General features: G+C 45.6%; 1 protein-coding gene across 2 annotated transcripts; it reads left to right on the top strand.

Moving 5' to 3' along the window:
* Positions 1-9,411: 9,411 nt before the first annotated feature.
* CD164L2 (CD164 molecule like 2) lies at positions 9,412-57,155 on the top strand. 2 transcript variants are annotated; one of them, XM_034413598.3, is made up of 6 exons: positions 9,412-9,688; positions 25,034-25,141; positions 31,498-31,575; positions 34,373-34,462; positions 43,913-44,075; positions 55,583-57,155. In XM_034413598.3, the coding sequence occupies exons 1-6, from the start codon at positions 9,463-9,465 to the stop codon at positions 55,587-55,589; spliced, it is 672 nt and encodes a 223-aa protein (XP_034269489.1). In that variant the 5' UTR covers positions 9,412-9,462; the 3' UTR covers positions 55,590-57,155. The 2 variants fall into 2 exon arrangements, with proteins under 2 accessions (XP_034269489.1, XP_060547462.1); XM_060691479.2 differs by lacking the exon at positions 55,583-57,155 and adding an exon at positions 55,440-55,560 and having other exon boundaries at positions 9,433-9,688.
* Positions 57,156-71,701: the final 14,546 nt, after the last annotated feature.

A 71,701-nucleotide genomic window follows, 5' to 3' on the forward strand; every position in this document is an offset into this window, starting at 1 on the left:
GATGCTTGGGATTGAACCCATGACCTGTGTGCAGTGCAGGTGCTCAGCTGCTGAGCCTTGTCTTCCTTCACTGCTTACCTAATAAGATCTTCTTCTCTAATAGCATCCTTTGAGGGATAAAGGGGAAGGAATAAGGACTTTGTCCATTCTGGATAAGCACGCTGTAAGTTAACAAAAAAAAAAATGCTTCTATTTCTCCGAGAATGGAGGAGAAAACTATCTGGAGGAAACTCCATCTCTTTACCCAAAGAGGGGAGGGTTGGGTTCTCTTGAGCATCCAATTCAGGCTGGGTTTTTCGAAAGTGTTCTTTCTCCATTCAGAAGTCTGGTTGCTATGGTAACAGTCTCTGAGTAATGGATTGCTCTCGAGTGGAGAGTTTGGGCAATGGCTGGGCAGCTCAAGGCAGGAGGAGCCGATCCAATAGGCTGCAGCTGCTCCATCTGTTCCAGCCCCGTTGTTAGAACTACATTTTTTGCTTAGGAAACCCATGCGATGCGAAACAGCAAATGTCTCGGTTTCTATGGCATTGTCCTGAGATTGGCTGTGAAATCCTGCCGGTTTAATTCTTTTGAGCAGTAGCAAAATCTCATTTCTGGCTCCCAGCTGGCAAACTTCATTTGAATGGGAGAAGCATCACCCAAAGGGAATATACACCTTGATCAGACTATCCCCTGCTCTTACCACAGAACCCAGTCTGGTCAGTTTCACAATGCCTCCCTGCTTATTTATTCATTAGATTTTTATCCCGCTTTTATTACTTTTTAAGTAACTCAAGATGGCAAACATACATAATCCTCCCGCCTCCTTCTATTTTCCCCATAACCACAACCCTGTGAGGTGGGTTGGGCTGAGAGAGAGGGACTGGCCCCCAAGTCACTCAGCCAGCTGTCATGCCTAAAGTGGAACTAGAACTCACAGTCTCCAGCCCAAAGTCACCAAGCTGCCTTTCTTGCCTAAGGTGGGAGTAGAACCCGCAGTCTCCTAGTGATTGGCCCAAAGTCACTCAGGTGCCTTTTACGTGTAAGGCTGGACTAGAACTCAAGTCTCCTGCTGATTGGCCCAAAGTTACCCAACTAGCTTTCATGGCTAAAGTGTTCTGACCTAGGCTTCCTCAGAAAGTAAACAGCACAAGCTTAGTCCCGGCAAACCTCTTTAATTCAAATGGCTGTGAATTATAGTCATTCCCAGTCTGAAAGGCTTCTCAAACAGTCTATCAGGGGAGTGTTTACAAACACCCACCTTATCTCCCTTGGAATGCTGCCAGGGAACTAACTGCCACATGCAGGGCAAGGCCAAACTTAGCACAGAGTCAAATAGAGCTTTTCCAGATCTTTTACCAACCAGATGAACTAATTGCTTCCTGCAAAAGCTCACGTCCTGTTCGCTTCTCTTTTATGTCTTATGGGAGGGGCCAATCATCTCCAAGCCTTACTCCCAAGTCGACCCTGTTTTCTTAATTGTTCCTGTCTTCTGGCAGCTCTGCCCATGCGCACATTGGGAACAGGCCTCGCTGATGTCAGACTCTGAAGAGTCCAGAGGCAGCAAAAAACTACCAGATGGCCTTGACACCCTCTCTGCCTCTGACTCAGAGCCCTCATCCGAGCCTTCCCCAGACTCCAGGACAGGCCCACGTTCTTCCCCAACCTCCTCACTGTCCGACTCTGCTGTCAGCTCTGCTGGCCGCTGGCGGGCCACAACATAAGGTGGGACTGGAACTCAGTCTCCTAGTGATTGACCCAAAGTCCCCCAGGTATCTTTTATGCCTAAGCCTGGACTAGTACTAGCTCTTATACATACCTGGCCTACACTTTTCTCCAGCAATATCCTATAAGAGAAACAGATGTCACAGCTTTGAAACACACTGTATTTTATAGTGCAAACAATCCACACTCTAACTGTCTGAAGCCCTGTAAAATGCGTAAGAGTAAAAATGTGTAAGGGGCAGGCGGAAGAGGGAAAATGAAACAGGAGGGTAGGTTAGCACGTGTATTGTGTCTTTTTCCTTGAGGGACACAATCATCATCCTGATGGAAAATAACTCCCAAGCATAGTCACACCTCCTCCTCCTGTATCATCTTTCCGAGCAGCTGATCAATGAAACGTATAACCTGGCATTTCTCAGTCTTGATATCAAGAGCCCACAGCAGGTGGCAGCACCAACCAACTTTGCCTGATGTGTTGAAAAGAAGGATGAATCTAACTCATAGAAGCGATATAAAGAACACCCACTGCAGGAACAAGACAATTGTGGAATGTGGCACTGGATTGTTGCCTGAAGTCCTACATTGATGGTACCATTGCTCTCCCTATTTATTGGTCCATATATCTGGAGGTTCTGAATTTGGAGAAGACAGCTCCTTCTGCAAGCTGCAATTAGTTGAATCAGAAACATACATAGGTGTTATTTAGCTCATAACACGCACAATGGAATGAACATCAGCAATTCTGACTCTGGTGAAAGTTAATTCAGCAGATGACACAACAGTGATTGGTCTCATTCGAGACAACGATGAATCCACATACAGGCGGGAGGTTGAACAACTAGCCTTGTGGTGCGACCGGAACAATCTGGATCTGAACACACTCAAAATCGTAGAAATGGTGGTAGACTTTAGGAGAAACCCTTCCATACTTCCACCTCTCACAATACTAGACAACACAGTCTCAACAGTAGAGACCTTCAAATTTCTAGGTTCTACCATATCTCATGACCTAAAATGGACACCCAACATCAAAAACGTCATCAAAAAAGCACAACAAAGAATGTTCTTTCTGCACCAAATCAGAAAGCTCAAACTGCCCAAGGAACTGCTGATCCAGTTCTACAGAGGAATGATTGAGTCTGTCATCTGCACCTCCATAACTGTCTGGTTTGGTTCTGCAACCCAGCAAGACAGACACAGACTTCAGAGGATAATTAGAACTGCAGAAAAAACAATTGCTATCAATCTGCCTTCCATTGAGGACCTGTATACTGCACAAGTCAAAAAGAGGGCTGTGAAAATATTTACAGACCCCTCACATCCTGGACATAAGTTGTTTCAACCCCTACCCTCAAAACAACGCTATAGAGCACTGCACACCAGAACAACTAGACACAAGAACAGTTTTTCCCCGAACGCCATCACTCTGCTAAACAAATAATTCCCTCCACACTATCAAACTATTCACTAAGGCTGCATTACTATTACTATTAGTCTTCTCATCATTCCTATCACCCATCTCCTCCCACTTATGACTGTATGACTTTAACTTTGTTGCTTGGATCCTTACGATTTATATTGATATTGTTTCCTGATTGCTCTATGTACCCTATGACTATCATTAAGTGTTGTACCTTATGATTCTTGATGAACATATCTTTTCTTTTATGTACTCAGAGAGCGTATGCACCAAGACAAATTCCTTGTGTGTCCAATCACACTTGGCCAATAAAAAATTCTATTCTATTCTATTCTATTCTATTCTATTCTATTCTATTCTATTCTACTCTACTCTACTCTACCCTACTCACTCTACTCTACTCTACTCTACTCTACTCTACCCTACTCACTCTACTCTACTCTACTTTACTCTTTTCATTCCCACTTGGTTCCTTTGTTCAAGCTTATATATAACTGATACTATCCAAAATTGTTCTCCTGTAAATTTTATACACCTTTCTATATCTGCACCTGTATCTGTACCTATACCTCATCTTACAACCACAATTACAACTCAGAAGACTTGCAAATGGAAGATTTTTACCTAGATCCCTCCCTTGTCTGAGCCAGTGCAATAGCGACTGGATGGAGCTGAGCATTTACTGGCCAGATGCCCTTCCTGATGCCACACGGAGTTCACAGCAGATATTTTTTTCTTTGCATTTTAGGAGAGAAATATCTGCTGCTACTTAGGATTGAACTCTCAACCTTCCGAGTGGGAGGCGAACGTCTTCCCACTAGGCTACCACACCGCTCATCTGAGCCACTCCAATAAAAGCATTCTAACTTTACTTCACAGTTCTGTCCGACGAAGAAGTCTACGTGCAGCCCAGCAGCCCCATTGCTGATTTTGTTGAGAATATGCCAAAACGGCTGTTGTCAGGTTGCCCTTTCAAAACGCTTCGGAATCAATTAATTCTCGTGCTAATTAACCAGCTACTGCAAAAGCTGCCAAGTGTAGGATTCCTTGCTCCCCTCCCTAAATGGAACCGAACTCTGCGCACTCTCTTAATTTAGATTATTCTTTAAGTATGCCAGATTGAAATGTTGCCTTTACCTCCAGGGAGTTGGCAGAGAATGTATGGGGGCAAAGGAATCTAATCCAAAAATGTGAAGATAACATTTTGAGGCTGACTGAGACGATGCTGCTGGAAAAGGGTTTGTGTGTGTGTGTGTGTGTTTTGGTGTGTGTGTGTACGCATGTGTGCTGCAGGCGGTGGAGGCTCGGTTATGTAACCGAGGCTGCTATAATTTCATCTTGCCTGCCCTCATTTGTTACCTTCCCCGAGGGGATGCCCTGCATACACATAACCAAGTATGGAAAGAAGTTATCTGAGAACTGAAACTTCTACACATCTAGAGTTTGATAACCTTTGCTATCTATTGGTAAGATTGCTGCAAATGAACCAAAATAGGTCTCTTTCTTTAAAAGAAAAATCCCTTCCCATCCCTATGGGTAGTACAGGTACTCCTCGACTTACGACTACAACGGAGCCCAGAATTTAGGTTTGCTCAGTGAGAAATGTGTTAAGTGAGTTTTGCCCCGTGTTGCAACTTTTCTTGCCACGTTTGTTAAGTGAATCGCCACAACTGTTAAATTAGTCACATGGTTGTTAAGTGGATCCGGCTTCCCAGTAGTGGGATTCAGTCAGTTCTATCCGGTTCAGGCGAATTAGTAGCGGCGGCTGCGGGAGGCTCTGCCGACCCGCCCGGATGTCATCACGTCCCATTTATCCACGTTTTTGATGCTTTGCGCATACGCGGAAGGGCCTGTGCATGCACGGAGGTGGCGTGCGCGAGCAAACTGTGTGCGCGCACCAGGGGTGGGTTCTAAAATTTTTTACTACTGATTCTGTGGGCGTGGCTTATTTTGTGGGTGTGGCTTGTGGGGGGGGTAATGTGACTGGGTGGGCGTGGCCAACTTTTTTTTTTACTTTTAAAAGTATTTTTTTCTACAACCTTAAAAGGTTGTAGAAAAAATGCTTTTAAAAGCCTCTGACGATCCCAGCTGAGCCGCGTGATCATCAGAGGCTTTTTTTTTTTACTTTTAAAAGCATTTTTTCGGCTGAAGAGGTTGTAGAAAAAATGCTTTTAAAAGTTAAAAAAAAAAAGTCTCTGATGAGGTGGGCGGGGTAAGCGAGTGCCGACTGGACCGGGGACCGGTTTGGGGACGTGGCCAGCCAATGTTATTACTGGTTCTCTGAACTACTACAAAGTTTTACTACCGGTTCTTTTGAACCGGTGCGAACCGGGAGCAACCCACCACTGGCGTGCACGTGCGCTCACATTTGCAAACTTGTAGCGAAGGTAACTGAATACCACCCCTACGGCTTCCTCATTGACTTTGCTTGTCAGAAGGTCACAAAAGGGGATCATGTGAGAGCCCCCCCCCGCCCTGGGCACTGCAACCGTCATAAATAGGAACCAGTTGCCAAGCATCTGAATGTCAATCACATGACCATGATGGGGATGCAACAGTTGTAAGTGTGAAAAAAGCGGTCATAAGTCACTTTTTTCTCTGCCGTTGTAACTCCGAATGGCCACTGAATGAGCTGTTGTAAATCGAGGACTACCTGTATGTGACTTCCTCAATCTCGGGTGCTCTACCAGAGGCCTGGGAGTTTGAGGGTTCTGTGCAGGATCTCAGCTCTTCCTATCACTGCACTCTTCTGGACAGACAGCTCTTATATAACATGATAACAGTAACAGAGTTGGAAGGGACCTTGGAGGTCATCTAGTCCAACCCCCTGCCCACGCAAGAGACCTGTACTAGGGATTCAAACCGCCAAACTGCCGACCTTTCTGATCGACAAGCTCAGTGTCTTAGCCACTGAGCCACCTAGTCAGGTTATGTTGTTGTTCCTGGGATCTGTTGGAGCCATTTTCCCCAGTTTAGGAGTCACAGGAGTGTTGCTATTACCCCTGGGTCCCCTTTGGCCTTTCCTTTCCACATCTTCTCTAGTTCCTCCTTCAGGCCCTGGTAGCTTCTCCAGCTTCTCAGATTCCTTCCTCCTGATGTTGCTGTCACTTGGCATCTCTATATTTATCACCATTGCTGTCTTTTAGTCAAGGAGAGATTCAACCTGGAAATAAGGAGGAATTTTCTGACAGTGAGAGAACAATCAACCCATGGAACAGAAGTTGCCTTCGGAAATTGTGGGAGCTTCATCACTGGAGGCTTTCAAGAAGAGATTGGACTGCTATTTGTCAGAAATGGTGAAGGGCCGTGATGGTGAACCTATGGCACGCGTGCCACAGGTGGCACACGGAACCATGTTGCCTGGCACGCCGGCTCAGCTCTCAGCCTCTCTAGGAGACTCTGGAGGCTGGGGACAGCAAAAAAGTCACTTCCTGTCTAACCGAAAGTTGGAAAACGGGCCCTTTTGGGCCTCCGGAGGACCTCCGAGGGGGTGGGGAAGGCTGTTTTTGCCCTCCCCAGATGCATAGAGAGGATCTGGAGCCAGGTGAGAAAGAAAAACAGGCCTACTGGGCCATCGCGTGTCAGAAGCGGGGGTGGGGTGGGGCACATAGAATTATGGGTGTGGGCACACACACACATGAACTTTCCCCGCCCCCCCTTCCTGGCACGCGATGGCAAAAAGGTTAGCCATCACTGGTGTAAGGTCTCCTGGTGTAGGGGCCATCTGTCAGAAATGGTGTAGGGAGGTTGGACTAGATGACCTACAACTGTGATGGTGAACACATGGCACACATGCCAGAGGTGGCACACAGAGCCCTCTCTGTGGGCACGCGAGCTGTCACCCCAGATCAGCTCCACCACACATTCATGCCGTCTTCGGGTCTCTGCCATGCATGCAGGGAGAGCATGCGGGGGGATGCACACATGCAGGGGGGTGGGGCACATGTGGGGAGAGTGCATGCAGGGGGGAGCGCTTTGGGCACTCAGTCCAGAAAAGGTTAGCCATCACTGATCTACAAACTCTGTTAATCTGTTATTCTGTTCTGGTCCTTGTCAACTACCACAATGTCTGGTTGATTGGCTGGTACCTAGTTATCTGTCTGGAACTGGCCTGACTCTGTAGTTTCTTCCCCAAACCCCAAAAACTTTAACCTTAAACTGTCTACTGTTGACCTCACCCCATTCCTAAGAGGTCTGTAAGGGGCGTGCATAAGTGCACCAGCATGCCTACCGTCCCTGTCCTAATATTCCTTTTTACTTACTCTTTTCATGTATTCAAATTATGTTTATACTTTTACCTGGTATCTTATATATGCTTGACAAATAAACTTTGCGGGAGATCCCACAACCTTCTGTGGGATCTCCCATCTGGACATGGGATCTTCTAAACCAATGTTTCCCAACCTGGGCAACTTTAAGATGTGTGCGGACTTCAACTCCCAGAATTCCCCAGCCAACAGGCTATAACTACAAATCCCAGTGTCATGCTAGATCTCAGGGCTTTCTTCAGACTGTATATTCTCAAGGGAAGATCAAAGGCGAGTCTGAAAGGGATCTATCTCATTGCCCTTCCTTGTCACAGACCATAAAAATGGACTGGAAGCAGTGGTAGAGCTGTCAGAGCCAAACTTGGCTGGCAAAAATCTAAGATCGCTACTCTGGCTGATTCTCTTTGGCAGTCTAAATCAGGGGTCCCCAACCCCTGGTCCGTGGACCAGCACCAGGCCACTGCATGCTAGAAACTGGACCACACAAGGAAGCGAAGTCCCATCTGCAGGATGCAGGCAGCAATAGCGAAACCATGATCCCACCAGTCCATGCCAAAGCGGTTCTCCACGGAACTGGTCCCTGGTGCCCCAAAGGTTGGGAACCGCTGGTCTAAATCCCAAAGGTGCTTTTTTCAAGAGGCAACTGGACTTTCTGGTTTTTCTTTGAAGATGTTTCGCTTCTCATCCAAGAAGCTTCTTCAGCTCTAGGACAACCATGACCTGGATGACTGAGAATCTCCATAGACATTTAGTGAATGCACTTTGAGAGCAGAGGTGGGTTTCAGCAGGTTCTGACCAGTTCTGGAGAACCGGTAGTGGAAATTCTGAGTAGTTCGGAGAATAGGTAGTAAAAATTCTGACTGGCCCCGCCCCCATCTATTCTCTGCCTCCCGAGTCCCAGCTGATCGGGAGGAAATGGGGATTTTGCAGTAACCTTCCCCTGGAGTGGGGAGGGAATGGAGATTTTACAGTTTCCTTCCCCTGGATTGGAGAGGAAATGGGGATTTTACAGTATCCTTCCCCTGCCACGCCCCACCAAGCCACACCCACAGAACCGGTAATAAAAAATGTTGAAATCCACCACTATTTCAGAGATGAAAGAAGCTTGTAAAGGAAATGCATATTTAATTATACATGTATTAACTGCAGCTAGAATTGTATTTGCACAAAATTGAAAAAGTGACAAAATCCCTATGGATGAGAAAGTGATTAGGAAAATATTAGACTATGCAGAAATGAACAGATTAACACTTGCTATAAAGAAGAAAGAACAAACCGAATATATGGGAGCTATTTTATGGATGGTTGGAGAATGAGAATGAAAACAGAAGTGAGAAATAAATGGAAATCAGTGAAATATACAACATATGTTAAGAGAGATGTAAACAATATGATGATTAATATGATTTAAGATTATTATACCTAATATATTTTCAGTAGAAGATACGTTAAGAGGGAGAAATGAATAGTTATAATGCTGATTATTATTATTGTAAAATGAGAGAATTATTATCAATGTAACGAATACTGTAAATTTTTAATTGTTATTGCACAGAGATATTTATACCCGGAGGACACTCTGTTTAATGGAGGATGATATGTTCAAGTAAAAAAAAATTATTATAAAAAAAAAGATCTGAAAGAAGCTTCTTGGATGAGAAACATCTTCAAAGAAAAACCAGAAAATCCAGTTGCCTCTTGAAAAAAGTAAAAAAAAGCACCCTTGGGACAACCATGATCTGGATGACTGAGAATCTCCAATCCACTGGTCTCAATGATCTCCTCCCCACCCCGATCCTCCAGCTATTTGTGGATTATGGGAGTTGTAACCCAACAGGTTAAACTCCGAACCGGGCATCCCAGCCCAATTCCTCTGCGCTGAGCGCCACCCAAACGGCCCAAGAGAAACCCAGCAACCGGCTTCGCCTTTCTCTGAGGTGTGTGTGTGTGTGTATGTGGGTGGGTGGAGGAGGCAGGAACCAGAGGAGGAGGAGCCCCCTGCCCCGCCCAGCCGACTCACCTGCCCGCCCCACCCCCAGCTCTTCTTTTCCTTTTTTCCGCCCTGCGCGCATGTGCTTGCTCGCCACCGGCGCTTCCCCCTTTGCCGCGAGCGCTTTCCAGGCGAGCCTCGTTTCCAAAGTGACTGGAAAAAGCACCGCTCGAGTCGCTGCCGCTTTGGCTTGGCCCGCCGGAGGAGTCCCAGCCATGCCCGCTCCGCCGGCCCGCTTCTGGGAGCTCCGGGCGGCGCTGCTCTGCGCCCTACTGTGCGCGCCAGCCTTACTCCCCAGCCAGGCAGGTGGGTGAGATCGCGGGAGTCTCTTTCTCTCTCTCTCTCTCTTTACTTCTCTCTCTCTCTCCTTCTCTCTCTTTCTCTCCCTCTCTCTCTTTCCTTCTCTCTCTCTCTTTTCTTCTCTCTCTCTCTCTTTTCTTCTCTCTCTCTCTTTCCTTCTCTCTCCTTCTCTCTCTCTCTCTTTCCTTCTCTCTCTCTCTTTCCTTCTCTCTCTTTCTCTCCCTCTCTCCTTCTCTCTCTCTCTCTTTCCTTCTCTCTCCTTCTCTCTCTCTCTTACCTTCTCTCTCTTTCTCTCCCTCTCTCTTTCCTTCTCTCTCTCTCTCTCTCTCTCTCTTTCCTTCTCTCTCTCTCTCTTTCCTTCTCTCTCTCTGTTTCTCTCTGTCTCTCTCCCCCTCCCACCCTCCCCTCTCCCTCTCTTGATTCCCCAGCCAGGGGAATTCTGGGAGTTGAAGTCTGCCAGGCTTAAAAATGGAGGCTTTCAAGAAGAGATTGGGCTGCCATCTGTCAGAAATGGGATAGGGTCTCCATCTTGGGCAGGAGGTTGGACTAGATGACCTACAAGGTCCCGTCCAACTCTGTTAATTTATTAATTTATTAAATTGCAAAGGTTGGAGACCCTCGTTTTAGAGCAAAGCTGGCTGGGGAATTCTGGGAGTTGAAGTCTGCCAAGCTTAAAGTTGCCAAGGTTGGAGACCCCTGATCTAAGAGAGAGGTTAGACTACAGCTGCCATCATCCCTGCCACCGGTTGGGAAAAGTTGTTGAAGGCTTCAGCAGAGCATGCTGTAAAAATAGGTCAACTCCCTTCTGAGAGCATCAAGTTCCATTTAGTCACACTCCCTACTCCAGAGAGGAAATGGCTTCCTTGTGGTGGGTCCTAATCGTTAACCTTCATGTTTATTATGTGCCTTTCCTCCAGGATTTCCTCCCTCCCTCCCTTTTTATTTTTCACAAAAATCCAGTGGTGGGGTGAGAATAAGTTTAAAAGTGGTTGATTTGAAATCTCAAATAGCTGAATCCATACGACTCGATCTATTAAACACCCAGTGCTTGTAGTTGCACCACATCCTGAACTTGGTTACCGTAAGTTAAACTTTTTTCCTGACTTGGTAGATGGTGAGAAGAGAGCTGATTTGCTCAAATCCAGGTAATAATTTTGTACTTAGGTGTCCAAAATTACTCTCCTGAATTAATACCTGTACTCCACGTATTAATTCAGGATAGCACTTGTACTATCACTAAATTGTGATATGGGAACCCAGCCAATAGGCTTTATTGGTGTCCCTGGCTTCGAACCCAGATCTTCTTGCTCAAAATCTGATGGTCATTCTCCCAAGTCACCCATTCCTCTGATTCACACATATATGTTGAATTCTTAATTGTCTTGATAATTCAGCTGTGCACCTGGCAATATAATGCAAGACTGTAGGGGAAGTTAAGCCTTGAAAGTAACAATTTGCAACTAGTTGTGAAGCTGAAAGCTTCCACATTTTGGGGGGAGGAAAGGGCTTGGCTCCATGGACTAGGATTCCTTTTTAGTTTACTTTTGTCCTTTGGTCAAGATAGCTGTAATCCGAATAGAATAAGAATAGAATAGAATAGAATAGAATAGAATAGAATAGAATAAGAATAGAATAGAATAGAATAGAATAGAATAGAATAGAATAGAATAGAATAGAATAGAATAGAATAGAATAGTTGGAAGGGACCTTGGAGGTCTTCTAGTCCAACCCCCTGCTCAGGCAGGAAACCCTACACCACTTCAGACAAATGGTTATCCAACATCTTCTTAAAAACTTCCAGTGTTGGAGCATCCACAACTTCTGGAGGCAAGTTGTTCCACTGATTAATTGTTCTAACTGTCAGGAAATTTCTCCTTAGTTCTAAGTTGCTTCTCTCCTTGATTAGTTTCCACCTGTTGCTTCTTGTCCTGCCCTCAGGTGCTTTGGAGAACAGCTTGATTCCCTCTTCTTTGTGGCAGCCCCTGAGATATTGGAAGACTGCTATCATGTCTCCCTTAGTCCTTCTTTTCATAGAGTTCTGATTAATTAGAGAAAAAGTAATAAGTATGGTGAATCTCTTCTGTAGAAGAGAAGGCCTGTCATGAGTTCATTTCTGCAAGCTATGTATCTTGCACTTTTCCAGCCTACTGATCTGAAAGTCTAAATCCACCCCAAATTTTCAGTATGGGCACCTGATATGCAACCGAAGAGGTCTAATAGAATTAGTATACAGGTAGCCCTCGAGTTACAAGCGCAATGAAGTCCAAAATTTATATTGTTAAGTGAAACATTTGTTAAGTGAGTTTTGTCCCATTTTACGACTTTCCTCGCCACTGTTAAGTGAATCATTGCATTTGTTAAGTTAGTAATATGGTGGGTAAGTGAATCTGGATTTCCCATGACTTTGCTGGTCAGAAGGTCGCAAAAGCAGATCACATGACCACAGGACACGGTAACCGTCCTAAATATGAGTCCGTTGCCAAGCGTCTGAATTTTGATCATGTGACTGGGAGGATGCGGTGATGGTCATAAGTGTCAAAAACGATCATAAGTCACTTTTTTCAGTGCTGTTGTAACTTTGAATGGTCACTAAATGAACTGTTGTAAGTTGAGGACTGCCTGTATGTTTAGGGTTTGTTCCAGATTTATTCCAAATACTACTGGTTCTATGGGCGTAACTTGTGGGGGGGTAATGTGACTGGGTGGGCATGGCCAACTTTTTTTTTTTAACTTTTCAAAGCATTTTTCCTAATGCTTTGAAAAGCCTCCCCCATCAGGCAACTCAGCTGGGATCATCAGAGAGCCTTTTTAAAAAATACCTCTCTGCCGATTAGGCAACTCAGCTGGGATCATCAGAGACTTTTCAAAGCATTTTTTTTACCACCTCTTTGGCCAAGAGGTTGCAGAAAAAAATGCTTTGAAAAGCCTCTGATGATCCCAGCTGAGCTGCGCCATCATCAGAGGCTTTTTTTTTTTTACTTTTAAAAACATTTTTTCGTCGGAAGAGGTTGTAGAAAAAATGTTTTTAAAAGTAAAAAAAAAGCCTCTGATGATTGTGTGGCTTAGCTGGGCATGGGGGGGGGTGACACAGGGATTTTTACTACCAGTTCTCTGAACCACCCGCCGCCATCGCTAGCGGATCAGGTGATCCGGTCCGAACCGGGAGCATTTCACCCCTGGTTTGTACCACAAAAACACCCATGCGGTCCACCAATGTATTCCCTGCCAGTGATTCCTGTAACAGGGCCTGCTGAAGGAACACATATTCATATTCACTCTTTTTCTCCTTCACTTGGTAGCATGCTTAATGCCAATCTGTCTTGGTGTTGGATCTGGAGTATTTTAGGAAAGTGGTTTAGTAATGCAGATGGAGTCATATTTCTGTTTTTCGCCTACTCTGGTTTTTTTCCCCCCCCCCCTCTCTCTCTCTTTCAAAACTATCAGCCCATTCATTAGAACAGTCTGATAGATGCTGGTGCATCCCTGTTGTACCAACCTGTTGTTGAGCAGGCTTTTGTGTGTGTGTGTTCTACGGCTGGATGTTGTGTCGTTGTACACTTTGTATGATTTTTGCCTTAATGGGTTGGGTGAGCTCAAATAAACTGGGCTTTATGCAATGAACAAGTCAGCAACTCAGGGCTGTGTAACATTTTCATAGCCGTCAGCAGGGGTGAAATGCTCCCGGATCGGACCGGATCGCCCGATCCGGTAGCGATTTTTCCCTGTGGTTCAGCGATCCGGTAGCGATTTTTCCCTGTGGTTCAGCGATCCGGTAGTGATTGTCATCCGGATGTCATTACTTCCTGGTTTTAACCAGGAAGTAATGTTTTTTTTACCTTCTGCGCATGTGCGAATGTTTTTTTTTTTACCTTCTGCGCATCTTCCGAACCAGTAAGAAAGGTAAGTAGATTTCACCCCTGGCCGGCGGGCACATTTTACATTTTGGGGAATGGCTCATGAGACCTTGCAAATAAGGCAGCAGTGAAGAATGTGTCACGCAGCTAGCTGGATTCACAGACCGTGATGAACTGGGGTAGTGAATTAACCCCTTTTGGGGAGTTGGACAATACACTGATCTATCTTCTATGGAGGTTCTCCGTCATCCAGGTCATGGTTGTCCCAAAGGTGCTTTTTCAAGAGGCAACTGGACTTTCTCGTTTTTCTTTGAAGATGTTTCGCTTCTCATCCAAGAAGCTGAAGAAGCTTCTTGGATGGGAAGCGAAACGTCTTCAAGGAAAATCCAGACCTATTAACTAATTAAATGGGCTGTGTTCCCAAAACATGGGACATATAAACAAAAAATGAGGTTAACACCAACCAAGCTGAGGGTAGGGTAGGGTAGGGTAGGGTAGGGTAGGGTAGCGTAGGGTAGAGTAGAGTAGAGTAGAGTAGAGTAGAATAGAATAGAATAGAATAGAATAGAATAGAATAGAATAGAATAGAATAGAATAGAAGCCGGAAGGGAGCTTGGAGGTCTTCTAGTCCAGCCCCCTGCTCAAGAACCTATGTCCTATATGGACCTATACCATTTCAGACAAGTGAATGTCCAGTTTCTTCTTAAAATCTCCAGTGATGGAGTGCCCACAATTTCTGGAGGCAAGCTGTTCCACTGGTTAATTCTCCTCACTATTAGGAAGTTTCTCCTTAATTCCAGGTTGCTTTTCTCTTTGATTAGTTTCCAACCATTATTTCTTGCCCTGCCCTCTGGTGCTTTGGAGAATAATTTGACCCCTTCTTCTTTGTGGCAGCCCCTCAAATACTGGAATACTACGATCATGTCACCCCTAATTCTTCTCTTCCTTAGACTAGCCAGCAGGGTGGATTTGATTTAAATCGAGTTGATTTAAATCACAATTTAAATCATGATTTAAATCACTAGTAAAAAGGCTTGATTTAAATCAACTCGATTTAAATCATAATTTTTAAAGAGCAACTGTCATCTCTGCTACTCCTTTGACCCACTGTTGACTCACCGATAGTCCCAGTGTTGTAAAATATACAGCCTCATGCTACATATCTAAGCTCCATTTCATGCTGAATAAATTAAATTATTTATGTATCTTAAATAGAAAACTATCTTGTGATAGATTTTTACCCCAAAAGTTTTTTATTAAAATAAATTCAATAAAAATCAAAAAAATCCGATTTAAATAAAAAAAATCCGATTTAAATTTTAAAAAGTTTGATTTTTTTGATTTTTTTAAAAAAATCATTGATTTTTATCCACCCTGCTAGCCAGACCCCCAAATCTGAAGCCGTTCTTCATATGGTTTAGTCTTCTTTGATCATCTTAGTTGCTCTTCTCTGAACTTTTTCCAAAGTCTCAACATCTGTTTTTGTACTATGGTGACCAAAATTGGTATCGGTATAAACTTAGCATACCGGGAAGTCATTAGGTCACATTGAAAACAACGTAGCAAGCCAGATGTTGGAGGCATCTGTGCGAACCTCGGTCTTTGCAAGCCTGGATATTTTCACTCAGTATTGCTAAATCTCTATGCCACCTATCTCGCTGCCCAAAGTGACTCTCCCATAACAGGCTAAATAGAAACAAACAAACAAACAAAAACAAGGTTAACACCAACCAAGCTTAGCGTGCTGGGAGGTCACTAGATCACATTGAAAACAATATAGTAAGCCAGATGTTGGAGGCATCTGTGCCAATCTGGGTCTTTGCAAGCCTAGATCTTTTCAACACACTATTGTCCGGGTATTAATTCAGGGCAATTGTTATCCGAGGAAGCAAATTAAGTGATGCACGTAGTGTAATCTGAATCCATGGAAATAGGAGCCGAAAGCAAGGATGATTTCCTCCTGAAGCTTTATAGCTCAAGCGCTTGGTAGGCAAGAATGGAAAGTGTTGTGCAGGTTCTTTGAAACACCTGCTCTCTTGTGATTGGCTCTCCCCTGGGCCAGCAGCGGGTGGATTTCACGCTGGTGTGACCTGTTTTGTTCCCTCTTTTCATGAGAGTCCTGAAGTCTACCAATCAGCGTCCATCGCAAAATGAAGCCTTGAGGGCAGAGTCAAATGTCACCTATTGTTTTATCAATTATAAAACACCCTCTGGGGAATACATGCATAAGTGCATGATGTGGGTGACCTGGAGATCGGGGATACCAGCAACTGTTTTGCAATGCAAAGCTCGGGACCTCGGCAGGCTGTTTTGGAAAGGAGGCGGTGCTTGCTGGACCGCACGGCAAGATCTGGGGTGCTCAAATATCAAAGAAGGCCGAGCTTCTACTCCAGTTATCTGCGAAGTCATAAGGAGACTGGATCGTATTTTCCTTACAGCAGGGTTTGTAACAGTAAGAGAATTGGAAGGGGCCTTGGAGGTCATCTAGTCCAACCCCCTTTACTAGGGATTCGAACCGCCGAACTGCCGACCTTTCTGATCGACAAGCTTAGTGTCTTAGCCACTGACCCATATGCCTTCCCAACCCTGGCAACTTTAAGATTGGGACATGTCTGGCTGAGGAATTCTGGGAGTTGAAGTCCACCCATCTTAAAGTTGGCTATATATATATATATATATAGTATGTATATATGTATGTATGTATGTATGTATGTATGTATGTATGTATGTATATAAATATAAAGGCGAAAGGGATGCAGTATGCTCCCTCCCACATACTGGGATAGACCAGGTCTCTCGATAGAAAAACACTTAATCTCTCCCCTGGCTCAAGCTGATTAAGGGAGGAGAACTTGTGGCTCAGAGGTTAATACAACTGTCTAACATGCAGACAGCCCAAGTTCGAATCCAAGTAAGGGTATGGCTAGCTGATGAGAGCTAAATAGTTTGAAATAATTCTATACTAGTCTTCCTTTATTTCTTTATCAGTGAAATATAAATTTGATACACATACACACATACATTCTCTCTCTCTCTCTCTCTCTCTTTCTCTTTGTATATATATATATATATTATGTGTATATTATGGACTGGACTGGGTTTCTTTGCAACTCAGGGAGGTACCCTGTAATAAGATGGACCTGCACATTGATGGTAGCTATTCTGCAGGATTTCAAGTCAAATTATTTCTTAGCTGAAGCTAGAAAAATGTACCATAGATGCTCTCTCACTGAGCTGCAGTTTTCCCTTTATACTATGGCAGGGGTGTCAAGCTTGATTTCATTGCGAGCCGCATCAGGGTTTTGTTTGACCCCGGGGGGGGGTGTGGCATGGTAGGCATGGCCTGTTTGACATCACTCATGTCAGGGGGGGGACTTGTGATGGCCAAGTGCTAAGGCAGGACTTCCTTCAGACCCTCCCTCACATTATAATCCCTCCCTCCCTCCCTTCTTTCACACTCTCCCTCCCTCCCTCTTCATCCTCCTTTCTTCTTCCTTCCCCTCTTTCCTTCTTTTTCCTTTCTTGCTCTCTTCCCATCTTCCCTTCTTTTTCTTTGTCTTTCCTCTTTCCCTTTCTCCTTTCCTGTCCCTTCTTGCATGCTCAAATGCAAAAGAGGAAACATTTCTCCTTTTGTTTTGCTTTTAGTTTGTTTTGCTAGCCCTCCGCCAGCGAAAACGGAGCTCCGGCCCTCCCAAGCTGTTTTTGCTGGCAGCAAAAACAGAGTGGGCTGGTCCCTTTGCTGTTTCCAGGGTGGCCCCATGGGCAGGCCAGATCTGGCCCGTGGGCCTTGAGTTTGACACCTCTGCGCTATGGTCTTCCTCTGGGACCAGAGTTGTTGGAAGTCAGGTGGCATAGGCATTTGACAATAATAATGGAGGCATTCACAAAATTGGGGGCATTGACAGCTTCATCACCAGTCAATTGCAAAAGGCAGCTGTACTCAGAACAACCCGAGACAATACCTTTAACATCATTAAACATCCACATGGCTCTGCCTTTCCCAGATTCTTGGGAAGGACTCGATAGATGGATAAAAATGCCAAATCGAGTCTGAACATCTAACTGGCTTACTGTGCAACGAACCATAATAATGGCAGCTCCTAGGACTGCACGTCATGTACCGTATGTCTATTTGGAGCTGTGCTTGCAGATCACACTTGCAAGCGCACTTACACAGGAGTAAGCTTTATTTTTGGGAAATTAATGACACTCCTGTGTATTAGGATGCTAATTTTGGAGGTCAACGGCTTTTCCAGATGCTGAGAAAGACTCCGTAGCGCAGCAGATGGGAAAGTGGGCAGCTTTGCTTCATGTCCCCTTCCCCGAGAGTTGCTGATGGCAGGGACAAGGGCTATTGTTAAATGTGTGAACAGGCCTCAGTTTGTGGGTTGGTTGGAACAGATGGGAGGAGATCTTGAAGCAGGCAGTGTTTTTCCCCTCGCCCCCCTGTCCGATGGAGCAGCATGCCAAGATTTGAAACCATCGGGCAAAGCATCCGATTTGTCTGTGCTTGTGTGTGGTGACAAAAATAGCTGGGCTCTTTTAACAACATGCAGGCGCGCACAGAAACAAACAAACACACACTAACCTGCTAAGAATTTGGGGAACCTGCTTTCTTACTGGCTCTTGTTAAGTCACTCACTGCTAGTTAAAGTGCTATAACCAGAGCACTGTATCCATGGCAATAGAGCCCATCAACCTTCCACTCTACAAAGATAATTGGTTAACTAAAGAAAGGGAGGGTGGGAGGGAGAAAGAGAAAGTAAGAGAGAACATGTGTGTTTGTCTCAGTAAACAGAAAAGACTCCCAGCCTAAGTTGGACACTTTCTCCTTATTGGCGAGTTGGTTGCAAGGGGTTGGATGTTACTACTGATGGTTGCCTCCCACTCTCGGCTTGGTTCCCGAGTTGCATTCCAAGCTGGCCTCCTTTTGGGGTTAAGTAAACCTACATGGGACGCAATGGTTCAGTGGCTAAGACGCTGAGCTTGTCGATCGAAAGGTCGGATGTTCAGCGGTTCGAATCCCTAGTGCCGCGTAATGGGATGAGCTCTTGTTACTTGTCCCAGCTTCTGCCAACCTAGCAGTTCGAAAGCACATAAAAAATGCAAGTAGAAAAATAGGGACCACCTTTGGTGAGAAGGTAACAGCGTTCCGTGTGCCTTTGGCGTTGAGTCATGCTGGCCACATGACCATGAAGACGTCTTTGGAGAGCGCTGGCTCTTCGGCTTTGAAACGGAGATGAGCACCGCCCCCTAGAGTCAGGAACGACTAGCACATATGTGCGAGGGGAACCTTTACCGTTAGCTTTACCTTTAAACCTATATGGGATTAGAGTTGCATGGCAGATATGAAATCTTTCTGCCCTGTGCAGAGTAGAAAGATCTCCAGTGAACTATCCCAATCACTTAAAAAGAGCTATACAGGTATGTCACTCGATTTACAACAGTTCATTTAGTGACCGTTCAAAGTTACAATGAAAACTTGAAAAAAAGGATGCTTTTCACAAGACCTTTGCAGCCCCCTGGTGGTGGTCACGTGATCAAAATTGAGATGCTTGGCAACTGACTCACATTTATGACGGTCGCAGTGTCCCGAGGTTATGTGATCCCCTTTTGCGACCTTCTCACAAGCAAAGTCAATGGGGAAGCCAGATTCACTTAACAACCGTGTTACTAACTTACCGAATGCAACCATGCACTTAACAACTCTGGCAAGAAAAGTCGTAAAATGGGGCAAAACTCACTTAACAAATTAGCGATACAAATGTTGGGCTCTATTGTGCTGCAATTCAAGGCCTACCTGTACAGGTAATCCTTGATTTACGACCACCATTGGGATGAGAATTTCCATTGCTAAGCAAGACAGTTGTTACAACCTTTTTAAGCAGTTCACTGCACTTTGTGATAGTGTATGGTTTATGATTAAGATACTGAAGTTAACAATAGATGAGTATTATGAGGAGGTGGGAGGGATTGCTTCATTTGAACCTCCATTTTAAAGCTTTACTACTTTTTATATGTACAGTAGTGGCCAAAATTGTGGAAACCTTTTGGGAAAAGTGTATTTTCTAAAACTAGCTAATAACACCACTTTCTTTTGGAGTAGTACCATAAAATTATATATCAATGGAAAGAGAATTTAATCAAGAATGTAATGCGATAACTTTTATGAAGGATTTGCTATTAGAACAGCAGTTACAGCATAAAGAAGAAAAGTGAAACAGGTAGAAAAAACGAGATATACAAAAATTATCACCATGTCAGTTAATATTTAGTTGGGTAACCTTTAGCATGAATTACGGCCTTACAACATCTTCCCGTGGAGTGAACCAAGTCTTTTAGTCCTGCAGCTGTTATAATGTGAAACCAAGATTGAATGATTGCTTCTATTAACTGGGTTTTATTGCTGGGTCGCTTCTGATTAACAAGTTTCTTTAGTCAGCTCCATAGATTTTCAATGGGGTTAAGGTCTGGGTTATTCCCAGGCCATTCCCGCAGTGGAATAGGATTATCTTGAAACTCCAAAAAAAAAAGTGTTATTAGCCATCAAACCTCAAAAATACACTTCCCCCAAAAGGTTTCCACAATTTTGGCCACTACAGTATGTGAAATCATAGCATGCTAGAATAGTTAGGGATTAGGTACAAAAATCTTGAATTTGCCTTGCTTTGTCAGATCCCAGGTTGAATATTATCCCAGTTCCGGGCACCATAATTAAAGAAGGAAGCAGAGAATTAACTATAGCATTTGGCTGAATGTTAGGCATAAACGTCTTAGAAGTTAGAGTTGCTCAATCAATTACTCCAAGGGAGGATGGGTTCCCTTTTCTCGGGAAGGGTGTCCTCATTGTTTTTGCCTGTTGGCTGAGGAGTATGGAAGTTTGAAATGCAACCCATCTGGGTTCAAGAGACAAGGCAGCAGTGGAAAGTTGTTCTCATGGCAGATAGTTACTAGCTTTGGGCTCAAAACCAGCTGTCCTCTTGAGCAGGGGTCTCCAACCTTGGCAACTTTAAGCCTGGAGGACTTCAACTCCCAGAATTCCCCAGCCAGAGTTGAAGTCCTCCAGGCTTAAAGTTGCCAAGGTTGGAGACCCCTGCTCTTACAACACAATACAATACAATTCTTTATTGGCCAAGTGTGATTCAACACACAAGGAATTTGTCTTTGGTGCATATGCTCTCAGTGTACATAAAAAGAAAAGATACATTCGTCAAGAATCCTAAGGTACAACACTTAATGCTAGTCATAGGGTACCAATAAGCAATCAAATCATACCAGGAAACAATCAATATAAATTGTAAGGATACAGCAACAAGTTACAATCATACAGTCATAAGTGGGAGGAGATGGGTGATAGGAACGATGAGAAGATTAATAGTAATAGTAATGCAGACTTAGTGAATAGTTTGACAGTGTTGGGGGAATTATTTGTTTAGCAGAGTGTTGGTGTCTGGGAAAAAACTGTCCTTGTGTCTAGTTGTTCTGGTGTGCAGAGCTCTATAGTGTCGTTTTGAGGAGTTGAAACAGTTTATGTCCAGGATGCGAGGGCTCTGTAAATATTTTCTCAGCCCTCTTTTTGAGTCGTGCAGTATACAGGTCCTCAATGAGGGCAGGTTGGTAGCAATTGTTTTTTCTGCAGTTCTAATTATCCTCTGAAGTCTGTGTCTGTTTTGTTGGGTTGCAGAACCAAACCAGACAGTTATGGAGGTGCAGATGACAGACTCAATAATTCCTCTGTAGAAGGCTCCTCTTGAGCCTGAAGTCCTGAACAGGCACCGTTTGTAGGTTTATTTAATCTTCAATGAATTTCCAACTGCTATTGCCTTATTGTTGTCCCAGAAAAAAATGGAGGTTTTTGACAGTGTTGTCATAAGCAGGCCAGCATTATGCACCAACCGGCAAGGTTAACACAATACCACATGCATAAGTGATACAGGATGCCCTTCTTATGGAGATACAACATTCGGTATAGTATCATCAAGCTGGCTCTTTTCCAGCAAAATGATGCTATCGACAAGCTCAATTCCCAGTTACTTTCAATGTACTTGCCTTGGCAACAGTGTTTATTAATGGATCATTAGATTTATGTTCTGCCTTTATGCACACACATGTACACACATACACACACACTGCTCCTGCCTTCTATTTTCCCTGCAACGGTTACTCTGTGAAATGGGTTAGGTTGGAGGAGAGGAACTGGCCCCAGGTCACCCAGTAGCTTTCATGTCTAAGGGAAGACCAGAACTCCTGCCTCCTGGTGTCTAGGCCAGTACTGTCACCACTACACCAAACTGACTTTGAATATATAAGTCAGTGATGGCTAACCTTTTTGCCGTCGCGTGCCAAAAGCGGGGGGAGTGCGAGAGGTGTGCGCATGCATGCCCACAGCCATAATTCAATGCCTCCCCATGTCGCACCCCTGCCTTGCGTGCACGGCCCTCCCCACATCCATCCGTCACCGCTACCGGCTCGGGAGAACCGGGCCAAACCGGGAGGAATCCGCCACTGGTCTTACTCCATCCAGTGCATCGACTGTAGTCAGAGAAAAATATTATTTTCTACATGATACACAGAAACTAATGGCAACTGCCTGCAGGCTAACAAGCTAGTAGATCCAAAGAAGCCCAAGGATATAATACTGAAAGAGTAGAAAAATAAGAAGAAGATCAAAATATCTCTTCCTAAAAGTGACAGAAATGCAGTTTTGGCTTACGGCTTATACGTCAGGCTAATTGTTTTGTTCATTAGGGTTTTTTTCCCTATTAGAAATCATCATTGGCCAGATTCGCACGATATGTAGCACGGTTTTCAAAAGAAAGGAAGCAGAAGTTGGATTCTTGCATTAAAAATAACAAAAATAAACAAAAGCAAACAAAACGAGACAGGTTTGGGCTTAACTCGGTGTGTGCACCCAACCGTAATCATTCTCACAATGTTTAGAATAGTTGCTGCGTGGGTTTCCTTGGTCTGATCGGTTAAATTCTCTAAAGTTTAACTGATAGTGTCACGGTTTCTTCGCAGCAAACACAAAATGCGTTTGGTGCTCCCAGTCCCTTTTCCGGTGGTGATGGAGTCCAGGATGATCTCAGTACCTTGGCAGCGTACAACCCTGCATTAAGTTGATCAGAGTTCATGTTGAGCCTTTAATCATCTTCATTTAATGACCCCATATTCCCTTGCGAGGTGGAGTCTGGGCAACTGAATGGAGTTAACAGAGTGTTTTACATGGGGCTACCCTTGAAAAGTGTTCAGAGACTACAGTTGGTCCAGAATGCAGCCGCGCGAGCTGTTGTGGGTGCACCTAGGTACACCCACATTACACCAATTCTCCACGAGCTGCACTGGCTCCCTATTGGTTTCCAGTCACAATTCAAGGTGTTGGTTATTACCTTTAAAGCCGTACATGGCTCAGGGCCAGGTTATCTTCGAGACCGCCTCCTACCGCATAGCTCCCAGCGATCGGTAAGATCCCACAGAATTGATCTCCTCCAGGTCCCGTCAGCTAAACAATGTCAGCTGGCGGGCCCACGGGGGAGGCCCTTCTCTGTGGCTGCCCCAGCTCTCTGGAACCAGTTACCTCCTGAGGTCCGGACCATCCCCACCCTATTGGCCTTCCGAAAAGCGGTGAAGACCTGGCTTTTCCGGCAGGCCTGGGGTCGTTGATCTCGCTCTTGCGATCTGGCGAGATCCGGCCATGAATGGTATGAATGAGTTTTAATGTTTTTAATGTTTTTAATTTTTAAATATTTTTTATTAGGATTTTAAATGTATTGTGAGCCGCTCTGAGTCTTCGGAGAGGGGCGGCATACAAATTGAATTAAATTGAAAAAATTGAAATTGTTTTAATGGCCGAATGCCCTTCCTGTTGCCAATGCAGAGTTTTGTTCAGCAGATATATTCTCAGTGTGCCCAGAGAAAGAAATATCTGCCTCTACCTAGGATTGAACTCACAGCCCCCTGATTGTGAGGTGAAAGCTCCGCCTCTAGGCCACTGCACCACTCCATGTTGAGCCTCTAATGTTAGGGATAAATTAAAAGACAGTTCTGAAAGTAGCATGGCAACTCCCTGTCAAGGACAGGGAGTCCTTGACTTATGACCTCAGTTGGGTTCAGAATTTCCATCGCTAAGCAAGGTGATTGTTAAATGAGTTGCAGAGTTGCACTTGATTTTATGACTTTTTGCCACAGTTCTTAAGCAAATCACAGTAGTCATTAAGAGAATCATGTGGTCATTAAGCTTCCCCCATTATTTTTAAATCCAGCTTCTCCCATTATTTTGCTTCTTGGAAGCTGGCTGGGAAGGTCACACTGTTCTGACTTAGGCTCCCTTAAAAAGCAGGAAGCAGAGTCTTGGTCCCGGCAAAACCTCTTTTATTTACACGACTGTGAATTCCTTTCATTCACAGTCAGCAAGGCCTATCCAAACAGTTTTTCAAAGGAATATTTATCAACACAGACCTTATCATGCTTGGAAAGCTGCCAGGTAACCAGTTTCCAAATGCTGTACAAGGCAAAACTTGGCACAGAGTCTCTTAGAGTCACAGAATGAATGGTTTCCTGCAAAAGCCCACTCCCCATTTGCTCCTCTTTTGTTTCCTATGGGAGGGGCCAATCACCTCTAAGGTGTGGCTTTACTCCCAAGTCGACCCTGCTTTCTGAGTTGTTCTTGTTTTCTGGCAGCTCTGCACATGCGCACACTGGGAACAGGCTCCAGCTGTTCCTCTGCCGCACTGCTGTCTAGCTCCCTCTCTGCCTTCAACGCAGAGTCCTCTTCTGAGCTTTCCCCAGCCCCCAGGACTGGCCCATATTCCTCCCCAACCTCCTCACTGTCTGACTCTGCTGCCAGCTCCCCTGGCCGCAGGCAGGTCACAACATACATATGATGCTCCCATGACCCTTGGATGCTGCAATCATCATAAATGCATGCCAGTTGCCAAGCGCTCAAATGTTGTTCATGTAATTGTGGGGATGCTATGATAGTCCCCAAGTACAAGGACTGGTAATAAATAGCTTTTTTTCACAGCTGTTGTGCCTTCAAACAGTTGCTAATGAATAGTTGTAAATTGAGGATTACCTGTCAAATCCAAATTAAATATCTGAAAATTTGGGGGCGGGAGGCAAAAGGCAAAAAGGGCAATTTTTTGACAGTTCCTGGTCATTGAATAACTCTATTTTTAAAAATTTTTTATTGAAAATTATTAAAAATTGCAGAAAAAAAATATAGCAATATGGATAGAATTGCAGAGAGTGATATAATACATATAGAGTTTTAAAGCATCAATTTTAGCCTAGAAATAGTACAAACCTCCATTTAACCAAATCATCAAAAAAAGAAAAGATTATCCAGAAGAAAGAATAATTGAATAATTGAATGTCATTGAATAACTCTAGAACTTAACAATTTTCTGTCACTTCAACCAACCCTTTAGGATCCACATCTATAGACCGGAAGGAAAACAACCTTTTTATGCCTTTTTATTTTTTATTTTTTAAACAGGGGACTGTAAAGATCTGGAGTCATGTAAACAATGCACTGAAGGTTCTCCTTCCCAGAATATTACAAACTGCATTTGGAAACACTGTCAGGAGCCTCATGAGAAGCCAGGTAAGTCAATGAAAAAAAATAATATGCTGGCCCAATATTTGCATTGCATACTTCACTTTACCATTATTACCACTTTATCGTTATTGCATAAATACTCAGGATGCAATTTTATACTTCCCTGCTGCTCTTGGATACCAACCCTGTGACAACATACATACTGTATAACGTTGCTAGGTTTGTGCAGCAGCACCCAAAAAATACGTCAGAAGATGACCAGTGCCATAAATTAGTTTTAATGACTGTTTAGACCATTATTATAGAGTGCAATTTTCTCTGTCTTACCAGCACAGGCTTGAATTTTTGGTCAGAGTTTACTGGCATCTTATATAAATTGAAATGCTGCTCAGAATGGTCAGGGTTCAAGTCACCAATGTCTAGAATTGATGGATGCTGTCAGGATAGGATAGGATAGGATAGGATAGGATAGGATAGGATAGGATAGGATAGGATAGGATAGGATAGGATAGGATAGGATAGGATAGAATTGTAGAGTAGGAAGGGACCTTGGAGGTCTTCTAGTCCAACCCCCTGCTTAGGCAGGAAACCCTATACCATTTCAGACAAATGGTTATCCAATCTCTTCTTTAAAAACTTCCAGTGTTGGAGCATTCACAACTTCTGGAGGCAAGTTGTTCCACTGGTTAATTGTTCTCACTGTCAGGAAATTTCCCCTTAGTTCTAGGTTGCTTCTCTCCTTGATTAGTTTCCACCCATTGCTGCTTGTCCTACCCTGAGGGTAGGAGAATAGCTTGACTCCCTCTTCTTTGTGGCAGCCCCTGAGATATTGGAAGACTGCTATCATGTCTCCCCTAGTCTTTCTCTTCATTAAACTAGACATACCCAGTTCCTGCAACTGTTCCTCATATGTTTTAGCTTCCGGTCCCCTAATCATCTTTGTTGCTCTTCTCTGCACTCTTTCTAGAGTCTCAACATCTTTTTTACATCATGGCGTCCAAAACTGGATGCAGGATTCTAAATGTGGCCTCATCAAGGCATTATAAAGCAATATTAACTCTTCATGTGATCTTGATTCTATCCCTCTGTTTATGCAGCCTAGAACTGTGTTGGCTTTTTTGGCAGCTGCAGCACACGGCTGGCTCAGATTTAAGTGATTGTCCACTACAATTCCAAGATCCCTCTCACAGTTACTACTATCTCCTTGTGAGGAGCTCATATTTTTTTTTGCAAGGATGAGCTATCAACTGGCAGATTGCAACTTCTAGCAGATTAGCCTTCATGGCCAATGGTGACAGATGCTAAAAGTTGTAATGGTCCACAAGAGCCACGTTAAGGCCAGCACTCTGAAAATCCTTCTATTTTATGGGAACATCTAAGCCATCTCAAGATCTGAATGTCTTTTGGTTTGCACCTGACTTGTTGCCCTGGCTACAGTTCCAGGAAGGGAGGGATAGCCCGGAGCTGTAAAAGAACAGCCTTTGCTGTCTGTTGATTTTTGAGATCTGGTGCTTGTTGCTAGTGAGAATTGCTGGTCCAGTATGGATTAGAAACTGAGAGTTTGAGTTCAAGAAGCAGGGAGAGTTACGTTAGCTCATAGAACACAATATTTGTAGCTCAAGGTTGAACAGTGGATCCTTGTTGCTCTTTGAGCATGGTTGTTTTCTTGCAGACATTTCCTTACCAAACTAGGTAACATCATCAGTGCTGTGATAATGTTACCTACACAGGTGGTATTCAGCCGGCTCAGACCAGTTCTGGCAAACTGGTAGCGGAAATTTTGAGTAGTTCGGAGAACTGGCAAATGCCACCTCTGGATGGCCACGCACGCACGCCCTTTCCATGAGTCCCCACAGATCCCAGGGGGCTGCAGGGAGGCCTAGCCCAATCGATTTATTCGCTGCCTCCCAGCTGATCGGCTGGGTCTTCTTTTGTTGCCCTGCAGAGGAGAACGGAGCTGGAAAGCAGGTTAGTGGGGTGGGGAGGGAATGGGGATATTGCAGTAGCCTTCCCTTGAAGTGGGAAGGAATGGGGATTTTGCAGTAGCCTTCCCCTGGAATGGGGAGGGAATGGGGATTTTGCAGTAGCCTTCCCCGGAATGGGGAGGGAATGGGGATTTTGCAGTATCCTTCCCCTGGAGTGGGAAGGAATGGGGATTTTGCAGTAGCTTTCCCCTGGAGTGGGAAGGAATGGGGATTTTGCAGTAGCCTTCTCCTGGAGTGGGGAGGGAATGGGGATTTTGCAGTAGCCTTCTCCCAGGAGTGGGGAGGGAATGGGGATTTTGCAGTAGCCTTCCTCCAGGCGTAGGAAGGAATGGAGATTTTGCAGTATCCTTCTCCTGCCACACCCACCAAGCCACACCCACCAAGCCACGCCCACAGAAACGGTAGTAAAAAAAAATTGAATCCCACAACTGGTTACCTAGTTTGGTAATGAACTGTTTGCAAGAAAACAACCAAGAGAGTAACAAGGACCCCATAGATTATCTTATTTTCTTATCCAGCTTCAGGATAAGAACTCCCCCTTCTTCTAACAGACTCCAGACTTCTTCTAACACTCAGCAAGCCAAGCAAAAGACAGTCATCTTCCTAGACCTAAAGTATTTGAAACCATTCTTTAAAATTGCCTAAAAGAAACAACAGTAGGAGTTTAGCTATTGGGAATAGGTAAGCTCCTGCTGTTGTTTCTTTTAGGCAATTTTTAAGAATGGTTTCAAATGCTTTGTGGATGAAAACGAGGTTGTGTTCATATTGGGTGCTTAGAAAACTGCAAGGATAAATCAATGAAGTTGCAGGGAGCACAAAGGTGAGATTTACTGTTCTGTCCTAAATTGAGCCTGAGAGTTTTACTTTTTTTTAAGTTGATTTGTAAAGGTAAAGATTCCCCTTGCACATATGTGCTAGTCGTTCCCGGCTCTAGGGGGCGGTGCTCATCTCCCTTTCAAAGCCGAAGAGCCAGCGCTGTCCGAAGATGTCTCCGTGGTCATGTGGCCGGCAGGACTAAACCCAAAGGCGCACGGAACGCTGTTACCTTCCCACCAAAGGTGGTCCCTATTTTTCTATTTGCATTTTTTACGTGCTTTCGAACTGCTAGGTTGGCAGAAGCTGGGACAAGAGCTCACCCTGTTATGTGGCACTAGGGATTTGAACCGCTGAACTGCTGGCCTTTCGATCGACAAACTCAGCGTCTTAGCCATTGAGCCACCGCGTTCCTTATAGTAGTTCCTTATAGTAGTTCTATGTAGTAGTTCCTAGATTATCCCTGTCAGTGTTTCCATCTTCCTGTGGCCTGAGTCTGAATGGTTTGTGATAGTGATGAGCTTTTAAACTTGGAAGGAGAAGAAGCATTTCACATCACTCCCAAAATGGCTGGTCTCTTAAGTCACAACAAATAAAAATGACAGCCACAAGTTCCAGACTTTGGATTTCCACGGATTCAGAGCAGAAGGCCCTTTAGTGCTTCTGCGTTTTGTGGGAACAAACCTAATTAGAGAAAATCTCTCTCTATTTGTGAAAAAGGGACAGCATCCCAACAGCAGGAGTTACTTCTTCACTCTTCTGGCGACAACGGCTTCAGCTGCCATTTTGAGGACAGAAGTAGCTGATAGAATTGCTTTCGCTTCTATCAGGTTCGCCTGATTCGCCAGTTGCAGCCCTTTCTGGATCGTGACGCCTTGCGCATGGTCACTCACGCCCTTGTCACCTCCCGACTGGACTACTGTAATGCTCTCTACATGGGGCTCCTGTTGAAAAGCACCCGGAGGCTCCAACTGGTCCAGAATGCGGCCGCGCGGGTGGTTATGGGCGCAACTCGTTGTGCCCATGTGACACCCCTCCTGCGCGAGCTGCACTGGCTCCCAGTGGTCTTCCAGGTGCGATTCAAGGTGTTGGTTACCACCTTTAAAGCGCTCCACGGCATTGGACCTGGATACCTTCGAGACCGTCTTCTGCCACCAGTAGCCTCCCACCGGCCAGTTCGCTTCCACAGAGAGGGTCTCTTCAGGGTGCCATCAGCCAAATTATGTCGGCTGGTGACACCCAGGGGGAGGGCCTTCTCTGTGGGAGCCCCTGCCCTTTGGAATGAACTGCCCCCAGAAATGCATAAGATCTCCGACCTCCGTATATTTCGCTGTGCCCTCAAAACCTTGTTGTTCCGCCAGGCCGGGCTATCAATGTAAAGATTTTAATTGGTTTTAAATGTGGGATTTTAAATTTGGGGGTTTTATAATTGAGCCAATTATTTAATAATTTTAATAATTTTTAAATTTTGTTTGTCTTTGTGCTTTTAATTAGGCTGTACACCGCCCTGAGTCCTTCGGGAGAAGGGCGGTATAGAAATAAAATTATTATTATTATTATTATTATTATTATTATTATTATTATTATTATTATTATTATTATTATTATTAAGACAAAGCTCACTTTAAGTCAAGACTGAGGTAGCAACCACATCTTTCGTGCGCGAGGAACGTCTATTGGTCTTTCCCCAACTCCTGTGATTGTCGCTCACCAGAAGGAATGGGACAACTCATTGCAGCCAACTCAACGGCCATCTCGTCATGGCAAACCAACTGCAGCCATTATGCCTGGCCCAGGCCAACCTGGTGCAGCCATCTTGCCACAGCCAACTTGCCTTGGGACAATTCCACACGGGATAACTCAACATGATAAATGTTATCCACCACTGCTTCTTTGACATTATTTCCATTGACAAAAACGGAAGTAATGTAGCAATAGCACTTAGACTCTAATTATGCATTTGTCTAATTAGATTAGATCGTCTAATTAGATTAACTAGATATTTACTAGGCTTTATAACTCTTTACAATTTTGATAAAACAGACCAATGGTTTTGTAGTTAGTAAAAAGAACCTGATTGCATTGGAATGTTTGGCTAGGATGATATTAGTTAATATCGATTGGAGAGTGAGCTTAACTCTCGGTTAGTCTTGTTTGTTGTTTGGTTTTAGTCCTGTGTTTAGGTGTTTCTGTGTTTTGCTTCCTATATTGCTTTTCAACCATTATTGTGTGTTAATTTTATTGTAAATATTTAATAAAGCCTATTTAAAAAAAAATAGCACTTAGACTGATATACCGCTTCATACCACTGCTTTTACAGCTCTCTCTAGACTCTCTAGACCAGTTTTTCTCAACCTTGGAAGCTTGAAGATGGGTAGACTTCAACTCCCAGAATCCCCCAGCCAGCACTGCTGGCTGGGGGATTCTGGGAGTTGAAGTCCACCCATCTTCAAGCTACCAAGTTTGAGAAACACTGCTGTAGACTCTCTAGAGTCAGCCTATTGCCCCCCAACAATCTGGGTCTTCATTTTTCCCACCTTGGAAGGATGGAAGGCTGAGTCAACCTTGAGCCACTGAGATTTGAACTCCAGCTAGCAGTCAGCTGAAGTAGCCTGCAGTGCTGCACTCTAACCACTGCGCCACCTCGGCTACTCTTGACAGTAGTGTTGAAAAATGTAGAAGAAAGCATGGCAGATAACATTTATTGCATTGAATTATCCCATGTGGATTGTCCTGCAGCGAGTTGGCCATGGCAATTTATCCTTGGTGAGTTGACAGTAGGAAGTTGTCCTAGACCCCTCACCAGGTGCTCCCAAGCGAAAGATGGAGACTTCATCCCTTCCCACCACCGTTCCTTTGCAACTGGTATCTGGAGGCATTCTGTGGATGAGGGGTGATGGCAGTGGTAAAATCTGAACCGGTTTACTACCAGTTTGCTGGCCACGCATGCGTGCTATGCACCAAATGCGTGTTGCGCACACATGTGCACAGTGTGCACCAAACACAAGCTGCACACACACAGTGTGTGCCAAAAGGAGGCTTGGGAAGGTTAAGTAGAACAGCGCGCTGGGGGGTGATCAGCTGTGGTGCGCGATCGTGGGAACCTTTTAAAAAACTTTTTAAAAGCATTTTTTACTACCAGTTCGGGCAAATAGGTAGTAAAAAATGCTTTAAAAAAAAAAGGCTCCAACGATCGTGGGGCACAGCTGTGATCGTCGGAGCCTTTTAAAAACTTTTTAAAAGCATTTTTTACTACCTATTTGCCCAAACCGGTAGTAAAAAGAAGCTTAAAAAGTAAAAAAAAAAAGTTCCGACGATTGCACATCGCTCAGCTGATCGTCGGAACTTTTTTTTTTTTTTTTACATTTTTTACTACTGGTTCGTCAAACCAGTAGCATTTTTTACTACCGGTTCGGGCAAACCGGCCCGAACCGTTAGCATTTCACCCTGGATGATGGTCTTGCAAACCACATGCCATAGCTTATTGTTATGAGCGAACCCAGCCAGCCTGCTTCTGGATTGCCATATATGGAAGAAGAAGAAGAAGAAGTAAAAGCTGTGGCTTGTTATTGTGCTCTGTTTCAACACTTCCTTCATTTGTAGGTACGGGGAGCTGCGTGAAGAATGGAGAAGCGTTGAAGGAGAAATGTTCATTTTTCAACACCACTGTCAGCTGTGAAGGTAATCCTTGGGTGAGGATTTGTTAGAAGGCCTTGCAAAACCTACTGTCTGTATTATAAGTTTACTGATTTGTGGAGACCAGACAACAAGCAATATCCAGAATATAAATCCATGAAAGTAAAGGCTATGGATTGGATAGTTCTTTGTCCATGTTGGTTGTATGTTCCAGTGGTGGGTTGCCCCCGGTTCGGACTTGATATCATCATCAGCGATCTGCGTATGCGCAGAAGCTTCTGCACATATGCAGAAGCAAGGCGCGTGTGCGAGAGAAGCGAGCGAGCGCGCATGATCCCGTTGCGAACCGGTGGTAAAGGTAAGCAGAACCCCACCCCTGGTGTGTTCCTTCCCGAATCAGAATGCTTTGTCACTTGTCATGGACAGCAACAACCAGACCAAGATATTGGATATTAGGCCTGTGCTCAGCTCAGCTCTGATATGATTAATTTCAGGTTCACCGTATAATAAACCAAATGCACATAGAAAGTCTGGACCTATAATCCTTTTTTCTACTGCAGGGGTGCCCAACTCGATTTCATTGCAGGCCTCATCAGGTTATGTTTGACCTCCAGGGGCTCAGGTGGGCATGGCCAGGGTGGGTGTGGCCAGCTCGACGTCTCTCGTGTCGGGGGTACCTGTGGTGGTCTGAGTGCTCTGCCAGCGAAAACGGGTTCCCAAGCTCCGTTTTCGGCTGCCACGGCCTCCTGCAACCCTCTGCCATGGAAAACGGAGCTCGGGAGGGCCGCTTGGAAGCTCCGTTTTCACTGGCAGAAGCACTGCGGGTCTGTCCTTCTCTTTTCTACAGCAGCCCCATGGGCCAGATCTAAGTACCCCATGGGCCGGATCCGGCCCTGGGCCTTGAGTTTGACACCCCGGCTCTACTGCAACCTTCGCCATCACGGTCTTATGGGAAAGAATTTCACAAGGTAGGTTTGCTCCATGAAGAAGAGTTTTCTTCTTTGCTTAATCCTCTGCCCCCCCCCCCCCGAGTCAGTTTCATTGGATGGTTCCTTGTCCTAGACCAGGAGTATGCAACCTTAAACACTCAAAGAGCCATTTGGAACTGTTTCCCACAGAAAAGAAAACATCAGGAGCCACAAAACCTGGGTGGGTGTGGCCAACTCGACATCACTCACTTCCATCAGTCACATGACCTCCCCCTAGCCACGCCTACCACAAAACCCTTTTGACATCTCTCCCTCCCTCCCCCCCTCTCTCTCTGTCTCTCCCTGTCTCTGCCCTGGCTGCTTCTCCATCCCCCACTGTCGCCTTTACCTTCTCAGGCCAGGCAAGGAGTGACTGGGAGGGAAAGGCGAGGGGCGGGGCCAGCCAGTGGTGGGATCACCTGACAAGGAGCCACAGCAGAGGGCCCAAAGAGCCTCATGCGGCTCTGGAACCGCAGGTTGCTGACACCCATTCTAGACTTTGTGTCATCGTTCCGAGTAATGAACTCCGGGAAGTGAGGACTCTGACACATTGTTCAGGTTCAAGAAACCCTTTAATGAGTACATCATATCGGCACTTAGAAAGGTGAAGCTAGCTCTAAATTATTCCCGCCCACAGGGATAGTTAAATGAATAGGATTTCCCCACCCACCCCTAGGTCTCTCAGGTCACATGGGCCAATCAGTCCAGCTGTAGGTTCTCACCTGGCTTCAACAGGTGTGTGTTGACATGAATTTGGTTTACACTCCAGCTGGTAGATGTTACACTAGCCAGCTGAGGCACCACATTCCTAAATCCGTCTGTCTGTCCCCCCCTTGAATGGCAACCAAGAAATGAAGCAGAAGTTAGCATGGCTTTGATGAAGTCATTTTGCAGGTTGACTGTCAGGCTTCGATGCTATCTCAAAATAAATGCATTTCCAAACTGCTGATCTTTAAGGAAATTTTCTCTTTATTCGAGCACAGCAATCTGATCCTGACTCTTTCGTGGTCAGTACTGACTTTTGCCCCCCAATCCCTCCCTTTCCGATCCCCAATTCTCTGCTTCTCATTGGCTATCTTCCAAGTCACTTTCCTGATTCCTTCTTCGTCAGATCACAGGAATGTCTCCCCCCTCCCCATCTCCGAGGAGACCGGATCTTCAAAGGGATTTAGCAGGCAAAAGTTCAGGCTTCTCCTCCCTTTTCTATGTCAGTGCTGGGACGCTGACATTGACACTTTGGAGACAGGGTGAAAAAGGCCTACCTGTCTACCTTCTCTATGATAGGCATGGCCTCCTAGACCGGGCCAGTTGTGTTCTTCTGTTCTCCAAGCTAAAGACTCACAAACTTTCTTATAAGAAGGGTGTTTGAGCTCCCTAGTCATCTGTCCTCTTCTGTCCTCTTTCCATCTCTTATCATGCAATTTACAAAGGTATGAATCAGGGGTGGGTTTTACTTACCTTTACTACCGGTTCGCAACGGGATCCTGAGCGAAGAGAGCGAGCGCACCTTGCTTCTGCACATGCGCAGATAGCTGATGACGACATCTGGGGTGGTGGACGGGGCCTCCCGCTGGTTTTACTACCGGTTCTTGCGAACCGGTCCAAACCGGGGGCAACCCACCACTGGTATGAATCTACATACCGGAACTGAAGAAACCGAAGAAGCTTCTTGGATGAGAAGGGAAATGTTTTCAAGGGGAAAAAACCCCCAAGAAAGTCCAGTTGCCTTTTGAAAAGCAACTTTGGAATGCCATAACTGTATTTTCATTGGGCAATTTTAACCATTTTTGTTTTAATTTGAATGTTTCTAAACCCCCCCCTTTTTTTCTTGCTATACAGTGGAGGCTGTTTTAAAATTATATCCTTTTTTACAGAACGAAAGCTAACTACCACAGAGCATCCCCACCCAACCACAAAGGAGCCTCTACAACAATCTTCCAAGGAGCCGAAGGTTCCCACGCTTGGTAAGTCATCTGTGTAAGTTTGTTTACATTGGAAGAGGAAAGGCTGGGTTGCAACTATTCACGTGGAAAATGTCAAGCGACATCAAAGCTCTTCCAAATGCTCCTAATCGGGATATTTCTGGCAAGTGCTTACATCAGGGGCTGCCACAGAGAAGATGGGGTCAACCTGTTCTCCAAAGCATGTTGAAGGCAAGACAAGAAGCAACGGGTGGAAACTAATCAAGGAGAGAAGCAACCTAGAACTAAGGAGAAATTTCCTGACAGTTAGAACAATTAATCAGTGGAACAACTTGCCTCCAGAAGTTGTAAATGCTCCAACAACACTGGAAGTTTTTAAGAAGATGTTGGGCAACCATTTGTCACTCTGAGGGTTTCCTGACTAAGCAGGAGGTTGGACTAGAAAACCTCCAAGGTCTCTTCCGACTCTGTTATTCTATATTCTATTTTCAACTGTTCTTTATTGCTCCTCCTTTCAAGTTATTGCTTAACGCATTGTAAGCCGCCCTGAGTCTCCGGAGAAGGGCGGCATATAAATCAAATTAAAAAAAAAAAAAAACAGGTTGGTGCCAGTGGTGTAGCTCATAAACATGTTCCAATTACAGAAAAAGGTTGTGGCTTGAGAGTAGGGATGTTCTGATGTTCCTTCCCTGATTCCCTTAGGAGCCCCAGAGAAACTCAGAGGTCCTTTAAACTGACAATGATATGGGAATGAGCATCCATTGCCAACCGAAAACTTGCTGGCATGTCATCTGTTTGTGTGTGGACCATGATATAGCAATAGCTATAGCAATAGCACTTAGACTTATGTACCATTTTACAGCCCTCTCTAAGCGGTTTACAGAGTCAGCCTATTGCCCCCAACAATCTGGGTCCTCATTTTACCCACCTCGGAAGGATGGAAGGCTGAGTCAACCTTGAGCCTGGTGAGATTTGAACTGCCAAATTGCAGCCAGCCAGCAGAAATAGCCTGCAGTACTGCACTCTAACTACTGTGCCACCATGGCTTGTTGTACCTAAAAACGGCCTTTTACAGGGAGTCCTGGACTTAAAACTACAACTGAGCCCAATTTTCCTGTTACTAAGCGAGATGCTTAAGTGAATTTTGCCTCGTTTTACTACCTTTCTTGCCACCGTTGTTAAGTAAATCACTGCCATTCTTAAGTGAGTAACCCGGTTGTTAAGTGAATTTGGCTTCCCCATAGACTTTGCTTATCAGAAGATCACAAAAGCGGATTGCATGACCCCCCCGGGACGCTGCAACCGTCATAAATATGAGTCAGTTTGCCCAGCGTCTTGGAATTTTGATCACATGACTGGGGATGCCGCAACGGTCATAAGTGTGAAAATCATCGTAAATTATTTTTTTTCCAGTGCCGTTGAAACTTCAAATGGTTGCTAAATGAATGGTACTAAGCCGAAGACTAAGCTTTATTGAGTCAAATTAAAGAATCCACCAAATTCAATATTCAGTGCCCAACCATTCCTTCCCTCTGCTGGCTGAGGAATTCTGGGAGTTGAAGTCCACAAAGTCTTAAAGTTGCTCAGGTTGGAGACCCCTGCACTAACAAATGCATAAAGAGACCTAGAAGACTAGTGGAAAATGTAGGCCAAGAAATTTGGAGGCATGCAGATTGAGGAGATGCTGTACTTAGTCGCTTTTAAAGGCATGGAAAATATTCCTGCTTAAATGTTTTCATCTTTTCTGCCTTTCAAACTGGGCAGCTGAAGACGCTTGTCTTGATGCTGCTGAAAGCTTCAGAGAGTGCAGCAGAAGCTCTGTGGGAATTGGGCAAATTTGTGAGCACGAATTCTTGACCTAAGACTGTGCCTTCCAGATGTACTAAATTACCTCTTTCATCTTTTTTCTAGCGAGCAAGGTCCAATGGATTTATTGAAAGGGGGGGGGTGGGATTATGGAAGGGCAGCTCCAAGACATTTGAAAGAGAGAAAATTGGAGAAAGTCTATTTTTAGGATTTTGCATTAACGAGGGGATGTTCAAGGGATTCCGTCTTTGCAAATTCAGAGACGAAGCTGGCTTGACCTCTTAGGCTAAAATGTATAAATTGGATTCTGGTTATCCGTTGGATTTTTCACGTTTCTCTAAAGGATGGGAGAGAGTTCTCAATTCGGATGATTAACAAGCATTTAAAAAGACACGAGAAAAAATGCTGAATTTTGAAATGTCAGCTTTAAGGTGAAACACACTGAAAGGTACATACTTAAAGGCAGCAGTTCCTGTGGGTGGAAAAAGATGAAGTATAATGAAGCAAAATACCTAAACGAAACTCATTTGGGTCAGATGTTGACCGAGTCTTCCACCCCATCTATTAAAAATGTATTTTGCTGTGGTTTAGAGATCATGGCAACCAACATTGTTAGATTAACAGAGTTGGAAGAATCCATAAAAGGTATCAGGTTCATCTGCTCCTCCCCCCTCTCTTCAAGACTTCAATTCCCAGAATTTCCCAACCAGCATGCTCAGGGTAAAACTGTGTCCATGTAATAGTATGTGCCAGTGGTGAAATCCAAATTTTTTTACTACTGGTTCTGTGGGCGTGGCTTGGTGGGTGTGGCTTGGCTTGGTGGGCATGGCTTGGTGGGCGTGGCTTGGTGGGCATGGCAGGGGAAGGATACTGCAAAATCTCCATTCCAACCCTATTCTGGGGCCAGCCAGAGGTGGTATTTGCTGGTTTTCTGAACTGCTCAAAATTTCTGCTACCGGTTCTCCAGAACCTTCAGAACCTGCTGGATTTCACCCCTGGTATGTGCGAATAACTGGGCAAAGAGTTGCTGCCAAAGGAACTATTAGATAAGAGGTAGCATAGCCCACAGCTGCACGCTGGGCAAAGCAAAAGGCTCAAGAAAGAACTTCCCTCATTTATTGTGTTATAAAGTGACAATGGGAGAGTTGTACTTTCAGATTTGCAAGATTCTATTGCTTTTCAGTAAAGTAGAATTAGTTTATTGGCTGTACTTCCTGTCTGGTCTATCTGGGAGGGCTGACACAGTCTACTCTTTATATTATATATACAACAATGTGAAATCACAACTGCCATATTCTTTAACTGATGTTGGCCTTCCTATGCACTGAGTTCTTCCCAAGAACCTAGGATATCATAATGTACCAGTGCAGTATATGTGGGATCCTAGCAGTGTAGCATTGTGGTAATTGACAGAATGGACATTTTCTCAGTGTGTAGATTTTACACATCCAAGATTTTTTTGTTATAGCGCTCAGTGTGCTGATAACCCCAGGGACCACCACAGCTAGTGGTGGGATTCAAATAATTTAACAACCGGTTCTCTGCCCTAATGACCCGCTGGATGGGCATGGCCAGGGGGTGTGACAGGCAGCACTTGGCCTCCTGCACCTGCTTGGAAGCAAAAACAGGCTGTGGGGCAGTGGTGGGTTGCTCCCGGTTCAGTCTGGTTCTATAGAACCGGTAGTAAAAGCGGTGGGAGGCTCTGCCCACCCGCCCCGACGTCATCATGGGTGATCTGCGCATGCGCTCCTGCTGTGAATTGGTAGTAAAAGTAAGTGGAACCCACCCCTGCCGTGGGGGGGGGAAACGCACCGCCCCCCAGGTCCCATTTTGGGCCTAGGAGGCTTCTCTGCAGCCTTCTGGGAATGAAAACAGGCCGCAAGGAGGCGCACCTCCCCCTGGTGCCCCGTTTTGGGCCTAGGAGGTCTCCCTGCGCTTACCTGGGAACCAAAATGGGGCACATGGGGGGACTCCTGGAAGGGGAGGGGAGGGACAGGGCCAGCCAGCAGTTTAACTACCGGTTTGCTCGAACTGACTGAATCCCATCACTGACCACAGCCAGTCTGTATTATTGTTGTGACATTATGTGTATGCTACCTGTCTCTCGGTGACTCTTGAGACTTCCTAAAATGTCTAACTTTCGTTAAAATCTGGCTATGAGAGAGAATTGGGAAGCAGAGGAAGCAGCCCCCAGCCTGTTCCCTCTCTTACGAAACGTTGGCTTGGCAGATGATCTCACAGCAGCTTTCAAAACACGCAGGCTTGTTGTAATGGCGCCAAGTCTGCAAGGCTCCTGCTGCCTTTCACCACCAACCGCAGGTGGAAATTAAGAGACTTAATAAAAAAAAGATCCCTTCCCCTCTTGGAGGGGCTTGGAAAGCTCTAACCAGACCTGCCCTGCTTGGGTAGCAAAGCTTAAGAAGGCAGGCCAGAGGAAATGGCTTCTTTAATAAAGAAGCCAGCAGGAGATGGATGGGTGCGTACGTTGGAGCAGTGGTGGGTGCTCTCTGGGAGGATGAATCTCCCTGCCGAAACGAAACGAAGCGGAGGCAGCAAGGAGCTTTGGGCTAATTAAAGTGAGAAACTCTATCCCAGAACCTCCTGAATTATTGATCTGCCAGAGGCTCCCTATAGGCCATTGCCTGCGCATTTATCTCAGGGCGCAAGGAGCAGCTTCGGTGGGGCATCCATGCCAGCCTCTCTGGCATGTCCTACTAACCGCCTCGCTTCTTCCTCTGCATTTCCTCTTGGAAGCCTTCCTTCACGCCTAGGCATTTTCCCCGTAGCCATCGGTTTTTTTTTTTGCTGCCTCTGCGTGTAGGATGGATTCTTTCTGGAAGAATCTACTTTCTATTAACCGGGTGTTGGGGATGCAGCAGCTTATAGTTGACTAATATGGGGTGGGTGGCCAGAAGGAGGGGGAGGCGGGGAGGAAGCTTGCAAGGAAAACAACCGAAGCGTTCGCTCTTAAAACCAACCAAGGTGTTGATTTGGCCAAGAAATTCCAAAATCTCGCCCCCCCCCTTGCCCCCCCATCGGCATCATCTAATCTCCTCCACGACCAGGAAACCAGAATTGCTGCATAAAAGAGGTGGTTGGCTCTGGCTTGTTAACTCTGCCAGCAAGGGATTCTTTGCTGAAAACAGATAATGGAAGCCAGCAGCAGAGGCGGCATCGCGAGCGCCTGCCTGCCAAATAAGAATGATTTATTCTACACGATCGGTGCATGTGGCGGTTTATGAAGTTTTAACGAGCAAAACAAACCAAGTTCTCTTAAGCCCCAAATGAGCTTACCACCGCTCTGAATCTGAACTGCTGGAAGAGCTGGAGGGAAAAATAGCCGAGGCACTGAGGGAGGAGTGAGTCTGGGTTTGCCTTCCTTCCATATGGGCCTAATTTAACTTGTACTGGGCAGGGGAAGGGGAAGGAAGGAGAACAATGGGATTCAAAGGAAGCTTGGAGGCCGCTCGCACAAGCCTCCTTTAATCTTATGGTCTGTGTATCGAACTGCCAACTGCAGTCTGCTGGCTAGAAGGTTCCTTTCTCAGCCTATCTGGAGAGCACCTGATGAGGAAGGATGAATGGTCAAAGCCTCCTCCTGGCCATGTTGCATCTGACACCGCTATAGCATCAGTAGCCCTCCAGAGCTTATGAGTTCCACTGTCGTCCTGACTTCTGAAGTACTCGTCCCACTGTCAGTTAGGAAGCTTTGCCTGAAGTTTCACCCAAATCGGCTTCCCAACGTCCTCATTACTTCGTATCCTCTCCTTGAAGCAAAACAGTTACCTCTGTTCCATCTTCTGCATGCCAGCGCATCGCAATGTTGAAAACGGTGGTTTTTTAAAAAATCTTTTTACCCAAGTTTGTCTTCTCTTGGCTTAACAAACTCAAACCCTTCCACTATTTCCTCCCCTTTAAAGTTACCTTCTTCTTCTAGGCCAGGTGCCTTTAAACTTGGCAACTTGTAAGACTCGTAGATTCCTTAGCATGATTGGCTGAGGAATTCTGGCAGTTGAAGTCCACCAGTCTTAAAGTTGTCAAGTTTGGAGAGCCCTGCTTTAAGCAGATTCCAGTTGGTCAGAATCCTTCTTATGTAATGGGGGGAAGAGACATCAGATGAGATGAGGCACGATGGCCCAGTGGTTAGAATGCAGTACTGCAGGCTCCTTCTGCTGACTGCCTGCAATTTGGCAGTTCGAATTTCACCAGGCTCAAGGTTGACTCAGCCTTCTGTCCTTCCGAGTTCAGTAAAATGAGGACCCAGATTGTTGGGGGGCAATAAGCTGACTCTGTAAACTGCTTCAAGGGGGCTGTAAAGCACTGTGAAGGGGTATATAAGTCAAAGTACTATTGCTATTTGTATTGTTACTGTAATCCAGGTAGTCCTTGACTTACAATCTTCATTTAGCAACTGTTCAAGTTTCCAACAGCAATGAAAAAAGTGACTTACAATTGGTCTTTGCACTTATGATTGTTGCAGTGTCTTCACAGTCACATAATTAAAATTCTGGCATTTGGCAACTGGCATTTATTTTATGATGGTTGCACTGTCCCATGAGTGGATCTCGCCATTTGAGACTTTCCTAGCCGGCTTCCAATGAGCAAACAGGGGAGGCCAAATTCACTTAACCACCATATGCTTCACTTAACAGCCAAGGTGATTTGTTTAACAACGGCAGCAAAAAAAAAAAAAGGTTGTAAATTGGACCTGATTCACTAAACAACTGCCCTGCCTAGTAACAGACGGTTTGGTCCCAATTGTGGTCGTAAGTCAAGGACTACCTGGAAACATTTTTTTTTTTAATTTTAAAATATAAACTTTATTGTTTAAAAGAAAGAACATTTAAAAAAAAAACACGTACAAGTTTCTCACAATTGAGAGACAAATTTACATATACAGTACATAAACGTCACCTATTAACTAATTTCCATTATTCTATATAAATATATATATTATATGTAGGTCTTTGGTTATTCGGGTCTTCTCCCACGTAAAATTGGAAGTGTCTTGGCGACGTTTCGACGAAGTCTCATTCGTCATCTTCAGGCTGGTGTTCTCGGCTTCGTGCTTCCAGGAGATTGCTCCTGGAAGCACGAAGCCGAGAACACCAGCCTGAAGATGACGAATGAGACTTCGTCGAAACGTCGCCAAGACACTTCCAATTTTACGTGGGAGAAGACCCGAATAACCAAAGACCTACATACAAACACCCGCGAAAACCTGAGAAAACATATATATTATATATATATATACCTGGAAACATTTTAAATGAGCCACCATGGGGAAAATGGAGCAGGTGCAGATGTCCTTGTAGTAATATATTTGCAGCTCAGAGGCAGTTTGGCAAGGAGAAAGGTAGTAATCTTAGAAATCAATAAATATATGCCTACTTACAATTGGGGATAGCAAGTAATAGCCAAATCACTCTGCTGTTCAGGTGTTTTTATTATTCACTTGGGTAGGCCAGGTAGATCAATCAGAAGGCCTCATGCAGGTGGCTGGTCTGGAGAAGGTTGATTTATGAGAGATGCTAACCGCTATCACACTATCAATTTAGAGACCTTTGCTTGGCGTTCAAGGCAAATCTCCCTTAGGAGAACAAGTTTATTCTGGACTGACAAAATTCAGCAAAATAAGGTGGCAGAATCCTGAGACGATCCCGCAGACTCCCGTTTCTTTCTCACAAGGTGTTGTTTTGTTCCTTGGGTGTGTAACTGTTCAGAAAAAAAGTACATAGTCCTCAACTTAACAACAATTCATTTAGTGATCAAAGTTACAATGGCGTTGAAAAAAGCAACTTATGGCCATTTTTCGCATGACCGTTGCAGCATCCCCATGGTCACCTGATAAAAATTCAAATGCTTGGCCACTGATTCATATTTATGACGGGTGCCTACTGGACCTCTGCAGCTTTTGCAGACTTCTGACAAGCGAAGTCCATGGGGAAATCCAGATTCACTTACCAACCCATGTTACTAACTTAAGAAATGCAACGATTCGCTTAACAAGCGCGGCAAGAAAAGCCATAAAATGGGGGCAAAAGTCACTTAACAAATGTTTCCCTTAGCAAAGTAAACTTTGGGCTCAATTGTGGTCGTGACTCGAGGACTATCTGTACTCCATTCAAAAGGACTTGCTGCTGATTCAGAAGATTCCCACCACTACCACCACCAAAGACAAAGAATAGGAACCTTGGATAGCAATAGCACTCAGACTTATATACCGCTTCACAGTGCTTTTCAGCCCTCTTAAGCAGGTTTACAGAGTCGGCCTATTGCCCCCCAACAATCTGGGTCCTCATTTGGGGATAACATTTAATAGAATCCTAACGATAAGAGGGAAGAGAGAAAAACTGCAGATGCTGCTTGCAAGCTCTCAGAGCTGCTGTGTTTCAAGGGAAAAGCCCAGCTTTCCTGCGACTTCAGATCCCCTGCAACGGAGGTAGCAATCAAGCAGCCCAGCTCCTGGGCACATAATGAGAACAACAGGTGCGGCTTTCATTTGAAACAACAAAGAAATCCCAGGTGCAAAAGCCCTGAGAGATACAGGAGGCACATATCATGAACGGCTGAGACTCAGGAACATTAGTATTGAGGCTCCAGCCCTGAATCTGTTTAGAGAAGCTCTGGCCCAACCTCGGTTACTCCGTCCTAATGAACCCCTGTCAGCCATCCTGTTTATTGGCATTCTTCTTCACTTTGGGGCAAAATATGCTTGGGAGAAAAAGGGTAGATCTGTTTTGAAATCAGTCTCCGTTCTCCAAGGAAATGAAGGGAGGAAAGGAGAGGAGAGAGAGGAGGAGAAAAGAGAAGAGAGGAAAGAGGAGGAGAGGTGGGAGGGGAGGGGAGGAGAGGAGAGGAGAGAGGCAAGAGGAGGGGAGGGGTGACAAGAGGAAAGGGGAGGAAAGAGGGAGGCTAGGAGAGAGGAAAGGGGTGGCACCCCGCCCCTCTCCTCCCCGGAGTCCCCGGGCGGCCCATTTTGAATGCAGGTAAGTACAAGGTGAGTGCGGAGGCTCAGGGAGGGTGAAAAATGGACCTACCAGAAGTTCAGGAAGGCCCTCCAGAGGGCCTCTGGAACCTGGAGAAGCTGTTTTTGCCCTCCCAGAGGCTCAAAAAAAGCCTCCAGAGCCCGGGGAGGGCAAAAATGCCTTCCCCCACCCGCCAACTAGGCCACGCCCACTCAGCAACCGGGCAGAGAACCCCTTGCTAAAATTTTTGATGCCCACCCCTGGTAACCTTCCCATGTTCTCATGTCCTTGAAAGAAGGAGGATATTTCATCTCCCATCATTTCCACCCAGCGTCTACAAATAAAGTTTGGGGAAAGTCCAAGATGAGCTCTCTTGCCTTGTTGCCTCTCAGTCCCTTGGCTTGGTTCCAGTAGTGGGTTTCAATTTTTTTTTACTACCGGTTCTGTGGGTGTGGCTTTGTCGGCGTAGCATGGCTTGGTGGGCGTGGCAGGGGAAAGATACTGTAAAATCTCCATTCCCACCCCACTCCAGGGGAAGGTTACTGCAAAATCCCCATTTCCTCCCGATCAGCTGGGACTCGGGAGGCAGAGACTAGATGGGGGCGGGGCCAGTCAGAATTTTTACTACCGGTTCTCCGAACTACTCAAAATTTCCACTACCAGTTCTCCAGAACTGGTCAGAACTTGCTGAACCCCCCCTCTGCTTGATTCCCTCTAGGCTCGACCACCGGCCCACCAGAAACTCTCCCACCTGAGTTCTACCCTCCTGGCTTCAACTCTGCCAGCTTCATTGGCGGGATTGTCCTGGTGCTCAGCATCCAAGCTGTCGCCTTCTTTGTTTTGAAGTTCCTCCGGTCGAAGGACAACACCTACCAGACGCTGTAAGTTTCCTACAGGACCATTGGGGGGCAGGGTGCCAAGGTAGCGCAGAAAGGGATTGTTAGGCTTTTCAACTAACCAGGTTTCAGAACCATTTGTCAGAAGTGGTGTAGGGTTTCCTGCCAAAGCAGGGGGTTGGACTAGAAGACCTCCAAGGTGCCTTCCAACTCTGTTATTCTGTTCTGTTTCTGTTTCTGTTTCTGTTTCTGTTTCTGTTTCTGTTCTGTTCTATTCTATTCTATTCTATTCTATTCTATTCTATTCTATTCTATTCTATTCTATTCTATTCTATTCTATTCTACTCTACTCTACTCTACCCTACCCTACCCTACCCTACCCTACCCTACCCTACCCTACCCTACTCTACTCTACTCTATTCTAACACAACTGCTGCCTTAGTACGGAGAGGCCAAAATGAGGCAAATGATCTCCAGTTCTCTAAGCACAGAAATGTGGGGGTGGGGGTGGGTTAGGGGGTGTTCTTACGTGGCAAACTTTCTTTTCCTTCTCTTTATTCCCCACACGCAATTTCATTCTCTTTTCTTCCTGCTCCAGCCAGCATTTCCCCATTACAGGTAGTCCTTGACTTACAACCATTTGTTCAAAGTTACGACGTCACCGGAAAAAAAGACCGATGACCGCTTTTCTTTTTTAGTTTAGTTTATTTGATTTGTATACCGCCCTACTCCCGAAGGACTCAACACTTTTCAACACTTAACGACCCTTGTAGCATCCTCATGGTCACGCGATCCAAGTTCAGGCCGCTTGGCAACTGACTCACATTTATGATGGTCGCAGTGTCACGTGGGGGGGTGGGGGGGGTCACGTGATCTCCTTTTGCGGCCTTCAGACAAGCAAAGTCAATGAGGGGGGGAGCCAGATTCACTTAACAACCATGCTACTAACTTAACCAGTGCGGTGATTCGCTGAACAGCGGTGGCAAGAACGGTTGCAAAATGGGGCAAAGCTCACTTAACAGCTGGGTTGCTTAGCAGTGGAAATGTTGGGCTCAATTTTGGTCGTAAGTCGAGGACTACCTGTTCTGGGTCTGTTGGTTCCCCCAAAACTCTGGTCATGTTCACATTAGACTAGGGCTGGATCCTTAGTCTGTTTCTGTTCTTCTAGCTGTAGACTGTACTGTAGAAATGTAGGGATAAATTCCAGCTGAACAGAATCTGCCCTTTAAGGGTAAGAAGGGAGCCATATACTGGTTGGAAGCTTCCCAGCCTGTCCTCACCTTTAAAACCAGGGGTGGGCTTCAAAAATTTTAGCAAGGGGTTCTCTGCCCGGTTGCTGGGTGGGCGTGGCCATGGTGGGCATGGCCTAGTTAGCCTCCTGCACCACGGGGGTGGGTGGGGGCATTTTTGCCCTTCCTGGGCTCTGGAGTCTCTTCTCGAGCCTCCGGGAGGGCAAAAACGGCCTCCCCAGGCTCCAGAGGCCCTCTGGAGATCAGAAACCGTCCCGTTTCTGGCCTTCCTGAACTTCTGGTAGGCCCATTTTTCGCCCTCAATGAGCCTCCGCGTGTGCCCTGCACTTACCTGCATCCAACATGGGCCGCGTAGGGACTCCTGGGAGGGGCGGGGCAGAGTGGGCAGGGCCATGCAGGAGTGGGATTTGGGGATTTTCCGAACTTCACAGGATTTTAGCTAGAGGTTCTTCCGAAACCCTGTGAACCCCCAGCAGCCCACCCCTGTTTAAAACCCACTCAACTCCCTCCAGGGGTGGGTTCTACTTACCTTTACTACTGGTTCGCAATGGGACTGTGCACGTGTGTTTGCTTCGCTCGTGTGCGCGCTCTTCAGCGCATGCGCAGAAGCATTTTTATGATAACAGGGTCAGTGGGCGGAGCCTCCCAACAGGTTTTACTACCGGTTCTATAGAACCGGTGCGAACTGGGGGCAACCCACCTGTGGTGGGTTCCTCCCAGTTCGGCCCAGTTCTCCCGAGCTGGTAGCGGTGACGATATGATGTCACCGAACCGGTTCTGTCCCCAGCCCCCCCCGTGCCCCCCAACCCCCAGCCCCGCGTTATTCTTACCTTTTATTTGGCCCCATCCCCAATCTATTGCTGCCTCCTGAGTCCCCGCTGATGGCTAGAGGGAAAAAAACTGTTTAAACTCTTGCTGCGGGGCTTCAAAGGGCCACCCTACACTTGATCGGTGTTAAAAGAAAACAAATGAGTAGATCAGTGCCTGCAAAAATACATGAGTAGATCAGTGTCTGCAAAAATACATGAGTAGATCAGTGCCTGCAAAAATACATGAGTAGATCAGTGCCTGCAAAAATACATGAGTAGATCAGTGCCTGCAAAAATACATGAGTAGATCAGTGCCTGCAAAAATATGAGAGTAGATCAGTGCCTGCAAAAATATATGAGTAGATCAGTGCTTGCAAAAATACATGAGTAGATCAGTGCCTGCAAAAAATAAATGGGTAGATCGGTACCCATTCACCCAAGCAGTTAAAAGCCTGGTAGACCAGTACCTCTGCTAAATCCTAAATAATTGTCACATGACCATCAAGCCACGCCCACAAAATAAGCCACACCCACAGAACCTACCCCTGCAACCCACCACTGACTCCCCTCCTCCACCCCCCCATTCCCCCCCCCCACATCTTTTCCAGTGCCATCTCATTGCCTGCTTCCTACAATTTCCAGCAGGAAATTGCACAAAAGTTGGTTGGGAATTTTGAACCTTGTACTCCAATTCTCAACAACAGCATCAAGCTGGGAAGGCTGATCTTTTTTAAAAAAAAAAAAAACACCTTTGCTTAGCGATGCAGTTGAAGGTAATGGTGTCCTTTGCTTTTTAAACCCTGAGATAAAGGATGAGCTAGCTAGGAATTTGGTCCAAGGAAGGAATCTGCAGCAAGATAAGGCAATGTAATTATTTCTCCCCCAAAGCTTGACTCCTGATTCGTTTTGCTTTTAATGTTCCATCCTTGCTGCTCTTCCCTTCCGGCCTCCTTAAGCAGGTGACTTTGCTGCCTAGCCAGCCCAGCACAATAATTCTAGACACTGAAATCCTTCATCGCTAACTGGCATGATTGTGGCCATACGCAAATCTTCCCCGGGTTCTAAATGAGGCACATGGCCCATTTGTGCTTAATGGATTGTTGAATCATCGCAGGCTTACCTCAGAAGGAGTTTGTCTGACCTTCTTGCGGGAAGGAAGCTAACTAGTGGCATAGGATCAGGGATGGGAGGCTGGGGGTTCGCAGGGGTTCGGGAGAACCTCTAGCTAAGATTCTGTGCAGTTCGGAGAACCCTCAAATCCCACTCCTGGCTCGCCCCGCCCACCCAGCTCTGCCCCTCCCAGGAGTCCCCACACGGCCCCTTTTTGGGTGCAGGGCACGCACAGAGGCTCGGGGAGGGTGAAAAACGGGCCTACTGGAAGTTCCTGTTTCCGGCCTCCAGAGGGCCTCCGGAGCCTGGGGAGACTGTTTTCGCCCTCCCGGAGGCTGGAGGAAAGACTCTGGAGCCTGGGGAGGGCAAAAATGACCCCCTTGCCATGGTGCAGGAGGCCGACTAGCAACCCAGCAACCGGGCAGAGAACCCCTTGCTAAAATTTTTGAAGCCCACCCCTGCATAGGATTAATAAGTAAATAATAAGCAATAAATAAGGTAATCCAGCAATAAGGGAAGGTTCCTCTCCAGAGTTGGTGGTTGGATTCTGTTGGATCAACCATGGGCAGTAATGATGAAGGCTGAAGTCCAATGGCTTTGGGAGCATTAGAGATGTCTTCAAATATGACTTGAGATCATTCATATTCCAAGAGAAAGGGTGATTGTCTTGTTGTTCAAACCCTACACAGGGTAACTATTTCACAAATTGAATATTAATCCTTAAAATATAAAATGAATGGAGGGGGGACAGTTCTGGCAGCCTTCCTTGTTAATACCACTTTATAATGCTTTGGTAAGGCCACCCTTGGAATCCTGCATCCAGTGTTGGTCGCCACGATGTAGAAAAGATGTTGGGACTCTAGAAAGAGTGCAGAGAAGAGCAACAAAGATGATTAGGGGACTGGAGGCTAAAACATATGAAGAACAGTTGCTGGAATTGGGTATGTCTAGTTTGATGAAAAGAAGGACTAGGGGAGACATGACAGCAGTGTTCCAATATCTCAGGGGTAGCCACAAAGAAGAGGGAGTCAAACTATTCTCCAAAGCACCTGATCGTAGGACAAGAAGCAATGGGTGGAAACTAATCAAGGAGAGAAGCAACTTAGAACTAAGGAGAAATTTTCTGACAGTTAGAACAATTAATCAGTGGAACTACTTGCCTCCAGAAGTTGTGAATGCTCCAACACTGGAAGTTTTTAAGAAGATGTTGGATAACCATTTGTCTGAAGTGATGTAGGGCTTCCTGCCTAAGCAGGGGGTTGGACTAGAAGACCTCCAAGGTCCCTTCCAACTCTGTTATTCTGTATTCCCTAAAATGTGACCACTTAAGAGCTCTTGAAACCTTCTTCTCCTTTCACAGGTAAGGGAATCTTATAGTCCTCTACTCTGTCTTCTTTTACCCTCTGGAATTTTAACTTACTCTTTCAAACTAAGTTGATCTGTTATTTCGATGTTTTCTCCTGTTTAACTCCTTAATATTGACTCTAAAACAAAAATCTACGTTCTCCCTGTTCCTGTTAAATTTTGCAATGATTACAGTTATGGAAAGTGCTCAACCTGTGACCAACCTGTGTTCTTATTTGCTTAGAAAATACAGGTAGTCCTTGACTTACAACCATTCATTTAATGACTGTCTGAAGTTACAACATCACTGAGAAAAGTCAAATTTCCAATTTCACACTTATGACAGTCGCAGCCATCCCCATGGTCACAACATGAACAAGTATGGATGCTTAACAACCAACTCACATTTATGACGGTTGCAGTATCCCGGGGTCATGTGATCACATTTTGAGACCTTCTGACAAGCAAAGTCAATGGGGAAGCCAGATTTGCTTAGCAATCCTGTTACCAACTTAAAAACTCAGTGATTCACTTAACAACTCTGGCAAAAAGGCCATAAAATGGGGCAAAACCCACTTAACTTAGCAGTGGAAATTTGGGGCTCAATTATATTTGTAAGTCGAGGACTATCTGTAAGTATAGAGAGTGCGATTAAAGGGATATTGGTTTGGAAGTTTTTGTGTGTTGTACTATATTATATCATAACATGTCCATTTTCCCCACTTCTTTTTCCCATGCTTATCAGAGGGGAGAACCAGCAGTAGGTGTAGAAGTGTGTGTGTGTGTGTTTGTGTGTGAATCACCAGGGAAGTTAAGGGCTGCCGCCAGAACCAAGAAAACCCATTCACTCTTTTCATAGATCACTATTTAGACTTATCCTTCAGAATCATAAAGACTGTAGGGCAGTTTGAATACATTGAATATACAATGATGGCGCATTTCCTGTATGATGGGCATATAGAAAAATACCATGTCCTAGGAGAGAGAATTCCTGAAACTGTTAAATCTTTTGTTTGTAGAGATATAGGGTAATGCAGGTAGCAGAACATTATTTCCTTCTGATGGAAGAATTTATCTTTGGAGACTCTCAATTCAGATCTTTATTGTCAGTGCACAACATATGTACAATGAGATTGGTTGAGCTCCCTCCCTTAACTTGTTCTCTCTTGCTCTGTGTGAAGAAGGATATGGACAATTTTGAACTGAATAGAGTTCATCATTCAATCGATTTGTGTATGCATGTAAAAACACACAATCATCTTATTCTGTTATCTTTAGAAAGTATGGACCTTCCTTGCCCAAAATCAAGAGTGTAGAGCTGTGATGGCGAACCTATGGCACACGTGCCCAAAGTGGCACGCAAAGCCATGTCACCCAGCACGCGTGACCTTGCCTGTTTGTCTTCTGGGTTTTTGGCGAGCATGCACTTGCGACGATCAGCTGTCCTTCGCATGCGGCAGTGCCGAAAACTGGTGTGTGCATGCGCGCCAGCCAGCTGATTGTCAGGTGTGCACATGCACCAGAACCCGGAAATTCAGCTTTTCTGGAGCACGATCCCTTTGCATGCACATGCGTGCCAGCCTGTGCATTTGCACCGGCCAGCTGATCGTTGGGCGTGTATGCGTGCCAGAACCTAAAAGTTCAGCTTTTCCAGAGTGCTGCTCCAACAAGTGCACCTGTGCGTGCGTGATGTTTCCGTGCGGTTTACCATCACTGGTGTAGAGTGAAAACTGTTCAGAAGTGACCAGAGTCGGCCTCTGTATCCTATTTGGCCTGAATGTAGAGTTCATGACTTGAGAGGAGCACAGCCTAATAAGAAACTGACCTTTTTGCTACCAAAAATCACGGAAAAGAGGTGAATTGATCAGTGAATGGAGCAGCCACTGCCTGCTGCCCAGCCTCCAAAGAGGAAACGAATGGCGAAATGGGAAATAAATAACACTGACCTGGAGAGTATAAATTCTATTCTGCTTTGTCTGCCACTTAGTGAGGGCATCAAGAACATTCGTTGCGTGTTTGAAAACTCTGAGCCAAGCTCTGAGACTAGCAAGGTACCATCGCACATGCAGTTCCCAGACAGATCTTTTGCTCTTATTGTGGTGAAAGTGGGGAGTTGGACCTCCAAGTGATATATTGAAGTAAAAATCCTAGCAACCACAATGAGCATTGCCTATGGTGAGTTGTAGGCCACCAACGCTTACAGGACATGTTCCCCATCTTGTTCTGCCATACGATTCACATCATGAAAACGATCATTTGAGATGTTTGAAGGGTGCCACTTTAGGGAAAACCGATGCATGGATTTCTTTGCGTGTGGTTGACAAACTAAATGGCTGAGAACCATTAATGCTGTCAAGTCTCCATAGTGACTCTTGAATTCTGTCCTCAGAATCAGTGGTTGACTTCCCACTCGGTTTTCATAGCTATTTAACTGAAGAATAGGAGAAAAGCGGAGGATCATAATGTCCTATGCTTTAGAAAAAGAAACATTTATATTCTTAAAGTCAGGGAGTGATGGTGGAAGTTCTGGATAGGGTGTTCTTAAAGCAGAAGGTGGACTTTGAGATCGTGGGATTTAATTTAACCCACTTAAAACATCCAGCTATATACGGAGGACCAAATATATCTCCTTACTGCCTTCAATCAATGTAATTCAGTTTAGCATCTAAAAACAACCCAGTTTGCATTTGATGACGTGATTCATCAATTCACGAGCATTTTGTCTTCATATCTACGAGGCGTTTTTGCACCTCCCCCAATGACTTTCTTGAACCTTGGAGAATTCTTCCTACATTTCCTCTTCTAGTTTCCAATATTATTTATAAAACTTTCCAGTCCCTTTTTTTCTGGGCCAATACCCATTTGCTTAATTAGCCCTCAAGTTGCTGCAAGAACCAGCTTTAATACTTTAATAATTAGGGCATGTTGGGAAGCACCCAACTTGGTGCAGACCAATGTTGCTATCAAAGCTTCCATGGAGTGAACTCTTCTCAAGCACTTCCTTCTTGAAATCATCCTGATTTGGATGTGGTCCTTTCCTTTCCAATAACCAGAATTGTACCGTTGATTTTAACGGCTGCTCGAACTGAGGAATTACCACTAGAGCTCTTGAGAGATAAACATTCTACTTTGAAAACCATCCTTGGCAGCAGCTGGATTCCTTAGTAAGCCATTGGTGTTTCTAAAAAAAAAATGGGCAGATCTGAAACTGGCTGCAGATGAGACAGCAGACCAGCTTAAAAACTAAGCTACGCGCTTGACTTCAGAATACCAAAAAGGAGTAGCCAATTCTTTCTCCTCCGTTTGTCGGAAGTACCAATTGCAAGACCTGGCCATTTAAAAATATAGTTTAAAAAGTTTCTTTCTTTTTGGTCTCTTGCTTAACGAATTCATGCTTTTAATCTTCCCAACAGCCAGAGTTCTCTGGAGAGATTACAGAGCAGTTGAAAGCATACCCCCACCTCTTTTTTCAGTCCCAAAAAGCTTGCAGGCTCTGCGGTGAATGGATATGGGGAGGGGAGGTGCTCCAGCTGCCTGCTCTTTATCCAACCAGTTGAGGGATGCTGAGTCTTCATGCTGGGTCTCGTTTGGGTTGCTGTGTGACTTTTGTGCTGTTGAAGCTTTCTTGGGGAGGTGGGGGGGGGAGGTGGGGTTCAGCGGGAAGGATTGGAGGGAGAGAGGTTAATTGAGTGCTATTTGCCATCTTGAGTGAAGACTTGTGATCCTGACTTTTGAATTAAAGCTTGTGGGAGTTTCCTTTATCCAGGACTTCTGATGCTCCTCAGTGCGTCGTTGTTGGGCAGCCTTGTGCACTAAAGTAGGAGCGCCTTATAAGGTCTCTCCTGCCGAGAAACGTCGATGCCGGAAGTGGTGATGTTTTCCAGGAAAGCCAAGAAGTTGTATGTGGGATCCTCTCTCAGGAAAGGTCTTTGGTGTCCCATCTTTTTCTGGGTGGAGAAGAACAGAAAACGCTTGTGGAAGAGATGGCTTCAAGACGATTGTGGGGGAGGGGGGGTTTCCCAGCAGCTGCACAAGAGGAAGTCATACTTCAGGGAAGGACATCAGCAGGGGTGGGCTTCAAAAGGTTTAGCAAGGGGTTCTCTGCCCAGTTGCTGGTGGGCATGGCCTAGTCAGCTTCCTGCACCACGGCGGGGTGGGGTCATTTTTGCCCTCCCTAGGCTCCGGAGGTTTTTCTTGAGCCTCCGGGAGGGTGAAAATGGCCTCCCCGGGCTCCAGAGGCCCTTCCCGAATTTCCGGTAGGCCTGTTTTTCACCTTCCCTGGGCCTTCACACGCGCCATGCACTTACCTGCATCCAAAACGGGCCATGTGGGGACTCCTGGGAGGGGCGGGGTGGGCAGGGCCAGCCAGGAGTGGGATTTGGGGGTTCTCCGAACTGCCCAGAATTTAATTAGAGGTTCTCCTGAACTCCTGGGAACCCCCAGCAGCCCACCCTGGACATCAGGCTTAGTGCAACCCCTAACTATGCTCAATATTACTTTCTCTACCACAACTCAGAGCAGAATATTATCACTAGTAGTGAAGCCATGTCATGACTCAGTAGAACACATCTGTTTTTCCTTGAGAGCTGTCTTGTTTTCCTTTGCTCTCCTCTCCACTCGGTGCATACGCGCATCTGGGATGGGCCCCATCTGTTCCTCCCCTTCACTCAGCTCAGGCCCCAAGGATAGCTGCCTCTCCACCTGGGGGAGGATGGAAGGCCCCGGCTCTGCCTTCAATGCTGTTTTCTCATCAGAGCCTTCCAAAGGCTCCAAAGCTGGCCCAGGCTCTCCCTCCATCTCCTCCTCGTCTGACTCTGCAGCTAGCTCTGCTGGCAGCTGACGGGCCATAGCAATAACATGCTCTCTCCAAACAAACTGCATGATGGCTCAGGATGATAAACTAATTCACCCAGCACACTAAGGCCACTGATCCCCAGGCACCTACAGTAGAGTAGGGAAGCTCAAAGAGCTCAAGGCATTGGGTACAGTATACACTAAAGAAGGAGGGTAGGGCTTTAATCATAGGGCTGTAGCTATTTTACTTATTAATTGGGTATATCTAGTCTAATGAAAAGAAGAACTAGAGGTGACAACGATAGCAATCTTCCAATACTTGAGGGGCTTTCACAGAGAAGTTTAAGTTTTATTGTCATTGTATGTCTATACACAGTAGACCCATACAACGAAATTCACTTAACACCCAAAGACCAGGCCCAACTGAGCTCTGGTGGCTCAGCAGACTAATTAACATCCATTTACATCTGCTGCCTGCAATTACTGCAAGTTTGAATCTCACCAGGCTCAAGGTTGACTCAGCCTTCCATCCTTTCTAAGGTAGGTAAAATGAGGACCCAGATTATGGGGGCAATAAGCTGACTTTGTATAAATATACAAAAGTAGGAAGGCTATTGCTTAATGCATTGTAAGCCGCCCTGAGTCTCCGGAGAAGGGCGGCATATAAATCAAATTAAAAAAAATCCCATACATAACAATTCCCAAATACACCCCCACCCACCACAAATTCCCCACCCCTGAACCACCCAAACATCCATACAACAGACCAAGTAATGTGTCCAACAGCTCACTGATGGTAGCCCTTTAGTTCAATGTTGAGTGCAATTGTAGCTCTGGGATAAAAACTACTCAGAAGACGTGTGGCCCGAGTTTTAATTGTTCTACATCTTCTGCCAGAAGGCAACAGTCCAAAAAGATTGTAAGCAGGATGGGAAGAGTCTCTGAGGGGGTCAACCTGTTCTCCAAAGCACCTGAAGGGCAGGACAAGAAGCAATGGATGGGAACTAATCAAGGAGAGAACCAACCTAGAATTAAGGTGGAAATTTCCTGACAGAACAGTTAACCAGTGGAATGCCTTGCTTCCAGAAATTATGGGTGCTCCATCACTGGAGGTTTTTAAGTAGAGATTGGACAGACATTTGTTTGAAATGGTCTAGGGCAGTGATGGCAAATCTTTTAGACACCGAGTGCCCAAACTGCATGAGTGCGCATGCCCAAACTGAAAGGTGTGCACATGTGAACATGTGCATGCACAGGCATGCACGCATGCGCAGCAGAGACCCAAAGACCAGCTGGCTGGCAGGAAGCGGGGCATCCTAACAACGGCAGTGCGGCAAGAGGTAAGATCTTTTTCTTTCGAGAGCTTCTGTTTCATCGTTTGCAGAGAAACAGAAGCTCACGAAAGAAACGCCACGGAGATCTGACCTGGGGCGACAGCGCTCATGCCAGCGGAGAAGGCTCTGCATGCCACCTCTGACACGTGTGCCATAGGTCTAGGGTTTCCTGCTTAAGCAGGGGGTTGGACTTGTTCCTTCCAACTCTATTATTCTGTTATCTGCCCCCTGCCATGGATGTCCTTATGTTAAACCCGACCCACAATGCAGCCTTGCATACTTTGCTCTCTCCTTTTATTGGAAGAAAGGAAAAATAAACCTAATCTGAAGATAGTCAAGACCAAGTTGATTTGCCCCAAGTTCTGTTTTTGTCTTACCATATAATTCCCCTCGGTAGCTTCTAAATAAATGGATGGCGCGGCATCTTTGAATTTGGTTTGACAAACCAACCATTTTGATTCCTTGATTTCATCATCGATATGCAAAAGTGAGGAGTTTTCACTACCTCTCTTCAGCAAGAGATCTGGTCATGGACCTTTTAGATCCACTAAATTAGGTCCACTAAATTTTAGGTCCACTAAATTTTGGATTTTGTCAAAATCCAAGCCAGTGAGATTTTCCCAATCTTGGGAGAGATTATTTCAGACAGGGAATTCACAGGTACCTTTTCAGCACATAAAAGAGATGATTCGTGAAAAATGGACATTTGGGTGAAGTACACTTCTTCTGTTTCCAACTATTGCAAGTTTTGCTTTCTCTCTTTTGCAGATACAGGTCCTATTTCTAGCAAACTCGAGAGGAGGAGCTTTTTTGTGGGCATGTAAGCTAACTAGCTTAAGGTTCAACCTTGTATTCTGACCCGGTGAAGTGTTTTTTTCCTTCCTTTCCTTTCCTTTGCTCCATCGCATTAGGATCTAAAGGCTGATCTCCAGGGAGATGTTTTGACGTATTATCGTTTTGGCTGGAAGATCACTTGGAGAAGATGCCGGTTTGGCCATGTTTGGAAGCCAGGACATTCTCTTTCCATCTGGTGGAACGTCCAAAGGAGATAATCTTAAAAAATCTGCACCTCAGCACCCTGTTACCAAGCACACCGTGCTTGGCTTGGAGATATGGCTCCTCTAGACTCGATGCAGATGTGGTAATGTATACGGTGTAAATGCATATCCACAAGACCAAACTTCGAGCTGCAGGAAACTTCATCTGCTTGACTGCGGATGTATATAACTCAGATTAAGCATCTCTTCAACCAACTGGACTTTTTTCTTTATGGTCATCTCTTCATTGTAATTATTCACATTCTAATCCCAGAAAAAGCCTTTGATCTCTTTCTCGATACGACGGATGAAGTCCTGACTTTGCATCTTAGGAATTTACTTTAACTCTTGAAATCTTTTTTTCTGACCTTTTTTAAATTTCTTTCCTGATATTGTAAGCAGTGCTACAACAGAACAATATACACAGTTCACACATTCACAGATTAGGTTGCTAATCCTTTAAAAAAAAAAATACCTGGCAGTCCTAAGGATTAACAACATGATCTGCTAGTTTTAGCCAGATCAAAGCATGTTCCTGCTTTCTAGCAAAGCTAAACCGCGCGGCATAGTTGATTCCCCCGCCGTGGCTGTTCTACTTACCTTCCCAAGCCTCCTTTTGGTGCATGCTGCGCGTGTGTGCATGTGCAGTACGCGCCATAAGGAGCCTTGGGATGGTAAGTAGAACAGCGGGAGGGAGGGATCAGCTATGCCGTGCAGTTTAGCTTCACTAGAAAGCAGGATTTCCTACTTTCTAACAAAACTAAACCATGCGGCACAGCTGATCATCGGAGCATAGCTTTCTTTAACTACCAGTTTGCCTGAACTGGTAGCTTTTTTCCCCCTACCAGTTCGACCGAACCGGTAGTTTTTATCACTACCAGTTTGCCTGAACCAGAGCGAACTGGTAGCATTTCACCCCTCGTTTTAGCTATGATGTCAGTGTAAAACTTTTTTTTCTTAAAAAAAAAAATGTGAGTGCCCCATTCCAGCCTCTCCCCTGATTACTCAAATGTTTGTTTTTCAAATCTAACGGCAAACGTGGAATAGTTGCGCAACCTGAACTGCTTCGATACATGTCGATTTAGCCAGTCGCTTTTTCGATATAGGTACCTTATTCAGAGGTTAAAATGCTTGGGTTCCTGGTGTTAAATCGATTGTGCAGAAAGGCAAGGGGTCTCCTTCACACGTATGTTGTTTTCTGATGGAGGAATTGCAGGCCACGGGAGCAGAAACCCAGCAGGCTTTGTGTAACCCAACGGAAATTCAGCTTCAGTTGAGCTTCTCTGAAATTGCCTGCTTATTTAAGAATGGATCCTTGAAAGCACCTGTCCTTTAGTACCTTTTCGAGAAGCAGAGGGATCCCTTGCTACAAACCGGCAGTGAAAGTGGAGGGGAGGGGGGAGGAAAAAACAAGCAGCTTTTTCAAATAAAATGCAATATTTATGGAGACCGTGTGTGCTCGTCTTTATATATACAGAAACATTGCGTTGGTCATCAATAGGAACCTCAGGAAAGACAAAAAAGGTGCAGCTTAAAAGACTAAACCAGCGATGGCTAATCTTTTTCTTGTCATGTGCCGAAAGCATGTGTGCGTGCCGGCACCCATAATGCAATGCTTGGGGGCCCTGCACATGTACGTATGACTCCACACGCCCCCACATGCATGCGCACGTGACCCCCCCCGCCCCCCGTTTTCAGCCTAGCAGGCCTCCCTGCAGCGTCCTGGGCCCAAAAATGGGCTGCCCCCCCAAAAAAACCTCCATTTTTGGCCTAGCAGGCCTCCCTGTAGCCTCCTGGGCCCAAAAACAGGCACGCCGCATCGCTCCGCCCTCCCTCGCACATGCACACGCGTCTCATGCATGCCCTCTGCCCCCCCCGCACATCCCAAAAATCAGCTGGCTGGCGGGAGGTGCGCATGCACAATGGAGCTGAGCTGGGCAACAGCTCATGTGCCCACAGAGAGGGCTCTGTTTGCCAGTGCCATAGGTTCGCCATCATGGTCCGAAGTGATTCTGAAGATTGGCTCGCTATTAACGTTCATCTCCGACAAATGAATTTGTATCATGTTGTGGGTCATTTTTTTCTCCCTCAGGGTTTCCTTTTTACGAACTTGCATAACTAACGAACGAGGAGAGTCCTTGGCTCATTGGGTTGCCCCTGAATTCCCAACCTCTGGATTAGCAAAATGGTAGAAAGATTCTGAGGCTGTTCTAACAGCTCAGGGAAGGATAAAAGCAGGTAGAAGATTACTTATCCTTCTTTAAAAGGAAGATCTCAATTGCTACGCGCCGAGGCCAGCTCAGCATGAGCACGGCTAATGGCCCTGCCATAAAGTGATGAGTGAGAAACTCACCTTTCAGCAAATTGCGCCCCCCCCCCCACAACACACCCACACACACAAATCTTCCCTTCCCTCTAAAGCTCCTAACGGAAGAGTTGGGTTGGCTTTCAGTGCCACCTTGTGTGCAAAATGCTGAATGGGAAAAAAGAAAGCAAGCTCCACTTTGTGGACATTCTCAGTCATCCAGGTCGTGGTTGTCCCAAAGGTGCTTTTTTCAAGAGGCCACTGGACTTTCTTGTTTTTCTCTGAAGACATTTCGCTTCTCATCCAAGAAGCTTCTTCAGCTCTGACAGGATGGTGGGGAATGGAAGGATTGATACTCCTTGCAGATAGCTGGTCGTCTGCATTTCTTTTGCACGTCAGTCCAACGTAGAGTCTGCGCACACATGTTTTGCAGAATAGAACAAACAGATTCCGGCCTTCTGGTGGCATGCTTTTATCCACAACAAATGGGGTCCTCCCAGTTTTAAAAAATGTTCCTTTAGGAAGGTGAACAACTTTTGCCTCCCCCAGTTCATTTCTGCAGCCTCAAGGTCATCTTGATTGCCACTGCGAAGACGGATGCTGGGATTAAATGCTTAATTAAACCTAATCGGTCTTTATTAGATAGATCACCATTGCCAGGGGTGGGTTCCAACAGGAACCCATCCCTAGCAATGGCAGCAGTTCATATATTTTCTCAGTTTCTTTGAAGCTTGGGATGCTGTCCACTTGTCCTGATGAGTCCTTTGCCCTCAGTATTTATGTTACATGAGAATATAACTGTTGTGACCCAGGCCCAAATAAGTAGTAGTCGACACAAACAGTTCCAAAACAAACAGACTTGATTAGAACAGCTGAGAATTAACTCATTCTCAGCATAGTCCAAACTAAATTACAACAAATTCTTCATAACACAAATTCTTCAGTCTAATCACCAACCTTGGTATAATTAGGCAAACTGCCAAAGGCTTAGCAAAAGTTCAGAAGCAGAAAATGCCGACAAGAGATAAGTGCAGTAAGACAAGAACAAATCTATCAACGTTGTTTTCTGACAAAGAGCTCAAGAGCCATTGCTGGTCTTTTAAGCCTTATGGGAGGGGCCAATCATCTCTTGGCTTTACTCCCGAGTTGTCCTCTTTGCTTTAGCTGCTCTTGCCTACTGGCAGCTCTTCTCATGCGTGCGCTAGGAACAGGCTCCTCCTGTTCCTCTGCCTCTCTACTATCAGCCTCTGGAGGCTCTGGAGTCTGCACCTCACTTCCCGATGGCCCTGGCCCCATCTCTGCCTCCGGCGCAGAGCCCTCATCCAGGCCTTCTCCAGCCTCCAGGACTGGCCCATGTTCTTCCTCAGCCTCATCGCTGTCCGACTCCGCTGCCAGCTTCGCAAGCTGCTGGCGGACCGCAACAATAACTGAGCTTGCTATTACAATATGGGGAAGAAGAATTTTGCCCTCTATCCCCAGTTGCTGAGAACTAACCTGGTGGAGTGGTTAAGGAACCAGACTAGAAACCAGGAGACACTGAATTCTAGTCCTGCCTGGGGCACAAAGCCAGCTGGGTGACCTGGGGCCAGTCACGCACACTCAGCCCTAGAAAAAAGAAGACAATGGCAACCCGCTTTTGAAATCTTGGCAGGGAAACTACAGACTAGTTCAGACAATCGTCAGGAGTCAAGATCAATTCAAAGTCCACACACACACTTCTAGTTGACGTTGACCGCTATTTGCAGCCTCTGCTAAACATGGTCAGTGGTGGAAAATACAGTTCAACAGCTAGAAGATCTTCAGTTGTTGTTTTTTTTTTATCCTTGAAGGAATAGATTGTTATGTCGGAATATAATGAGAACTTCATTTGATTTTGCAGGGTTGCTTCTGCTTACAGTTTGGAGCCCTGGCTAGGGGTGACTTTTTGGTATAATTTAAAGAATAGAATAGAATAGAATAGAATAGAATTAGGAATTAGGAATTAGAATTAGGAATAGAATAGAATAGAATAGAATAGAATAGAATAGAATAGAATAGAATTCTTTATTGGCCAAGTGTGATTGGACACACAAGGAATTTGTCTTGGTGCATACGCTCTCAGTGTACATAAAAGAAAAGATACATTCGTCAAGAATCATAAGGTACAACACTTAATGATACTCATAGGGAAACAGTCAATATAAATCTTAAGGATACCAGCAACATAAAGAATAGAATAGAATAGAATAGAATAGAATAGAATAGAATAGAATAGAATAGAATAGAATAGAATAGAATAGAATAGAATAGAATAGAATAGAATAGCTTTATTGGCCAAGTGTGATTGGACACACAAGGAATTTGTCTTGGTGCATACACTCTCAGTGTACATAAAAAGAAAAGATACATCAGTGGTGAAATGTAAAATTTGTTACTACCAGTTCTGTGGGCGTGGCTTGGTGGTGGTGGGTAATGTGACTGGGTGGGCGTGGCAAACTTTTTTTTTTACTTTTAAAAGCATTTTTTCTACAACCTCTTCAGCCGAATAGATTGTAGAAAAAAATGCTTTTAAAAGCCTCTGATGATACCAGCTGAGCCACGCAATCATCAGAGGCTTTTTTTTTTCTCTTAAAAGCATTTTTTCAGCCAAAGAGGTTGTAGAAAAAATGCTTTTAAAAGTAAAAAAAAAAAAAGGCCTCTGATGATTGTGTGGCTCAGCTGGGCACGGGGGTGGGGGTGGGGCAGGGATTTTTGCTACCGGTTCTCTGAACCACCCGCCACCATCACTACCAGATCGGCAATCCAGTCTGAACTGGGAGCATTTCACCCCTGAGATACATTCGTCAAGAATCATAAGGTACAACACTTAATGATAGTCATAGGGAACAGTCAATATAAATCTTAAGGATACCAGCAACAAGGTTACAGTCATACAGTCATCAGTGGGAGGAGATGGGTGATGGGAACGATGAGAAGATTAATAGTAGTGCAGACATAGTGAATAGTTTGACAGTGTTGAGGGAATTATTTGTTTAGCAGAGTGATGGCGTTTAGGAAAAAACTTCTTGTGTCTAGTTGTTCTGGTGTGAAGTGCTCTAAAGCGTCATCAAGATAGCGGGCCCTATGGGGCAATTGAAGCTTGACAAAAAAATTTATGCAGGGTTTGTGTGCAGTGCACATAAAAATGGGCAAAGCTTCCGGCGCACTTTCACAATTCCACCATCTCGATACCCTTCAGACACTCTTGATCCTGGGATGTTGGGTAAGGCTTGATGCTCTTAAAAAGAGTGCCGCTGTTGCTTTTTGTCTTTTTAATTTCGGGATTGGCACTCCATTAGGCAGGCACATTGGGTGAGGGCAAACCATCCTCACCAACACAACCCGTCCCCTTAGCTCTTACACTCTCAAAATGCTATCTGTGCCCTCTGGCTTCAACAGACAAGACCTACCCTGTTTCCCCGAAAATACAACCTACCCTGAAAATAAGCCCTAGCTTGATTTTGACACATGCGCCCAATATAAGCCCTACTCCCAAAATACGCCCACCCATTCCAGAGCGCAAGAGTAAAAATTAAGCTAGGGTGGGGATGGGGTGTGTGGAGCTGCCCTACTACTTACCTTTGGACAGTTGTAGTTAAGCCTCGCATACCCCGACACCTGCTGGCCCATTTCTTCTGCAGCTGGCAAGGCTTTCCTGAAAGCCTCTGTAGCTGAGAACAAAGCTCCGGATCGATCCGGAGCTCTTTTATCGGCTGCAGAGGCCTTCGGGAAAGCCTTGCCAGCCGCAGAAGAAGTTCCTGAAGGTCTCTGACAGCAAAAAAGGAGGCGGCGGGGGGGAGGGTTACACGCAAAAGTGAGGTTAGTCAGTCGATGACATGCCCCGAAAATAAGCCCTGGTGCCTTTTTTGGTGGCAAAAAAAATATAAGACAGGGTCTTATTTTCTGGAAAACACGGTATAAGCAAGCCCAATGAGAAAGAACTCTTTTAGCAACCAGATGTAGGGGTTGTTCCAACTTGCATCCAACTATTGGACCACTATCTCCTGCCAATGTCTTTTTTTCCCCCTCCCCTGGCTGGGTTCCCATCCTGTTTTCCTCAAATTTTTGCCTCCAGCTTACAAAGGAGACGAGCTGAAGTCTTCATTAATTGTACGAGTGTCAGAGAAGCATCCCACCCACCCCCTTACTCCGACACCATCCAAGGACAGCCTCGAGGCGTGTGAAAGCTGTTAGGCTTAATCACCCATTACTTGGGAGGGAAAGCTGGCAACAGCCGTGAATGGAACCAAGACAATAAAAGCAGGATAGGGAGCAAAGGCTGTGAACAGCAAATGTCATGCCAGCATATTCTTCAGCTGCCTCAAGGTCGGGTGGAGACTAGAGCAGTTCAGCTCAGCAGTGGCAAAAAGCTTTTCAACTGAATTTGCTCCCGGATACATTTCTCAGGCTGCAACATCCCTTGCCCTCCCCTCCTTGCCCCCACACACACATAAACCAAGCAACCACTGGGTGGCAGCAAAGATCTTCTGGCTGCCATCTAGTGGTCATCAGGATTTTTTGCATCCCAGTTCTGATGGCCCTACGTTAGACAAGCAGAGAGAAATAGGATGAATTCTTCACGCACCTTGGGGTAATACAAGGACTACAGGATTTCCAGTTTATTGGAAGGGACTCTCTACAGGCTTTTAGCTATGCAATTTGGAATGAACACCCTTTGAATGGTGTGGGAGGATTATGAACGGATTTCCAGAAAAATTGCAGACCAAAGGAACATTAGCACTACTCAGGTGACCCTGAGGACACAGATAAACCTCCAAGTGCTTCAACAACCCTCCAAAACAGGGGTGTCAAAGTCATGATACGTGATGACAACATGACATCACAAGTTTGACACCCATGCTCTAAAAGGATGCAAATGACCAGCTGTCTGCAAGGAATATACATCCTTCCATTCCCCCACCATCCAGTCAGAGCTGAAGAAGCTTCTTGGATGAGAAGCGAAACATCATCAAAAGAAAAAACAAGGAAGTCCAGTTGCCTCCTGAAAAAGCACCTTTGGGACAACCATGACCTTGGATGACTGAGACTCTCTACAGACCAGTGGTGGGTTTCAACCGATGTTACCACAAATTCTCTTCATGCATGAGCTTTGCATGCAATCACCGCATGCATGCTTGCTTCACTCACATGCGTGCCGAACTTGCGCTTTGTGCAAGCGCATTAGATTTCTGCCCAGCTGAGGCGCAGCAATCCACTCTGCCATGCCTATCAGCTGGGCTATAAAACGACAAATAAAGGTAGGTATAACGCGGGGGCAGGCAGGAGGACCCAGCTCACAATCATAGAGAACCGGTTCGCTGACGTCACATCATCACCACTACCGGCTCGCCCAAACCGGGCCGAACCGGGAGCAACCCACCACTGCTACAGACTACTGGAATGGAACTACTTTTAGTCTAAAATTTGAGGAATGTTGAATGGTTGAGAGAAATGTTTGACTTCCGTCTGCTCTTGGCCTTCTCAGGAAGTAGGGGATCCATATCTTTAAAGATTGTTGTTACTTGGGGCAATTTGAACAATGGTGAGAGATCTTCTGTTTACTTCCCAAGATAATTGTTCTGAAATGTCATTGTTCCCAACAAGTATGAAGAGCGAGGACAAAGGGAGGAGAGGAGAATGAACTATTCTAGGATGAAGACGATGAATTCAAACCAGATATCAAGGTTTTTTGCAGTCTTGATCTGGTGTTCCACTGGGAAGTGGGGCATCGGTTATCTAAATACAAGTACAGATAGGAGCCTGTTCATTGTTTGGACAATGATTGGACGTGAGGTGTTGCCTTCCATCAGGTCAGACTGTTGTGACCTAGGATTGCTGAATCATTACAATACACAATTAGTCCCAAACTGTAACTCTTGTCCCACAGCAAGTTGTCTCATGGCAATTTGGCCATGGCAAGTTGGCTGCGTCGAATGGCCATAGATCAGAGGTTGGCAACCTTAAACACTCAAAGAGCCACAAAATCCTAACTGGAAGCCCCCCCCTTCAATTCTGGAGCCGACCGGAAGTCCGGTTCCCCCACCATAGAGTCTCCTCCTAGCACGGCATCCTTTTTCCTCTGCTGGCTGGAAGTCCGGTTCCCCCACCATAGAGTCTCCTCCTAGCATGGCGTCCATTTTCCTCTACCTGTCCTAACCGAAAGCCCTATCAATTGTGGAGCTGACAGGCGACAGGGAGCCGCAGCAGAGGGATGAAAGAGCCACATGCGGCTCCAGAGCCACGGGTTGCCGACCCCTGCCATAGACGGTGTTCTCACTCAATGCACATTCCCAGGGTCATTTTTGGTGGAAATAAAAATGTGTGGGGAAATTCCCATGCGAGCTGCCTTGAATTCTTGAGGAGAAAAAGGTGAGTCTGATTTATCGCCACCATCCTCATCACCAACACCCTCCTATGATACTGGTAAATGCCTCTTCCTTCTCACTTCCCCTCTGCTGGCAGGAGCCCAGTAGGGCTTTCAAATTTTCAGAAGACTCCATTAGAGAGATAAAGTTGGGACTATCTATTGACTCACCTTAAAAAAAGAAAAGGAAAAAAGACTACTACTGTATGCACGAGTCGATTTTCCTCCCTCCATTAAATACAGTATATCTTTTCATCACCCCATGTGGGTTCTGAACAGAACCGGTGTGAGATTCAGTGCTTCAGTGCCTAATTGCTCGGCATCAGCTATAATGGAATCTGGTGAAAATGTCACTGATTGTGATAGAGTGATGGTTGACAAGCTGGGAAAAAAACTTCTCTTGGTGACAGAGCTCTAAAATGTTCATGGCTCAGGGTTTCGAAGGAGCAGACAGTTTCCTGCTGGAGTTCTTGTCTTTCTGCAGAGGTGAAGATTGTAGGTCTTTCTGATGAGGAGTTACTTGCCCTCCGGCAAGGATGCCCTGGCTTGCCAGAAGAGAAGGGGCACATGGTCTCCTTGGCTTAAAATGTAGGATAAAAACTCTGTGTGTGTGTGTGTGTGTGTGTGTGTGTGAGAGAGAGAGAGAGAGAGAGAGAGAGAGATACATCAAAAATTCCAAGCAAAAACAATTGCTTAAATTTCCTTTTGGGTAAGGTAGCCTATTGTGATGGACCGTGCTCATGTGTGATGTTATGCAGGAATGAACTTGGGAGATGGAGGAAATGATGCTGTCTAAGGCAGTGGCCCCCAAACTTTTGAGCACCAGGGACTGGTTCGGTGGAGAGAGATTTTTCCATGGACTGGAGGGGCCATGGTTTCGTGTGCTGCCTGCATCCTGCGGATGGGGCTCCGCTTGTTTGAATGGCCCATTTTATGGCATGCTGCGGCCCAGTGCCTGTCCACAGACTGGTGGGGGGTTGGAGACCCTTGGTCTAGGGAACAATCAGATAAGAGGGGGAGGGAAGAGAAAAAAAACCTCAGAAAGGACCCTCCCTAATTTATCAGGCTGTAAAAAGAGAAAGCAACAGACTCATGCTTTCCGTCTTGCAAGGTTCTGTTAATGCAGGGGTTGGCAACCTTAAACACTCAAAGAGCCACAAAGTCCTAACCGGAGCCCCCCATTCAATTCTGGAGCCAACCGGAAGTCCCCATCATAGAGTCTTCTCCTAGCACGGCGTCCTTTTTCCTCTGCCAACCGGAAATCAGGTTCCCCCACCATAGAGTCTCCCCTCCTAGCGCAGCGTCATTTTTCCTCTACCCGTCCTAACCAAAAGCCCTATCAATTGGTGGAGCCGACTGGCGAGAGGGAGCCCGCAGCAGAGGGATGAAAGAGCCACATGCGGCTCCAGAGCCAGGGGTTGCCGACCCCTGTGTTAACGTAACCTTATAATAAAATAGAATGAGTTCATCTGGTCTGTTTTCTGTCTGGTCTACTTGAGAAGACTGACAGATACACGCACCTGAATAAAATGGTTATTAAAGATCAATAACCGCTGAAATGAGCCAAAGAGCCAAGCCACCTCTGGAAGATGACACGATGGAGCACAATGGAAGCAAACAGTGAACCTAACAGGAAGAATGGTCCTTATGTCCTTTAATCCATCTTGTCCCGCCCTTAAATTTGCAGTGATGGTTTGCCTCCGTGTCAGGACACATTCAGCAATCCTGTAATCAGGGCGGATGTGGGAATTCTGCCTGCCCTTAAAGTATCAGAACATATTCAGGGTAAATCCAGTTAAGAAAGGCAAAAGTTCTGTTTTCTATTTGCATTGTTTCCTTGCGGCTGCTTTTGTGCCTTCAAGTCAGCAATGACTCCTGGCATCTGCCTGTACAAGTCCCTGCAGTTTTCTTGGCAAGGTTTTTCAGAAGTGGTTTGGCATCGCCTCCTTCCTAGGGTTGAGAGAAAGGGACTGGCCCGAGGTCACCCAGCTGGCTCTGTGCCTGAGGTGAGACTAGAACTCACAGTCTCCTGGTTTCTAGCCCAGATGCCTTTCATTGCTCCACCAAATTGGCTCTTGATTTTATAGCAGCCTAAATTTGGAAAGGAAAAAAAAAGGGGGGGGACGGAAGCAAGAAAAGTAAAATGCCACATAATTAAAATGCAGGAAGATTACTAATTAAGTGGAAAAGGGGTTATGACATTCAAATGGGTATCTAGAGCATTTGAAAGCCTGTGGAGAGGATTATTAACTATTAAGGATGGATGCATACATTATCTAATGGACTCAACTTCCAAATAAGCTCAAATCAGCTTCTGACATCCTTGGGAAGCTGTCTGCCTAGTTAATTGCTATTACCTGCCATGCCTCCCCTTAATTTCTTTTTTGTTCCTGACCTAGTATCTAGAAGTATTTTAATTTCCCACCATGCCATTGGGCCATTTCAATTTCCCACAATTCCTCCAAGAGGACTGCATCAGAAAGATGAGCCTACCTATCTGGTGCTATTTAGATCAATTTTGCTTTCCCTGCTGCTTGCTGGAGCCCACCAAGAAAGGAGAGGACTTCCCAGAAAACATTCTGCCCATTACGTTATTACCACTTTAGAATGCCTTGGTAAGATCATGCTTGGAAAATTGCATTGCAGTTTTGGTCACCATCAGAGGTGGGTTTCAGCAGGTTCTGACCAGTTCTGAGAACCGGTAGGGTGAACTTGGCAACTATTCCTGGACTGAAGCTCTGCAGCTTTTTATGCAGTGCACATAAGGCAGGGTAAGGCTTCAATCAAACAGCCTTCCTGTTTTTGTTTTTTTATTTCCTTGTCAATGCTCCTGCCCACTAACTCCTCCAGGATCAATCAATTAAAAAATAAAACAAAATAATAATAATAATAAAAATGAGCAAAGCCTGTTCTGCATATTTAAACCTGCAGGAGGCGATCAAGAGTTATGCTTCAACATAAGTAACAATTCCAGTGGAAGGCCCACTCGGTGGCAACTCTGCAACAGCTACTAGGTAGGACAAACAGGCAAGAGACTGGCAAAATGAACACCAACTAGCAGTCAGAAGACACGAAAACTCTTAAACTTCACAACATATGGACAGGATTAATTATAGTTTCAACCGGAAAACTCTGACCATCCTAGACCAAGCCAAGTCCAAAAACTCCAAGAGAATTTCTGGCACTCTGACAAATTGACCATCAATAAACGCATAGACATAAATAACATGTACATACTGCGCAAGGAAACAACAAACAAGCTAAGCAGGGAACAAAAACCAGCAAAACACTTCACCAGCAACATCAAGCATAGATTAACATCGGACCAACGATCAAGTAGTAAACAACACCCTAATCAAGGAACTGTCAAGCAAGCCAATAGTAAACAGCCAATCAAAGAATCCACCAAGACCACTCACACCAACGCTGACAGGGAAAGTCATTAGGACATAAACAGAGAGCAAACCCCACTCCTTACTAGCACTGAAGATGTTAACCAGTTTGGGTAATGAAACATCTGCACCAGAGGTGGGTTTCAGCAGGTTCTGACCAGTTCTGGAGAACTGGTAGCAGAAATTTTGAGTAGTTCGGAGAACTGGTAGTAAAAATTCTGACTGGCCTCGCCCGCATCTATTCTCTGCCTCCCAAGTCCCAGTTGATCAGGAGGAAATGGGGATTTTGCAGAATCCTTTCCCTGCCACGCCCACCAAGCCACACCCACAGAACCGGTAGTAAAAATTTTTGAAACCCACCACTGATCTGCACGAAAACCACCAAGCTCAGAGAGCATCAAGGACCCCTCTGTTATGCTTCACCCTATGGAGCAGGGGTGAAATGCTACCGGTTCACACCAGTTTGGGCGAACCGGTAGTGATAAAAACTACCAGTTTGGGCGAACCGGTAGTAAAAAAAAATGTTATTAGTTCGGGCGAACCGGTATTTCCAACAATCAGCTGTGCCGCGTGATTTATATGTGCTAGAAAGCAGGAAAATCCTGAATCCTGAATCTAAATCATGCGGCACAGCTGTTTCCCCCCCCTCGCTGTTCTAATTACCTTGTTAAGCCTTCTTTTTCCATGGAAGCACACGTTTGGTGTGCACTGTGCATGCATGCACAGTGTGCTTTTGGTGTGCATCATGTATACGCATCGTGCTTTTGGCGCGCCCCATGCATACGCAGGCAGCGAACTGGTGGCAATCTGTGGAAGATTTCACCACTGCTATGGAGCCCAAGCAAAACTATTCTCCTGCCCCCTGCTACTTCTCCTGCTACTTCTGGCATGCATGCCATAGGTTCGCCATCACGGATCTAAGATCTTTGGAAAGTTTTAGCTTGCCAGAAGCCGAATACTGTACAGAGTGTAGATTTGTCGTATCTCACACTGAAGGCTATTTGTTCTTTCTGGACTAATAAAAATAACACAAAACAAATATAACCCATTGCAACATATCCCTCCTCCTCGTCCTCTTCCTGGAAACAGAGGTCCTATTTAAGTCCTGCCCTAAAAATATTTTAGATCTTTTTTTTAAAAAAAAGAAATGTTGTATTTCTAAAAGTGTTGGCATCTTTTGGGCATGATGAACCAAAAGAATCTTCCTGTAGCTGCTCAATGTCCCCATGAACTCAATGCCATCTAGGTCTAATCCCACTGGCACTGACTTTTTGGGTCATTTTAAATTAATTTCAAAATGAATTGAAAGAGGAATGTATGGATGTGAGTAGAATATTATGTGAGGCTCTGATTAATGCACATTTATGTCTTCAAGATGGTTTTCTGCAGCTCCCACAGTATCATTTGAAGAGGATTTACCTGGGTGGAGGCCAAATAACAGCCGAGCAGCTATGTGGCTTCTGGTATATAACATTATTTTCTTTCCAGATAAAAAGGAAGACAAAAACAAATGTAAAGTAAGGGAAAGAAAACGAAGGAAGGAAGGAAGGGAGGGAGGGTGGGAGGGAGGGAGGGAGAAAGTTCCAAGTGCAAGAAAGGAGGAAAACAGGAAAGAAGGAGAGGGAGAGGGTGCCTGAGTGCATGGATGTGTGGATGGAGTAGAAGAGAATAGAATGAGGTGTAAGGGACCTTGGAGGTCTTCTAGTCCAGTCCCCTACTCAAGTAGGAGAATCTATACCATTTCAGACAAATGACTGTCTAGTCCAGGGATGTCAAACTCAAGAGCTGGGGGCTGGATCTGGCCTGCGGAGTGCTTAGATCTGGCCTGGAGGGGATGTCCTGCAAACAGCGAAGGACTGGCCCGCAGGGCCTCTGCCAGAGAAAATGGAACTTGAGCTCCATCTTCGGTGGCAGAGAGTTGCAGGAAGTCATCGCAGCTGAGAATGGAGCTCGGGAGCAATAGTGGGTTTCAATTTAGTTTGCTACTGGTTTGTTCATGCGTGCGTGCGCACGCAACACTTCTGCGCATGCGCAGAAGTGTCCAGGCAGGTGGGCGGAGTCTCCCGCCGCCGCCAGTTCGCCCGATCCGGGGCGAACCAGTAGCAACCCACCACTCCTCGGGAGCCCGTTTTTGCTGGCAGAGCACATGGGCCACCACACACACCTCCCAACACGAATGATGATGAGCTGGTCATGCCCACCCTGGCCAAGCCCCCCTGCAAGGTCAAACACAACCCTGATGTGACACCCCTGGTCTAGTCTCTTCTTAGAAACCTCCAATGGTGGAGCACCCACAATTTCTGGAGGCAAGCTGTTCCACTGGTTAATTGTCCTCACTGTTAGGAAGTTTCTCCTTAATTCCAGGTTGCTTCTCTCCTTGATTAGCTTCCAGCCATTGTTTCTTGTCCTGCCCTGAGTAAAGTAACCCAAGCAACATGCAGGCTTCCCTGCTGATTTCCCCATTGACTTTGCTCATGGGAAGCCAAGAGGGAAGGTTGAAACTCGTGATCTGGTGACCATGGGATGCCGCAATTAATACAAGCTGGTTGCCAAGCACCCAAATGGCGATCACATGACCACTGGGATGCTGGGATGGCCAGAACCTTTAGGACCGGCTGTAACTACTATGTGTGCAGTGCCATTGTAACTGCAAACTGTCACTGAATGAATGGCTGTACCTGTAAGAGGTTGATTTTAAGATTGATGCGAACTTCCACGTGCCTTGTGAAAAAATGAAATGCTTTAGAACCGTGATGGCAAACCTATGGCACGCATGCCAGAGGTGGCACGCAGAGCCATCTCTCCGGGCATGCCAGCTGTCACCCGTTGCTCTTCCAGGTTCTGATGTGCACATGTGCGCCAGCCAGCTGGTCTTCGTGTGTATATGCGCGCCAGAAACTGGAAGACCATGTGACTGGCATGCATTCACACCGGGGGTGGGTTCTACTTACCTTTACTACCGGTTTGCAATGGGAGTGCAACGGGAATGTGAAGCTTCTGCGCATGCGCAGATCGTCCATTATGATGTCTGGGTGGGTGGGCGGAGCCTCCTGCTATTTTTACTACCGGTTTGCAAGAACCGGACAGAACTGGGAGCAACCCACCACTGATTCACATGCTGGAAACCAGAAGCTCAGTTTTCCGGCACACAAATGCGCACTGTGGAGCTGCTCTTCCGGTTTCCGACCCTCCCCCTCTGTGCGTGCACGCGCTCCCGTTTCGGTGCCGAAAAGGTTCACCAAGACTGCTTTAGAGCAGCGGTCACCAACTGGTGGTCCACAGAAAAATCTTTGCACTTTTGCATTTTTTATATTGCATGAAATCAGGGATCCTCACTCGCTGATGGGATGGGGTCTTTCAGGCATTTAGCTTAGCTGCCTGTTTAATAGCTCCCGCCCCTCCCTCCCTCCTTGGGAGTCCAGGTGCTTCAGTGAGCACGAAACTTCAGCTGGGCTCCTTGAGAGACAGAGTTTGCAGGGGGAGGGGGGGATCTAGCATCCGGGCTGGCTACAAGACAAACGTTCATTCTTGGTTGTATTTGAGATTCCTACCTGCAATGGACAGCAAAGCTAGGGTTGACCATGGGCGCTTCTCTTTGCTAACAGGTGGCCAAGCTAAGTGCCTAAAGGACCCCGTCCCGTCACTAATTCATATTAGTGGTCCGCGGGATTTAAAATTATGAATTTAGTGGTCCCTGAGGTCCAAAAGGTTGGTGACCCCTGCATTAGAGTATTGGGGAAGAAAATGTTTGGCCTGAACTAATCAGGTACAGCACTGGAAAAGCAAAGAGGCAGTGCAAACAAATGAATAATGAAAACAGTGCAAATAAAAAGACTCAGAAAATGAAATAGATGAGAGTCCCAGTAACAAAAAGCAAGTGGATTAATGACATCACTCCTTTTTTTTTTTTTTTT

The sequence above is a fragment of the Pantherophis guttatus genome, chromosome 10 (assembly GCF_059756535.1).
Source record: "Pantherophis guttatus breed Tessera chromosome 10, ASM5975653v1, whole genome shotgun sequence".
Classification (NCBI taxonomy): Eukaryota; Metazoa; Chordata; class Lepidosauria; order Squamata; family Colubridae; genus Pantherophis; species Pantherophis guttatus.

Excerpts from the sequence above, each read along its gene's own strand:
- CD164L2 (XM_060691479.2), top strand. The coding sequence starts at position 9,463 with ATGTGCTTGCTCGCCACCGGCGCTTCCCCCTTTGCCGCGAGCGCTTTC. Across the intron at positions 31,576-34,372 it reads CACCACTGTCAGCTGTGAAG|AACGAAAGCTAACTACCACA; the intron begins GTAATCCTTGGG and ends CCTTTTTTACAG. Across the intron at positions 34,463-43,912 it reads GCCGAAGGTTCCCACGCTTG|GCTCGACCACCGGCCCACCA; the intron begins GTAAGTCATCTG and ends GATTCCCTCTAG.